The following is a 72,089-nucleotide window of genomic DNA, read 5'->3' as shown; positions in this document are numbered from 1 at the left end:
AATGCCCCTGTTCTGGCTATGCCCGATTTCTCCAAGAAATTCATCGTCCAAACCGACGCGTCGTCGTCGGCGGTAGCTGCAGTCCTTCTTCAAGAGACAGATCTAGGGAGGCGACCCATCGCCTATGCATCTAGGACTCTATCGGCTCAAGAAGCCAAATATTCCATCTATGAGCTCGAAGGTTTGGCAGTCTTATTTGCTTTAGAAAAGTTCCGTCTCTATCTGGAACATGTCAAATTTGACTTGGAGACCGATAACCAAGCCGTAAGTTGGGTCTTAGGTAGGCCGCGTCGTACTGGTCGTAAAGCCCGGTGGGCCATCCGAATTTCGGCCTTCCAATTTGATGTTAGGCATATCAGAGGTTCTGAAAACGTGGTTGCTGACGGACTAAGCCTTATGTTTTCTAACGATGTAGAGACACCTGATCTGGATGATAGCTCTTCACCTCCCGTGTCCATACTATCTGAGGTTAATGCCATCTTAACAGATGCTCCCATGCTCTTTAGGGATATTGAGAAATATCAACGTGAAGATCTGACGCTGGCTCCGATCATGGAAACCCTTTCTTCTGGGGGACATGTTGTCCCTTATGTTTTGAGGAATGGCGTTTTATGTTGCCCGTCGAGGCATGATCAAAAAATGAAAGTTGTAATTCCAGCTGTTCTTGTACCAATGATCTTCAAGTACTATCATGAGACCCCATCAGGGGGGCATTTAGGCATCTTTAAAACCCGTGAAAAGATTTGTGAAATGTTCATCTGGAAGGGTATGGACGGAGAAATCCGTGAACTGGTAAAATCTTGTAAATCATGTTGGCTTAGTAAACCCACCATGTCCACCAAGGTAGGTCTATTGTCTTCTCAGCAAGCATCACGCCCAATGGAACGTCTCTACATCAATTACGTAGGACCCTTCCCCCAGTCAAAGGGGAAAGCCAACAAGTTCATCCTTGTATGTGTAGATGGTTTTACTAGATTTTCTTGGTTATTCCCGACTAAGCTGGCTACCGCTCAGTCCACCATTACTTGTTTAAATTCCATTTTTGCTTCTTTCGGTCCGTGTCAATATATTGTATCTGATAATGCTAAAGCTTTCACATCCAATCTCTTTCGTAAATTCTGTTTTGATCTGTCCATATCTCATGTGACTACTTCGGCTTATTATCCTCAACCATCTCTAGCTGAACGGGTCAATCATAATCTGAGATCGGCCCTTATTGCCTATCATCACAACGATCATTCTAGGTGGGACACGTCCTTGCATTGGTTAGCTTTTGCTTTGAATTCGGCGGTTCATGAATCTCATAAGTTTACTCCAGCTTCCTTGATGTTCAAGTTTGTACCCAACACGCCGTTCTCTAACCTTTGGTCTCTTAGTGATATTCTACCTGAGACAATAGATCCAGATAATATTAAAGATCTTTGGAAGAAGGCTAAAGCCAATCTTAAAGTGTCTCATGAAAAGGTTAGGGAAAGATATGATCGTGGACGGAGACCCACCAATTTGAAGGTAGGTGACCAGGTGATGGTCAGGAATTTTGTTCCCGCGGGCAAGCTTGCCCCCAGATTTCATGGGCCGTGCATTATTGTAGATTTTCTTTCGCCGGTCACGTTGTTATTAAGCAATCCAGCCACCGAGAGGATATTTAGGGTTCACCTGTCCCAGGTGAAACCTGTGTAATTTCCGCACTAACTTAGCTGGTTTTTATTTTTGTTACATTTTGAAAGAAATCTGAAGGTTATATTTTTGGTTTCATTTTGAGGCCTTCTGCCCTTGGAATTATGTTCTTTGTTTCCTAATATTCATTGTACAACCTCCCCCGACCAGTTAAACTGCTATCCTGTCCTTGCCATGGCCATTACCACACTCCCGTCTCCTGCTCAACCACACCAGTGGCTAATTAAGATGAAATAAAGATTTCTACGCCGCTGGCCCCTCAGCTCCACCACAAGTACTGTACCCGAAAATCATTATGGTCCAACAAATTCTGCCGCCGAGATCTTAACGTTTCAGTGCCGGCGCTGTGCCGCTACTGGAGTAGAGCAAGGGCCCGATCTACTTCAGTGAGGTCAACCAGTGTACGGCGAGCCGGAGCCCTTCTCCCGGCCAAGGCTGATGTGCGGCGCACCTCCTGCAACTTGCCCGCGGTCTGTAAACATTCGCCGCGTGTGCGGCGTGCTTCAGCACCACTACCCCTCTCATAGTGCGGGAGAGCGGTATCTCAGGGTACTTGAGGGGTTCGAGCGGCCTCCTCTGGACACAAGCTGCTGCGGCTGGTCTCGCCATCAAGTAATATACTTAATCAGCTACATGGACATTTCATATCAACAATTACTACATTTTTGGATTCAACTGCAATATTTGGTGAATTTTTTTTTTCCTTTCAAGAATTAAAAGTTTTCCTTCTGAATTCAACTACTACAAGCATAAAGACATTACATCAAAAGTTACTACAAAGAATTTTGAAACTGGATCCAACCAATTTAAGAAAACTTGTTAGTAAATCCTTCTGCAATTAATTTCTATATCAACATCATAACTTCAACCTTGTTTTAAAACAAAATTTAGTGTTCTTCGGTGTCTCCCCTTGGAAGGACTTTGGGGGGGGGGGAGGTCTGTACCGGGCGGTACACCTCCACGCCGCTAATTCAAACATTGCGCCAGTTGAAACTCCTCTACTGGAGGAAGCCTGAACTTTAACAACCATGTTAATTCTAAAGTTTCTCAGAAGATGTCGCTATTGTAAATTTTGAAGAGTTCTGAACTGTGTCTTTTTCGATTTATATTTGTTTTCTCTGTAGTGAGAAGTGTGAACATTCTCTTCTAGATGGCACTACTGAAGAACTACAATTGTGCACCCTGGTGCGAAGTGAAGGAACTGTTTTTTGAGAAATTTTGTGTTCATAAGTTTGTTCTTTGTTAAATTTGTTTCAGTCATTTTTTGGGTTGGCAGTATAACCCTTCTCTTTCCGCTTGTTTTGAATTTAGCCAATCCCGAATTTCTTTAATTAATTTTTGACCAATAATGAGTGTCTTCTCCGATATGGATATGTTGCTTGATCCTAGCCAATAAAGTTGAGGGGGCTGTGGGTTCTCATTCATGAAACGTCTCGAATTTTCCACGAGGATATATAAACTGCTGATTTTCTTGTCTCCTGGCCACTTCAGTAACATCTTTCTTAGCGTGATTATGTAGCAGGGGGCGGGAAGCGCCTCTTTCTTCAGGCGGCAGTTCATCCATCAGGTAATGGCCCTTTAATAACTTCTTTGCTTGCTAGCTCAGCAGTTTAACCCTCGGGGCAGGTTCGAAACTTTTATCATGTAACCTTCCTTTAAAATGTAAAAGACACTTGGTATAAAATTCCGTCTCTTTAACTACAAATCGGGATAGAGAGTGCCTAACCCTCTCATATGGTTTTTGAGGTGACTACGTTTCCATAACCGTTTTTCTTCGCTTCATTATGTAATAAATTTTCCTATCGTGTCACCTCCGTAGTATGGGATTAGCCCTTGCATAAGCGGCCTAAGAGCCAAATAGGTTTAAAAAAAAGGTGTACTAGGAGTGCAAGTTACGCCTCCACTCATGTTGGTATTTCGGGGCCGTGTAATTATCCTGTTTCTTTACTGAATAGGCCTCAGTAGGTTGGGTATTTTTTTTTTCCCCCCCTGTTCTTGTATGCCTGGAGGGCAGCTTGAAGGTGGAGTTTGGTGTGGCCTTTGAATAGGCTTGAACTTTGAGAGCGGGTTGCTCTTTCTTAAATTTGGTTTCTGTGTGCCTCGAGCAGGCTTAACTGGGTAATTGGGAGCAAATGCTCCTTGGCATGATTGGGGTTTTCTGCCCCTTTGTTGAACCTTGTGTATAAGTAAAGTTGGGCTCATTGCTCAGGGATTGTGAATCTGGGGCTCGAAGCCCAAAATACATTAATAAACTGTAATTGTACATTCTTAACTTGTTGATATACAACTGTGTTCCTGTTATACTTGTTATTTCTTGATCTCGAAAAAAAAATATAACCTTTGTTAAATTTTAAATTCATTTTAATTTCGTAAGGTGAGACCTATTCATCCCAGCACCTTCTTTCACCTCTAACTACCACGGATAACTCCGTAACAGTAACAATAAAAAACAGGATGAAATCACTGTGTCGAAAATTCAGGCCAAAAATCTGTCTTTGTAGAAATCCATCACAGCGAATGGCTAGGAGGGGAGCAGGGGCGAAAAAGTTTGAGAAACCAAGCCTGAGATAACATGCAGGCGAAATGCCTGTGACAAGGAAAAACACCGATGAAATTTAAAGCTTTAGAACAGCAGCATTCTCAAGATTTTTGGCTAGAATTTTCGACACAGTGATTTCATCCTGTTTTGTATAGTTACAAAACCAATATTTTGTAAACTATGAGGTCTGCAACCGCGCTGTGTGCACTTATTGTTCATTTCTATCTGTATCATTTGTTTTCATTTCTTTTCTTATTAGGTTAACACAGTTTTTAGATTCAATTATGTTTTGTATTAACCCCTGTTTCACTGAATTTCATCGCAGCAAGTTGTTTTTTGCTCCACATGATGATGTAAATATTGTATATTGTGCTAATTTTGTTTCCGTCTATGCTCTCTTTTGTTTTTTCATTAGTTCCTTCATTAGGTCTTCGGTATTTTTTAGCTTTTATTATGTAAATTATTTCAACCTCCCCCCTTTTCACTGAAGATGGCTCAAACGAGCCAAAACCTGTTTAAATTTGATTACTCCATCTAATGATTGCCTTTGCCGGCCAGACCTCGTGTTTGAAGTGCACTATGTCTTCTGGTATAGACTAGAGCAATTTTGTTGCTTTCATTGATCTGTCTCTGTCTTACCCTTGGCTTTGACAATATGAAAGTGACTGAGGTATGAGTGATGCTAGTAATGCCAATTCCTTATGCAGCCAGTCCCTTCTATGAATGGTGTGAAAGTGTTGCTCATAGGGTCGGTTGATACATTTCAGTGGGCTTGGCAGACTGATATGTAATAGCAACTCTGGCTCGATGAGGAAAGCAACGGGAAACTACCCCACTCTTCAGCGATGCCTAGGCCATCTATGACAGCTGATGGCAGAGCTGTTGAGGATCCCACCAGCGGAAGCGCTAACGGACTGAACATACATACATCTAATGATGGAATATATTATGTACTGAATTAGGAGGATACACTCAATTTTTTACCTTTGCAAAATTCATATGGCGCACATGTCCTGCCCATCTGAGGCGATGGCCAACAACCAATGCTTCTACACTTTTAGCACGTGCTTTCTCGAGAACTTCAACATTAGAGACGTAGTTTTCCCACTTGATTTTCATGATGGAGCGTAGTTTTTGCTGGTGAAAGCGCTCCAAATTTTTGATGTTACGGCGGTATAAGGTCCACGTTTCGCAGCTAGAGAAAAGTGTAGAGATGGCTACAGCCTGGTACACCATTAGTTCTGTCAGTGCGACATTAAGCAAATTGTATTGAATATTTCTGAATTCTATAAATCCTCACCTATACACTCCCCTTGTTCATTAATGATTCTTTATAAGTTCTTCCTGGAACTTGTTTCTGCCCTAAACAGGAAATTACTGAGCTCAATAGCTGCAGTAGCTTAAGTGCGGCCGGTATCCAGTATTCGGGAGATAGTGGGTTCGAACCCTACTGTCGGCAGCCCTGAAGATGGTTTTCTGTGGTTTCCCATTTTCACATCAGGCAAATGCTGGGGCTGTACCTTAATTAAGGCCACGGCCACTTCCTTCCCACTCCTAGCCCTTTCCTATCCCATCGTTGCCATAAGACCTATCTGTGTCGGTGCGATGTAAAGCAACTTAAAAAAAAACCACAGGAAATTCCAGTAGATGCACTGGCATAGCTGCCAACTTTTAGAAATCAAAAATAGGAAGATTTTTTAAATTCTTGGGTTTCATCACATACATTGCGCCATGGTCTAAGTGAAAAAAGGACAGGATAAAAGGCATGCATACCTACAGTTACAATGTGATTTGAGCATTAAATTTAAAATCTTAAACTAAATACAACAAGATGGTTACAAGAAAATGTACCTAATCTCTCTCATTTACGACACGTATATATGAATTAGTAATACAGTCGAATCTCGATATCTCGAATAGAGGTGTGACGGTCCAGAAATAATGTGTCACTGCTCCAACTGCTTCAGTGACACGACTGGAGCAGTGGCACGTTGCCGGTCCAGTGACAAACCGGTCCAACCACAGATGGAGCATGGCTGCGCGGTGACACACTGCCGGTCCAGTGACAACCGGTACAAGCACAAATGGAGCTGAGGAACATAGCATAGTAGGCTTACATAGTCAGCGGATGCACGATTTGCTCTGTTCGATTATGTCATGATCACGCCTGTCTTATCCGATTCGATAATGGCACACTGGTGGTAGCGTTACAAATTTCAATACGGAACAATGAAATTTTTATCTTTAAACACTGGTGGTAGGTTGAAAGTATCGAAACTATTTTTTATCTTCAATTAATAAATATACACATAATAATGTTATTTGTTTTACGTCCCAATAAATACGTAACGGTTTTCGGAGATGCCGAGGTGCCGGAATTTTGTTCTGCAGGAGTTCTTTAACTTGCCAGTAAATCTACTAATAATAATGTTATTTGCTTTACGTCCCACTAACTACTATTACGATTTTCGGAGACACCGAGACGTCGAAATTTAGACCCGCATGAGTCTACCGATACGAGGCTGACGTATTTGAGCACCTCAAATACCACCGGACTGAGCCAGGATCGAACCTGCCAAGTTGGGGTCAGAAGGCCAGCACTGTACCGACCAAGCTACTCCGCCCGGCACAATTTTATTTCAAGAAGTAAATTACAAGTAGACTTTTTGGGAAAAGTAATGATTACAGGTAATTTTTTAAATGTAATCGTTAAAAGTAATCCGATTACTTTTACCCAGTTACTTCCCAACTAGGAAAATGATAATATTTTGTGTGCAATTCTTCACTAAGATTCTGACATGTGAATGACCTATAATGTTGTTTAGAAATCGCCGATGATCATTTTGAAATATCTGACGTTTTAAAAAGTATACAGTGTTGTGAATTTAAAATGTTCATTGATCACATTCGCCAGATTAAATAATTAGTTATAGTATTAAAAGTGACGTTTAACTATATTTTTACTATGTTAAGAAAAACAGTCATTAATAATAATCACAATAATAAATTATTATTATTATTATTATTATTTGTAGAAACGTTTCAATGGTGAAGTATGGTGGATTTCTTTCGTTCACATGAAATATTGAACACCATACCGGTATGTGTCCGTCCTGTTCTTGTCACAACCTCCCTAACGGTACGGGATGACGATGGCTGTGTCACTGGACCGTTTGCGAACAGCAGTAACAACACTTCCCGGTACAGCAAACTGCGAGTCGCAGCGCAAGACTGTCACAGTTTGGTCACAGTAGCAGACAGCACTGGACCGGTAGCAGCAAACTGCGCGTCGCCTCGCAAGACTGTCACAGTAGCAGTGGACCGGTAGAGAAGAGTATCCTGGAGCAGGTTGTCACTGCTCCATTCGGAGAATAGGTGACGCGTACCGGTACGCCAGTACCGACACACCTCTAATCTCGAAACTCCATTGCTCAAATTTTCAGTATCCCAAACTAACTTAGATTTAATGAATATTGAATTTTCACGACCGCATTGTAATCGAAACCGACTTTCAACCTATTAGGTCGTGTTACGTACATATAGTACGTGTTGAAGAGATGTTAGGTACAGAACAAAAATGGCCAACCAGACAGCAGTGGGATCCGAACCCACAACCGACTGTGATGTTTATTGGCCATAACGTTAAGAGAAAATACCAGAAACTGTCACCGACACAACTCCCTGAAATACATTGAACTTATTAAAATTATGAAGTAAGAATAAACAAAAATGACTTGAACTGTTCTAAAAATCTTCAAGATCATTACTGCGTATTCAATTATATTGAATCGTATTATAAGTATATATATAGGTACATTTTCGTGAACTAAGCAAATACTTGATCATTAATCTATCCTTCAATCTCCGTCAGCGTATGAAACTACAGCACTTGACATTGTAAACACTGCACCAATCTTCTGGAGCTTGCAAATTTACTTCAGTGGAGTTGCTCGTCTTCGGCTTCTTCATGACTTTAGATCTTCATATTTGCATTGTGCCTGACGGTGTATGCAGTCTGGCTCATTTAACTGTTCTCTGCTTTTCGTGAACATTGTGAGACAGTACCAAACATTGCGTGTGCCGTGCTGATGCTCGGAAGATTACGCATTACTTCTTTTAATTGACTTGCATTCCACTTCGTCTGAATTTTACAGTGCCTACCCCCGTCATTTTTATATCGCCTCTTCAACTGATATTGTGCGGACTTGACCGTTAACTTCTTTCTTACTTATGCATTGTTTTTCGAGTTATAATCGGCTGATGATGACCCAGACTGGGGTCGAAACCGGTACCATTTCCACTTTTAACTAAATAAGAATGTAATCTCTACATCTCTTATTTACTTGTATTGAATAGGTTGAACTACCATATTTATTATTTCAATTTTCCTGAAATTACTCAAATATGGCTAAGCATGAGCATTACTTGCCCACAGATAAGAATATCGCTTTCGGTGAAAATTAAATCTCAAAATTATAGACACTAAAGCGACACTCCACCGTATGGGGAAGGGAAGCTCTGAATAGAGCGTTACGGTGAGTGTAATCTACTCGTAAATAGCTGCAACGAAGAGAAGATAAAACAATAGTAATATGTAACTGAATGTGTTGTACGGGCCATATCGATGTAGCGTGCATTCTAGAGATCGTAGGTTCGAAACGCATCATCGGCAGCCCTGAAGGCTGTTTTCTGTAGTTTTCCTACTTTTACACCAGGCAAATACTAGGGCTGTTATTATGCCACAACTCTTCCCCAGTCCTCCTCTTTAAACAATTATCACCACCGCTTGCTTTTTCCTATCTCATAGTTGCCGAAAACTTATCTGAATTGGCGCGACAATATATAAAATTCACATACAACCTACTTTTGAGTTTTCACTATTATATGTGCATGTGTGCTTACTTGGCAGTAAATATAAGTGAATCCCTCCTGATTGATGTATGCGACAGCCCTCTGACGATTGGGACAAGTAATTCAGATATGTATGTAGTGGAAATGACCTGTCATTCCATGGAAATTACCCCATGTATAATAAAATAAATCAGTTGCCAAGAATTGTATTTAAGTCGACAGTTACCAGACTGTCCCTTTGTCAGTCTCAAGAAACAAGTCTCTTGAAAAGCGAATTATTTTAAGCTGTACCTCCCCCGTACATTTCAAATGAATTGCTGCAATTTCGCAGCAGGCGACCTACAGAGAGGCCGTCGGACTAACATTTCTTTCCAGAATCATCTCAACATAATACAAATTACACGTTTCATGGTACATAACCTCTGATTGTGATTTGTTCCTCTCATTTGAGGTTAAACAGTGTTCTCAGCAGTGTTTAAACACGGCCAGTTGAACATCGGTTTTAGACAGTGTCCAAGTGATAAATAACTTCTCTGCAATGCGGCAGCCATACTTAAGCACTGTTTAACCGTGAACATCGTTTCTGCAATCGGCCCTCTCAGTTTAAGGCAATACACACAATCAATCAACCAACCAATCAATCAATCAATCTCAATTTAGGGCAGTCACCCAGGTGGCAGATTCCCTAACTGTTGTTTTCCTAGCCTTTTCTTAAATGATTGCCAAGAAATTTGAAATTTATTGAACATCTCCCTTGGTGATGATGATGCTTGTTGTTTTAAGGGACCTAACATCTAAGGTCATCGGCCCCCATCTCACTTGGTAAGTTATTCCAATCCCTAACTCCCCTTCCTATAAACAAATATTTGCCCCAATTTGTCCTCTTGAATTCCAACTTTATCTTCATATTGTGATCTTTCCTACTTTTAAGGCACTACTCAAACTTATTCGTCTACTGATGTCCTCCCACGCCATCTCTCCACTGACAGCTCGGAACATCTGATCTGTTTTTTTGACATGCTCTATTGGTGAAAAATATCTAATTCCCTCCATGGGAACTTAGAATTTACATACCACTTAGTCGAGCAACTTGTTTCCTTTCTCCCAAATCTTCCCAGCCCAAACTTCGCAACATTTTAGTAACGCTACTATTTTAATATATAAGTAATAATAATAACTATTTTGTCGGAAATTGCACAAAACAAATCGAGCTGCTTTTCTTTGGATCTTTTCCAGTTCCTGTATCAAGTAATCCTGGTGAGGGTCCCATACACTGAAACCCTACTCTAGTTGGGGTCTCACCAGAGACAAATATGCTCTCTCCCTTACTACAACCCATAAATACCCTCATAACCATGTGCAGAGATCTGTACCCTTTATTTACAATCATATTTATGTGATTACTCCAATAAAGATCTTTCCTTATATTAATACCTTGGTATTTACGATCCCCAAAGGGAACTTTCACCCCATCAACGCAGTAATTAAAACTGAGAGGACTTTTCTTATTTGTGAAACTCACAACCTGACTTTTATCCCCGTTTATCATCATACCATTACCTACTGTCCATCTCATAACATTATCGAGGTCATTTTGCAGTTGTTCACAATCTTGTAACTTATTTATTATTCTGTACAGAATAACATCATCTGCAAAAAGCTTTATCTCTGATTCCAGTTCTTTACACATATCATTGATATATATAAGAAAACATAAAGGTCCAATAATACTGCCTTGAGGAATTCCCCTCTTAATTATTACAGGGACAGATAAAGTTTCACCTACTCTAATTCTCTGAGTTCTATTTTCTAGAAACAGAGCCACCCATTCAGTCACATTTTTTTTTGTCAAATCCAATTGCACTCATATTTGCAAGTAGTCTCCCATGATCTACCCTATCAAATGCCTTAGACAGGTCAATTGCGATACAGTTCAAATGACCTCCTGAATACAGGATATCTTGCTGGAATCCTACAAGTTGGGCTTCAGTGCACATGTAGATTCACCTTCAGTTTAAACTGAGACAGTTCTACCTGTAATTGCTCCTCGCCACAGACATACATATTATTGCCTTCAGTCTAACCTGTTGTCTGGTAAAGTGTTCTTGCGTAAATTATTTATTGTTGGAGAGTTTTCAGTCTATAAAGTTTGATGCAGGTCTCCACACCACCTTATCCTGTGCTAACTGTACATTTCTACTTTACTACATCCTACATCTGCTTGTCATATTCACACCTAGGTCTATCCATACCGTTCCTACCGCCTACACTTCCCTGAAAAAGCAACTGAACAAGTCTTGCATGTCTTAAGATGTGTCCTACCATTATCTCTCTTCTTCTCGTCAAATTTCGCGAAAATGTTTTCCTCTCACCAATTCAATATCTCTTACTCGATCTACCAATCTCACCTTCCCTTCAGCATGCTTCTGTAACACCATATTTCAAAAGCTTTTATTCTCTTTCTTTCCTAGCTATTGTCCATTTTTCACTTCCATACAACGCCACGCTCCAGGCGAATGTCTTCTTTTCTATATCAGTGTTCAAAGTGAGGAAATTTCTTTTCTCAAGAAAGGTCTTCCTTGCTTGTGCCAGTCTGCATTTCATGCTGTCATTTCTTGTGCTATCATTAGTTATTTTACTAACCAAGTAACAATATTCATCTACTCCAAGACTTCATTTCATAACCTAACATTTCCTGCACCACCTGACAATGTTTGAATGCACTCCATTAGTTATGTTTTGAATTGACTTACTGTATTTATTTATTTATTTTAATCTTGTACTTCTCCAAGACTGTCTATACCATTCAGCAATTTCTCCAGATCTTCTGCACACTCGGATAAAATAACACCATACCTGCCAACTTTATAAAACCAAAAATCAGGAAAAATTGGGAGGAATCGGGAGATATAATTGGTCATAACTGCTTGTTCTACATGTCTTTCACAATACAGGAGCACTATGGTATATTATAACACTTATTGTCTCAAAACCCGACTGTTGCTATACGAGGCTACCAGGTTAAAATTACACATCTCTATTCCCTTATAGGAAGTATGTGAGTGTAATGATCTGTCTTTGATAAGTCTTCTGAAAATAGTATGAACTCACGCTCCACACGTGTGAATCAGTCATGCACTTAGATGCCATTACTTAGCAAATGCATAGAATATATTGCATCACGCGCCTGCGCGATGACGTGAAGCGCAATGTTATTTTTATCAAGTAGTACATTAAAATTCGCCAGAATTATCTCCGAATGGCTCCTAAAATCTCTAGAAAAGTCACTAGTCGCTATCTTTGAAATTCTGTCACTAAATTATTAAAAAAGAGTCCAAACCTAGCCATAGCCTCTAGAATCGACTAGACATGTGAACGAACACAAACATAGCACCCGAGAATGAGAGATTGACAATCAATATAAGCAACACGATATACTGGTTTCAATAAACATTGCACATTAGCATTAATAAACGTCGATATTTCATATGAAAGAGGCAATGAACGAAGGACTTCCAGCCATTTGAGTAGAAAGTTGAAATGGTGGGATTTGAAAACATATTTTTAAAGTTCACCAAAAAAGCTAAAATCGGGAGAAATAATACAGTAATTGGGAGGCGGGAAAAGCTGTCGAAAATCGGGAGTCTCCCGCCTAAATCGGGAAAGTTGGCAGGTATTTAACACTAAAGGCAAATCTCAAGACACTTGATTTCCTCTTTTTGAATTGTGATTCCTTCTCCAAATTTATCCTCCATTTCTTTTATTGCCTGTACTAAGTAAACATTGAAAATGAGAGGCAACAAATTGCAGCCTTGCCTCACTCTGTTCTGGATTGCTGCTACCTTTTCATAGCCTTCGATTCCTATCACTGCAGACTGATTCTTGTACAGATTGTACATAATTCTTCTTTCTTGGTATACTGGTAGCTCAAATAGCTCGGTCCAATCAACATTATCAGATTCCTTTTCTAGATTTATGAATGCCATGTACATTGTCTTGTCTTTCTTAATTAGATTCTCTAAAATCAGATGTGTACCAGTTTATCAAGGGAGAAATGTCGTAAGTAGAGACTGGAGGAAGGAGTGGATAAACCAAAATAATTATATGGTAGAACCTCGATAATTCGAAATCAGTTCATTCAAAATCTTGCCTAATTCGAAGCAGCTCTCGTTCCCAGAAACATGAGGTAAGGTTTTGCATGTTATTTAAATAGTTTAATTCGAAATACTGATAATTCATAATTCGAAGAACAATGTCGGTCCCGTTACCGAAATTCAGACTTTTAATTTGAAGCTGGCTTTACATTTTGAAAAAAATTGTATTTTACAGAGTAATTTAAATTCAAAATTTCTCTGTCATGAAAGAACGCATCTTCCAGAACGTGATGGGTAACTTTACGCACTTTCACCTACTTCGGCGTGTCTACACTGGGCTTCATATCTGCTATGTTCGAGCGGAATCTTAATTATTTTGTATTCGGTGTTTTAGGAACGCCACAATATCACATAGCAGGCAGCGTGCGGAGAGGTGAATCCACGAACACTGGTGATGCCGACAGTTGGCGAAAAAGCGTGGCTTATAGCCTACAATCAATTCGTACACACCAAACAGTATTGTCAATGCCGATGAAACTGCATTGTTTGTTTTATTTTTTAAATGCTAAGGCCAAATGGACTTACAGTTTTAAAGGAGAGAATTGCCAGCCGGGAAATGTTCTGTGTTGCTATGCAGTGCACACTGCACACGGAAGTGAGAGATTTCCTTCCTGTCATAGGAAAGTTCAAAAGGCCACAACGTTTTAAGGGCGTCGGGTACTTTCGATGCCAGTAGAAGGCATCTAAAAATGCAGACTGTATCCAAAAGATAAAGCATCTGCACAGGGGAAACAGAATAATTTTTCCTCGTCTTTGAATCGTGTTTTTCTTCCTTTCGTTGCGCGAGGTTAGGTTTGTCATTGTTTTATACAAGTGCATTATTTGAATAATGTAAATGCACCTTGTAGATAAATTTCTGAAATAGTATTTTCCATGGCATTTGAAAAGTTTAAACTGAGAATCAAGGTGACTGCATGCATTAATGGGTCTTAGAAGTGCCATGGTGGGAAATCATACCAGTATAGTCACTGTACGGTTGTAATGTGAACGGAAGCCAGAGACTTGCTCCCCTCGTTATAGGAAAGTTCGATAAGCCACAATGTTTTAATACAGTCGGGTACTTTCCGTGCAAGCACAAGGCATCTAAAATGCATACAGTACAGTAATCCAATAAATAAAGCACTTGCACAAGGGAGCCAGTATAGATTTCTCCTCATCTTTGAATCATGTTTTCTTCCTTTCGATTTCAATGCGTGAGGTTATGTTTGCTGGTGAGTTATCCAAGTGTATTATTTGAATACTGTAAATGCACTCTGTTGGATACATTTTGGAAATAGTTTTTTCCATGGCATTTGAGAGCTTTAAACTGTGAATCAAGGTTAATTGATGCAGTAATGGGTCTTGGAATATAATGTGATGCCGCAAGGGTTGGAATTTCCGAAGTACACGTTGGCGGTTAATTCAAAATCACGTAATTCGAAGTCCGATTTTTGCGTCCCAACGACTTCAAATAAACGAGGTTTTACTGTATCCATATAAATTTGTTGCAAGTTCTACAAATGTACCCAAAAGATTGGTATAATTATTTACGGAACCTAATCTTTGCATTTTACTTTCCGCAGCAAAGGGAGAACCCTTCAAAAAATTCAGATAAGAAGTTTTTGACCATATAATCACAACTGCAATGTGGGAGAAACACAATATTCCACATTCATGCGGAGACTAGACTGATTGAGCGCTTGGCTTGCAGGCTGCTGAGATCCCCCCATACACATACGCTCCACGTGTCAGGCGCCACGTACTGCAGTTAGAACTGACAATTCTCACAGTCCAACAGTCAAAACCATTGGCCAGCCAGCTACATGATATAAGTCCGTTTTACCTGTCAAGTCTTCAATTGCTCTGGCTAAAAGAAAGGTGGAACTTTACGTGTGAGACACCTTCGACCACAGCACTAAATTCTTTTGTAAACCAACCAACTGGTGGGAAAAGAAGAAACTTCACATGACATTATTCCTGCAAGGAGTTAACCAACTAAAAATTCAAAGGAATAGAAGGGGCAGATCTTCAGTTTCAAATGGCACAAACACCCAGCGAGTCTGTGCTTGTCTTGCACTCGTGCATGGAACACCTGCAGGGGGTTCCAACATACTACATACCTCAGTGAATTTAAGACATGAGAAAATAACACTGTTTGGGGATAGCTCTGATGATCACTCAGCAGCAAATATAAGCTGTCTTTATTTGATATAAAAATACTATCAAAACAGTATTGAATCTTGTACACCAATATTATTGCTGGATTGATGATCGAGCCCAATCCTAGCACACAGCATAGATTAGGAGAAGGTACACACACATTAAAACCTTTGGTATTTAATACCACTATATACACAGTCCACATAGTTCAGCCTTCTGACTCAGCGCCTACTTCACCGTCACTTCCGTCCTCGTCATCGCCATCCTCGCCGGCTTCTACTTCCATTTCCTCCATTGCTGCAGTCTTCGCCTTCTTGTTCATTTGGAACTTTTCGAATGCCCCATCATCTTTTGACCATACGCATTTCATCGTCAATTTGAATTCTGCCATAGGTTGGCCTAAGAGTTTCTGAAACAATAAAATATTATCTCAACAAATTTCCTGAGAAACATAACATTCTCATAAGAAACGTTTCAAAATTCAGAGAAGTACAATACACAATAGAATAATGAAGGTATCCGAGGATACCTTGCACCTGCAAATTAATTGTCGTACTTTTAATCTTTTCAGAGCATCAGCAAATGCAAGACATGAAAACCATCAACTTCCCAACTTCAAGCTACAAGAGAAATGGAATGAAGAATGGTCCACTAAGACACCTCCACAATGACGAGTAAAACAGCATAATAAAAGGCCCCTGGGATTCCAGCTGCCCTGGCAGTTATGGGCCCTATTTAACCGGAAACGCAGAAATCATGGATAGAGTGCTGCACGGATGCGCAGATACAAACTGCATGGCAGTGCGGATAATTTCTAAATAATGATGTTTATTGACTTTCACTCAGGTACGCTCTTATTTTTGCTTGTGGTTAGGAAACCTTCGACAATGGTATGGGAGAATGGTGATATATAAAGAGCCTTGAGACCATAAAGTCATGAATGTGATCTAAGCCTAACTGGCTCCTGCCTGCAGTTAATAGGAGGAAGGAACAAAGGTCAATATGTTGGTACTAGTCGCAAGAGAAAATCTCTCATAAACCTGTGAATGTATGGGTTCTGGTGCCAGGTGTCAGGCCTATTGTATTATGTTAACAAATCTATCCATTTCAATACCTTGGGTGTAATATACTTTTTTTTTGTTGCTATTTTGCTTTACGTCGCACCGACATAGATATATCTTTTGGCGACGATGGGATAGGAAAGGCCTAGGAATGGGAAGGAAGCGACCGTGGCCTTAATTAAGGTACAGCCCCAGCATTTGCCTGGTGTGAAAATGGGAAACCACGGAAAACCATCTTCAGGGCTGCCGACAGTGGGGCTCGAACCCACTATCTCCCGATTACTGGATACTGGCCACACTTAAGCGACTGCAGCTATCAAGCTCAGTGGGTGTAATATACTGTAGTTAAATATTTACAATATCCGCTGATAACCATTTGCGGTTGAAGGAAGTGAGGATCCCGATATTATTTTCTATATTTGCGTAGGACTCTTAATCATGGATGCTGTGTTGTCTTGGCATATAAAAGGGGTTGGAAACCATCAGCTGCCTGCGACTTTGAGAATGACAGTCGGACAATCAACACATTACCTTTTGAGTGTCCTATCATGTGTTACTCAGGCGACAAGATTTTGTTGATATGACACCTGATTTAGTTGAATGGCTCAAGAACCTGGACTGTAATTCATAAGGGCTGCTGGAAGGTGTCCATTATGAACTTGTTTATCTTTTCTTTGTTTATTCCCCATTGTTTTGTGCTTTATGTAAGTCATACGCTAAACAAATAATAAACTTCTCTAATGTTGCCCAGGCTGTTTGGTCATATTATTTAGGTTTAACCCTTTTGGGTCCAATTATTTTCGCACCTGCAGCCTGCACAGGTCCAATTTAACATTAGGCAAGTATGAGTAAAACCCTCCGACATTCAGACTAATGTGGTGCTGAGTGGTTCAGATAGGAGAGAGTAGTTACAAAATAATGGAACATGTGTCTGGCTCAATAGCTAAATGGTTAGCGTGCTGGCCTTTGGTCAAGGGGTCCCGGGTTCGATTCCCGGCAGGGTCGAGAATTTTAACATCAATTGGTTAATTTCGCTGGCACGGGGGCTGGGTGTATGTGTTGTCTTCATCATCATTTCATTCTCATCACAACGCGCAGGTCGCCTATGGGAGTCAAATCAAAAGACCTGCATCTGGCAAGCCGAACTTGCCCTCGGACACTCCCGGCACTAAAAGCCATACGCCATTTCATTTCAACGGAACATGTACAAGATCTGTTTACATCTTTCAGACATTAATCTGCTTTCAAAACTCATCTACACTCATGTTCAGAAATTAAGGATAATGCTGATACATGGTGAAACAACGCTATGGTGGACAGTTTGCGGTTTTAAATCACCTCGAGGTATGACCATGTGGTGCATTTGATCTGCGGTCCTCGCACGGTGGCGCTGGCAGCAGTCCAAATGCGCAGAGGTGTGTTGGTGCATGTCAGAGTACGGTGCAGATGTTTTCAGACGTGCTAATGGTGACCGTGTGGTGAAAATGGGTCAACGAACACATATTGATGACGTTATGAGGGGTAGAATAATAGAGCGACTGGAGGCTGGTCAAACACAGCAGGTCGTAGCACGGGCCCTCCGTGTTCCACAAAGTGTGATATCAAGATTATGGCAACGATTCCAGCAGACAGGTAACGTGTCCAGGCACTACAGTACGGGACGTCCTCAGTGTACAACACCACAAGAAGACCGATATCTCACCATCAGTACCCGCAGACGGCTACGGAGTACTGCAGGTAGCCTTGCTCGGGATCTTGCTACAGCCACTGGAACACTGGTCTCCAGACACACAGTCTACAGACGACTGAACAGACATCGTTTATTCGCCCGGAGACCTGCAAGGTGCATTCCACTGACCCCTGTTCACAGGAGAGCCCGTAAAGCCTGGTGTCAAGAACACAGTAAATGGTCATTGGAACAGTGGTCCCAGGTCATGTTCACAGACGAGTCCAGGTATAGTCTGAACAGTGATTCTCGCCGGGTTCTCATCTGGCGTGAACCAAGAACCTGATACCAACCCCATAATGTCCTTGAAAGGGACCTGTATGGGGGTAGTAGTTTGATGGTGTGGGGTGGGATTATGATTGGTGCACGTACACCCCTGCATGTCTTTGACAGAGGAACTGTAACAAGTCAGGTGTATCAGGACGTCATTTTGCACCAGCATGTCCGCCATTTCAGGGGTGCAGTGGGCCCCGCCTTCCTCCTGATGGATGATAACGCACAGCTCCACCGAGCTGCCATCGTGGAGAAGTACCGTGAAACAGAAGATATCCGGCGAATGGAGTGGCCTGCCTGCTCTCCAGACATAAACCCCATTGAGCACGTCTGGGATGCTCTTGCTCGACGTATCGCTGCACATCTTCAAACCCCTAGGAGACTTCAGGAGCTCCGACAGGCACTGGTGCAAGAATGGGAGGCTATACCCCTGCAGCTGCTCGACCACCTGATCCAGAGTATGCCAACCCGTTGTGCGGCCTGTGTACGTGTGCATGGTGATCATATCCCCTACTGATGTCGGGGTACACGCGCAGGAAACAGTGGCGTTATGTAGCACGTGTTTTGGGACGGTTTTCTGAACTTATCACCAATACCGTGGACTTACAGATATGTTTCGTTTGTGTTCACCATGTGCCTATGCTGTTAGCGCCAGTTTTGTGTAGTGCCACGTTGTGCGACACCACAATATGCAATTATCCTTAATTTATGAGCACGAGCGTATTTCAACAATTTGGGCTATACTGATAGAATATCAGGAGATAAAGTATTGTATTTCACCACATAATCGCTGCATACTTTATTTTGAATACAAAAATAGGATTTTAAAATTTCATAGCATAATCGTCGCATGTCCAAATTTTGTTCATCATCTATTTAAAAGGTAAATGGAAATGAAATTTAAGTTGCATATGAATGTACAATTTAAATACATATGTGGCGTATCAGCAATTTGGCAAAACAGTCACATTTGTGAGATGTCGTACAACATATAAATAAAAAAATACTGGTACACGTACGACCCACGGCTTCTTGGTAGTTTGACAATGTGGTTGCGGGACAGTGTACAATTTATTCACCAATGACACGAGTTCTCATTTGAAATACGTAAGGCTGTAAGCTATTGGTTATCGGCAAAGCTGCAGGGAAATACTGGAAACACACACTTGTTTTCTACTAAGGCATTCAAACCTAGCTACCAGAGGTGCACTGGAATTGGAACAAGCAGGCAAATGTCGACATAATGAGTCGCTGAGAATCTAAATCACGAAAAAGAAAATTAATACTTGTTCTTATGAATGGCAAACATCAGAATGAGCGAATTCATTTTTTCATAACATTGTAATGTTCTTGAGGTCTACTATAATACATAATCGTACGTTCCAGTACTGGGAAATTTACGACTAGGTACACTCCTGCTAGCAGCCCTTGTACTTCACCTCTAGTGGACTTCCATGTTATGGGGGTATATAGGTTTTCCCCCATTTCTTGTTTATTTTTGTTTACAGGTTGTTTTATGTCGCACTGATACGGATAGGTCTTATGGCAATAATGGGACAGGAAAGGGCTAGGGGTGGCAAGGATGCAGCCGTGGCCTTAATTAAAGTACAGCCCCAGCATCTGCCTGGTGTGAAAAATGGGGAAACCACAGAAAACCATCTTCAGGGCTGCCGATATTGGGGTTTGAAACCACTACCTCCCAAATACCGGCCGCACTTAAGCGACTGCAATTATGGAGCTCGGCATCGTGTTCACTAGGTACTCTTGCGGAAGTACTGACTGCTCTGGAATGTACAGATGCATGTGTGTCTTTGTAAGTTGATTACTGTAGATGTGTGCGTGCAACTAAATTTTAATTTTGCTTTTGGGTGTATGTAGAAATATTTTGATTTTGAATACAATAACACTGAACAGTTAGGGACAGTAATTTACATAGCAACACATTAACGTGCAAAGCATATACCTGTAATTATGGATAATTATAGAAACTATTCTGCAACCATCAAGCTAAAGGTCTCCACTGAACAGCACGGTTAACAGAGCTGTGGAGAGAAAAGTCTCATCAACTGACATGAGAACCAGTTATCCTAAATCTGTCCTAACAATAACTCCCTCTACAATATATTTCTCTGTTCATGTTGTATTGAGATTTCACACTATATGGTAATATTTATGACATTTATAGATATTGAGTAGAGATATGACAGTGTACTACAGCAACTGGTCTGGGATGCATGGATAAAAAAGAAGGTAGGCAGAGCAAAGGTACAAATTTCTTCAGCGCCAGCTAATCGCTCAGGGTCCTTGATCCAAGATGGAAGTGCCCTCGCCTGTGTCGACAAAGACATCTTTGCTAGTCGGCAGAATGGAGTGAGATACTCCAGGATAAGTTGACCAAAAAACAAAAGCCATGCCTTACATACTTCAGTGTAATTTATTTTATTCCTTTTCATCATTTTTCTTTATTTTACTAGGAGTGGATTTCTCCCATGAGAGTTCAAACTTACTGGCTGTATGCCAGTCTTCAAATCTGTGCTGTGCGAATGGTTGGATTACCTATACTTAAATATGCTGCTGTGATACTGTAAGTAATCATACATTTTTAAAACTTCTGGAGGACTTCTACTATCCAGTTTATTCAAGAATATGTTACCGTAAACTGACTCAACAAGGAAAACTGTTATATAAGTTTTTTTAATGTCGCCATGGGACACTTAACATGTAGGCCTACCTACCTGAAGAGACTTTTCGGCAACGATTTTCTGTACTTAATTGTATTAGCATTTTCTTCACCGACCAAAAAAATTGATAATATGGACTTCTTCTTCTTCTTCTTCTTCTTTTATGACCACATAGGATCACTTTAGTCAGTCCGTCGTTCAGGTCTCTTTGAAGGGATTGTTCGGGCTTTGCGGTCCTCCCAGTACTTCTTCAGACGCTCCGATCTTCGTGCCCTTTCCTCAGTTGAAAATGTGCGTGTTGTTGGTTTGTTTTGTGTAAGGGTAAAGCGGAGGTTTGTATTCTTGAGTTTTGTATTCAATTTTATCTTATTTTTGGTGTCTTCTGTTGTAAGGCCTATTTCCTTCAGATCCTCTCTTACTTCTCTGATCCATTTACATCCTGTTGTGGTATTTTTTGAGACGAGATTGTGTTGTACTAGTTGTTTCAGAAGTCTCGAGTCCTGCATCCTCATGATATGTCCAAAGAATCCCAGTCTCCTCTTACGCATAGTATCTGTAATGGGTTCTAGCTCTTTGTACACGACTTTGTTAGGTATTAACCGCCACTGTCCATCTTTCTGATATTTTTTGTTGATACAGGTTCTTCCAATCCTCCTTTCAATTTTCTGAAGTCTGTCAGTCTTTGATTATTATTTATTTACATAGTTTACGACCACATTGGAGCACTTAAATCAATCCGTACACACTACAGTCTTCACAATATTAGTTGTAATGTTTTCTCAGCTTCCTCTTCTCTTCTCAGAACTTCATTTTTCGGACCTGGTCGCCCTCTGTTTTCGTTTGGCTGTTTTTAATTTTAGTCTTGTATCTCTACTTCTCAGAATCCTCTTCTCTTTTCTCTCTGCAATTTGTTTCATTATTATATTCGCTTCTTATACATCAGTCTGGACCTCAACCAACCAGTTGTTCTTGGTTTTACTTTTCCAAAAGAAATTTAATTGTTTCAGTAGTCTGGTCTCTGGTAGTCTTACTATGTGGCTGAAAAAGGCAATTCTCCTTTTACGCATTGTATCCACAATTGATTCACTTTCCCGATAGACTATTTCACTATGCAGAAGTCTCCATTGTCCATTTACTTGATGTTTTTTATTGATGATTGTCCTGATGATCCTTCTGTCCATTTTTTTTTTGATTTTATATGTTGTTGCTTTTGTATTTAACTTAAACAGAGTTTCGCTTGCGTAAGTTGCTTCAGGTTTAACTACTGAACCATAATGTTTGAATTTGATATTTATCGAGAGAGATTCCTTATATGTTGACCATGTGACTCGTGCTTGTCTCAGTTTTGTTGTTCTGTATTCTATTGAGGCTTGTTCATTTAGGTTCCAAGTTATAATTTCCCAAAGAAACTTGAACTTTTTTACAACCTTAATTTGTTTGTTATCGTTTAGTTGAATGACAGAGGTGCCCACCTCAAAGGTTGAAATAATTTCTGCCTTTGCAAATGAAATTTGTAATCTCACTTTTGCTGCAATGTTTTCTGGTTGTTCAATTAATTGTAAAAAAAATAATAATTGTGAAACCATGTTATGTGAAAGTAGTTATATTATTGATGAGGTAATTTCAAATCACAGAATATAGGCCTATGAGTGTAAAGGTCATCCTGTAAGTTTTATTTAGTTGGAATTCTTGTCTGTTCAATTTCTACTTCTATATTTTGGGGATATCTTATTATTTCATTCTATCAATATTTTCCTGTGCTTGTAATGTGATCTCTAATTGTACCGTTAATTTTTGTGTGATGCCCGGTGCTGGATGATTTCTTGTAATGCGATCGTTCTTCCTTTCCTGCTTCTTCTGGTGTCGCATTATGCCGCTTCCAAGGCCACCTCACGTTAAATTCAATAACAATTTTGTCCTCTGTTAAATTTAAATCATACCACCTATAGTAATAATAATAATAATTTTTATTTATTTTCTGTAACACCACGGTTAATATAGAGTTGAAATTTAATTTTCCTAATTCTTAAATTTTCTTCTGGCAAATGCTTACCTGAACTTCCACTTCCATGTTTTGTTTTATTCCTTTTATTATTATTTGCGTAACTTCTCTTTTGGTGTACGCCTTAATTTTGCAGGCCTCGCCTCTTGTTATTGGTAGCTTGGCTTGAGAAGCTGCATTTTTAGTTCGTGTGTAATTTGTTGTTTTTTTGTTTTTTTTTGTTATTTGCTTCACGTTGCACCGACACAGATAGGTCTTATGGCGACGATGGGATAGGAAAGGCCTAGAAGTGGGAAGGAAGCGGCTGAGGCCTTAATTAAGGTACAGCCTGGTGTGAAAGTGGGAAACCACGGAAAACCATCTTCAGGGCTGCGGACAGTGGGATTCGAACCCACTATCTCCTGGATGAAAGCAAACAGCTGCACACCCCCAACCGCACGGCCAACTCACCCGGTCTTAATTTCTTTAATCTTTGGTAAAAGGTATCAGTTTTTAATTTTTTTCCCCAGTTCTAATTGATTTTATTATTTATTAATTAAATAATTTGACCTCACCTTTAGTTTGCTGTTCTCATTTAGTATACTTGGTGCCTTTACTATCTTGTCAAGTGTAAATTTTTGTTTCAGATCCGGGTCTCTTTACCTTTAATTAATTTTGGGCCCCATGCAGGTTTTATTTTTGGAGCTTACTGCACCAGAAGTGCCAACCTTTGAAGTGGATTATCAGTAATCGACCCCCGTCCCCGAGAAATATTTCGAGTCAAGTCCAAAGCATGCTTCTTCCATCTAGCTAATGACACCCCTTTTGCCCTTACCTCTAGCAATCTATTCGAAAGTATATCATATTGCACAATAAATTTTGCACACAACCTGTAAGTTCTTTGATAAAACAGGTAGAACTCCATAGGCTACACCGCAAGGATTATTACATAAAATTTACTTTAAATGTTGCTCTTTCCTTGTCTCATGCAGCAGTTGTTTTTCAATGTAGTTTTTCTTGAAGAATCCTTCCCACTGTGATTGATAACATTTTCGTCTTCTGAACCATAAGCGATTCCAGTGCAGATGTGCTTAATGTAAGCCTCACTTCTTTTTCAATCTTTCTGTCAACTGTCAGGTACACTTAACACATCAAATACAACATTACTGAATGATTTATAGTGGAGAATTCACAATGAATTTTACAACGCTTATGGGTAGCAAAAGGAAGTCACGATCGAATAAGTATCGTTGCCAACTCACAAGCTTTGAAACGGGGACGATTTAGGAGAAAGGCTTGAAAGGATTGAACATTTTTCCTTCTTTTCTCTTTTTCCATAGAAAATGATTTTTTTGTGATAATGTCAGCTTTTCTGTAATAATTTCTCCTTTGACCATAATTCCGTAATCGTGAGGTGAAATCCGTAATAATTACGGACAATCCGTAATAGTTGGCACCTCTGCTGCACCCAAGGTAAGTAGCATTTTTTCTTGTTCTTGTATTTGGTTGACTTGACAGTGTTTGTTTTCTGTGTTCTTGGGCTGTTGCACAAATCAGCAAAGCGACGTATGAAAAGTGTAAGTGGTATGAAGACTACGATAGGACAAACAAACTGGCTCAATCTAGAAACAGAACTTCGATAGATAAGGAAGTGCATTAACCTCTAATATTCAGCACAGTCATGGATGAAATCCACCAGAGTGTACAACAAAAATGGGAAGCAAAAAGACAAAGGCCTTACTCTTGCAGACAACTTAGTAATATGGGGAGAGGATGAAATGGAAGAACTGCATGGAATCAGGAAATAGAGGGATATGGAATGACAATAAGTGTGGAAAAGAAACACTATAGTGATGACAAGAAGTAAATGGAAGACCATTAGAGGCTGTGAAGCTTAAAATATATGAGGAGTATACTTGCAGAAGGTGGTAAAATGAAGGAAGAAATTGGAAAGAGAATCGAACAAGCCATTGGGCTTTACCAATCTGCGAGAGGTCCCAGCGAAGATAGAAGAAAATTCTGCACTCTATGTATTACACACCAATTTTGACATACGCGGTGGGCACATGGACAACAACAAAACATGGTTAAAGCAGAATAACAGCAGCCGACATGAAATTCTTTAGAGGAATAATTGGGAAGACATGAAGAGATAAAATCAGAAACATAGAAATCAGAGAGAGAATTGGATTCCCTAAACTGCAACACAAGATAGAGACCAGTAAGCTGAAATGGTATGGACAGATGATGAGAATGGAAGAGGATAGAGTTCCAAAGCAAGTATTCATGGAGAAAATGATAGGAGGAAGACAACGGGGAAGGCCCAGAAAGAGGTGGATGGGTACGGTGAAGTAGGGTATAGAGAAGAGCGGAGTAAAAGTAGAAGAAATATTGGAGGAAGCAAGTGGTGCAGAGATAGAAAACTGTGGAGATCCTTGATTCACAAACCGATCCAGAAGACTGGAAACAAGAAATGAAGATTCTTGTATGCGTTCTTGTTGTCACAAACCTCCTTTTAGTGGGACTTAAATTATATGATGTGGCAGGCAAGTTAATGTAATTCAATTTTTAGATGTTATTGAGTTCCCTCTTCAACAACATTTTTTTGACCATGTGGTATCGCAGTATTGAAATTTCACTGTATAGAGTAATATTTCATGTCTATGAACAGTGTGTTGACATCTGTACGATTCTATTGTGTTTAATCACAGCACATTCCTATAAACCTTGAAGTGTACATCACATTCGACTACCATCTCCCACCACAGAGATGACGACAGGGACCCTAGCTCTACAGTGGCACACTTACCAATATTCTAGCCTGCTCCGGTTTTAGAACGTCGCCCAGCGTACAGACAGTATAGTCTTCTCGTAACGTCACCACTCCTTTCTTCAGTGAGGTGGGCATCCCGAGCTGTCTGAGGTGTGGCTCCATGGAGTGAGGAAACTGTTCCAGCGGGCCCTTTGGTAGAACCACCGTGGATGTGGCCACCGAGCCTGAGCGGGCGAAGTCTGTATCGCTGTAGTTAGCAAACCACCTGCAACCATTTCAAAATAAAGTTATTCTTGCCAAAAATAATTTAAAACACATACCTGCCAAGTTTTAGAAATAAAAAAAATAGGAAGATTTTTTAATTCCTGGATTTCATCGCGTATATTGCACCACGGTCTCGATGTAAAGAAGACAACATAAAATGCATCCATATCTACAGTTACAAGGTGAATTGACCATTACATTTAAAATCTCAAACTAAGAAAACATAAAAATAGTTACAAGAAAATGTAACAAACACGGAACAAAATGCATAATAGTTTCCTTTATTAGACTGTATCATGAACAGAAATTCAGTTTTAAAGGTATCTCTGAACACTTGGAGATAACGTTTGTCAAGTTTTGTGGCCATAATGTGAATAGAAAATACCAAGTACTGTCACCGACACAGCTCTCGGAAATACATTCAACTCATTAAAATTATGAACTAAGAATGAACATGAATGCACTGTAATATGCGAAACTACCACATACAAAACAGATCAACATGTCTCATCAACATTCGACTTTGACAGGGGAAAAATTACAGAACCGCAGGAAAAAACATGTGGCCTATACCTGCGACAGACAATGCACCCGCCAAATAAAGCATCAAAGCTTGAAAATGAGGTTGCGTAAATTACACAAGCACACAATAATTTATTCTAGGGAAAGAGTATTGACCATACTGGAGGTTATATTGGTCAAAAATAGGAAGAAGTAAAAATAAATCGGAAAATCGCAAGAAGAGTTAAAAAGCGGAAAGTTTCCAGGTAAATTGGAAGGGTTGACAGGTATGAGAATACATATAACCTGGGAAGTGTAATTGAAGGAAATGGAGGAAACAGGATGGAAATCAATGAAAGAGGAAGGTGTACAAATGGATTCTCTAAGAGTGTGGGAGGATTGATATCAAACAAGGATGTACCACATAGGTGTAAAGGAATTATGTACAAGACTTATTTTGTGCCAATTCTGACGTATCGATCAGAAATGTGGGTGATGAAGCAGAGGGATGAAAGCAGAAAACAAGCAGCGGAAATGAAATTTCAAAGGTGTCGAGCAGGTTTAACAAGAATGGACAGAGTAAGAAATGAGAGAGTTTGGAAAATGGTTAATGAGATACCTTCAGAAAAATCAAGGCTGCAATGGTATGGACATGTTAAGAGAATGGGAGAAGAGATGTTAGAAATGGAGTTGAAGGGAAGGAGAACTCGAGGAAGACAAGAGGGACAGATGGCTGAAAGGTGTAAAGAAGAGCATCGAGGCAAGAGGAAGGAACTGGACGACAGTGACAGAAGATTGACAGAAAACGATGGAGAGGCTTATGTTCCAAGCAGACCCAGCCTGTGGTTGGAAACTGCTCCAGATGATGATTATGATGACATGATTATTCGTGGGCAACCTAAAGAAATCAATTCAAAAGTAAAAGCATATATAAAAATAACTAAACAGCCATCGAAAATTGCAATCACCAATCAATTCGTAACCAGCCAAGCAGAAGCATACAGTAGTTCGCTACTTGAATGCTACCTTGATACAGTGGCACATTCTGTACTTCTTGTCTCTACCTCAAGAAAACACTGTAATGGCATTTTATGGCAATGAGGAGATTCTTCAATTAGCACATTTTTAACGTTGAAAACATTTCTTGGCAGACAAAGTAGGCGTCCTCATACTCTGAAAAACATAAAATTAAGCAATTCCCTCAATTGTGCTGAAAGTTGAAAGGCTGAAGGGTCCAAAAAGATTTCAAATTATGAGTTTTGGATAGCTCTATCAAACTACTTCTGGCCTAAATGCAGATCTGGAAATACAGCCTAAAATTGCTTGTTTCTTTATTCATTTTCTTTCAGATTCAAAGCTTAGCCAAATTAATTTATTTACATAATTCTTCTTGTAATGTGTTCCTTGGTTCATTACCCTCAGGCGATTTTGATTTTTTGTAATATATATCCACACCGACTGTAGTTACAAGGGTTAAGAGAAACTCTGCATTGACTCACATTAGCGCTCGTAATGGTAGAAAAAGGCAAACTGCTAATCTACTCGACTGGATAACGATGATTGAGAAAAAGACTGAAATTTTTAGGAATAAATAAAGAATATCTCATTTTATTTACCTAAAATTCGTAGCTCATATGTTTTCAATATTGAGTTGCTTGCCTGAAGGGATTTTTTAAAAACTACTGCTGTTGTATACTGTATCACGTTTCTTGAGTGCTTAGGTTAGCTGAAGAGTTGTTTTGCACAGTCGCATGCATTGCAGTAATATCTTGGGAATGAGGATTCAGCCTCGTTAACAGGATAAAAGGGATGCAGATACTTTCCCTATACGTCACTTCACTAGAGATGTCATATAGCTGGCAGAAGAAAGCCTGGAACGAAACATCTGACGATGAGGTACGTACGAATTTGGAAAACAGTGAGATGAAATAACAATAGTAAAGGGACAGGGAAGGGAACTACCTATGTAAATTCTTAATGGCTGGCAACCAGGTATTACTTAATTGATAGCCAGTGCCCCTGTTGAATTTGTTAGGATTTCTACATATTTCCACAGCTTCCCGTATAATCCTAGACCTGTAGTGTCTAGTGTCTGTAAGAGCTCAAGCATCTTGGAAGATGACATCATGACCCGACGATAGAGCGTGTTTCCAATCCCGATTCATTAGCTTCTCTGAGTACGGTATTACATTTTAGGAGGTTGTATTGGATCACCTGTTCTCGCGGAAGTAGTGCGCTGGCAACAGAGGTAAGGCGATACTAATTTGTTTTGTGAAACATCAATTTAGAAGTAAAGCGGTGCGAAGTATAATACACTGAGTACAGAGACGCTCAACTGCCTCCCATAATCCTCCTCTTAATTTTACCCTTGTCCGGTGAGAGGCAGGTTGCTAATTTCTGATCCTGGCCTAATGAGCTAGAAGGAATGCAGCACTGGAAGTGGCTGCAGTTTCAGTCTACCATTAGATGGATGTGCGAGATGTGAACCATAAGTGCATTATGAGACTGCAATTTGCTATCCAGCAGGACTTCACTTCCAAGTAAGTTATGGAGAAATTCAAGTTTTACAGCAAGTTTTGAAATTCAAGAGATTCAATTCGCGGAAAAGCGTAGTAACTGTGCCACGGGCCAAGAATTTAATACGATGGACTTTAATGTATGCAAATGGCGAAAACAGGAAGATTCTCTTGAAAACCTGAACAAATAAAGATATGCGTTCTGGAGACCAAAAAGTGGAAAAGTTTCCCCGAGGTAAAAAATTAACTCCTTCACAATATGAAATGTTTACATGATTAGAGATCATCAATTTCATTTCCCCCTGTCCAGCTCCTGCCAGGTCAGGATGTTGATAGCACTTCACCATTTCCTCTCCTTTCACCACTCCTCTTCAGTAATCGTATTCCAGTCCAGTCTTCTATTTCTTATACTGTTCTTGACAGAGTCCATCCCCCTTGCACTGGGCCTCCCTCTTCCCCTCTTTCCTTGTATGATAGCCTCCAACACTTGTTTCGGTATCTTTCCCTCCTCCATGTCCAAACCATCCCAATTCTTCTCCATCCTATCACTCAGTTTTTCTACCCCTAATCTCTTTTCTGAGCTCAACATTTCTTACTCTGTCTCTCCTTGTCTTTCCTACCCTACTCCTCAGGAGCTTCATTTGAATGGCCTTAATTTTACTCTTATTTCTTGATGTCAAAGCCCAAGTCTCTGATGCATACGTTAATATAGGGGTATAGTAAATCTTGTATTATCTCTCTACATTTCATACGAACTTTTCTGTTTTGCACCAGGTACCTTAAACTTGCATTACAGCGAAACCTCGATTCTCCGTTTTTCGAGGGACAATAAAAATAAAACGTACAACACGGGAAAACGGAAAATCCGGGAATGAATGAAAAACATCAACAATTTGGCTCAACATCACAAAAATGAAATATGTATAACTATAATCTTACAAAAACTCCTAAACCAAACCACAGCCCCAGTGGGACTTTGCCTGCCAAGCGACCACTGCTCAGCCCGAAGGCCTCCAGATTGGTCAGTGCGACGAATCATCTCGGCCGATATTCCTGGCTCTGTAGATCGGGGTCGCCATCTCACCATTAGATAGCTCCACAATTAAAGGTAATCACGTAGGCTGAGTGGACCTAGAACCAGACTTATATCCAGGTAAAATTGCCTGACCTGGTCGCAATCGAACCCAGGCCCTCTGGATGAGAGGCGGGCATGTTAGACCTCGAAACCGCATTAATTACTGGTACGCGAGTTCAAAATCTCGATACTTTATATTCAATTTTACAGGGGAATCTTTTGACAGTTTCCCGTGAAAACTTCTTTCAGTTCAGCAACTTTGATTAGGCTAGCCAAACTCTTCGAAAAATCTAATAACGCCAAGCCAAACGACAATCGACCCCAAGTAGTTTGTAATTCTCTCATCTAATAAAATAATGCACATTAGATACAAAAGCACCCAAAATGATGGCAAAATTCGTTAATTTCTTATTCTTTCATCGTAATTTGGTCTCCGGTATACTGTTCGTAGTCAGTTTCTGGAAATCTCGTACCGCGCAAATTAGGCCTACGTTGACTTTTAAAGGTTATGTTGAACTCGAAAACATGGTTTTGAATGTAAGTATCGATTCTTAAAAGTTCTCGAATGCATTACATTCAATTCTGCGCGTCACAAATCCAATAAAATTGGAAAGATAAAAGAAATATCAAAACTTCAGAAATTACGGTTATTCGTGGCCTTGAGGTCATCTGGAAAGCACGCTCGCTGCACATGTCAGTACGAGTTTGAAATGATACCAACCATTTAAAATGTAACGTGCGCAAATAAAACGACTGCAGTTTTTGGTATTTTGATACGAAAACGTAAAATTCTCAGTCTTACATTAGGACCTCCCATGGCTTTCTTTTTTTAAAATGTAAGGTGCAACATCTGTTTTGGTCTCGCTAACAATCATGTACGATAATATTAAAATACTGAATTTGTGTTGAGATGGAGCAGTTTCGATTCCTGCCAGAAAGCCCAGTTACTCTGCAGTGCCCTGAGCAAAGTGCCGAAAACCTCTTCGGCAGTATGTTTGAAAAAATGTAAAAATATAAACATCTAACCCTGGACATAATATAGACGTTTTATAAGTGCGAACATTTGATGAAACTCGTTCCGTCTTCAAGCAGAGCTGTCAAAATGTGCCGTGTCTCCTTGCAATTGTTGTGGCCACTCTCTGCTTTATGATTTTCCGAGATTCTCTAAACAATACCACCCGAATGCGATGCTAAGATGGTCCCTTATGCAATCATTTCGGAAAAGGCTAGGAAAGCAACAGATAGGGAATCTGCCACCTGGGCGACTGCCCTAAATGCAGATCAGTATTGATTGATTGAAGTTCACCGCCGATCGCTTTTCCAGTACCGGTACAGTACTTGCTTTAATTACAGCAGTGACGGGGCGTTAACGCCAAAATCCATAAATATGCCATAGCCGTACTTTCGTGAGATACAGTTTATTAAAAAAAAAAAAATTGATCGATTATTTAGCGTTGGTAGGACTGGAATTTCTGGACGGTTGATCCGGGAAATTGTTTCTTCGAGGAACAGATAATGCGGAACTTTTACAATGTGATTTAATTACGATGCTTGCGGGACCACGTAATTTGAATGCATATTCCGGGAACGGATAATTGAGGTTCCACTGATTTTCCCTTCCCAAATATTTGAAGTATTCAACAACCATAAGGTTTTGTCCCCTGATACTAATGATTCCTTCACTTTCCCCTCTTGTCATCGCCACCGATGTAATAATAATAATCTTACTGGTTTCACGTCCCGCTAACTACCTTTACCGTTTTCGGAGAAAAAATTGCTCAACCAGGAAGATGAAGACAAGCAAGCAGTTATGCAGCATCCGAAAACATCAAACATCTGGGGTGGAATGTGAACAGTCTGTACCATCAAGGCAGGAAACACGGCCTGGACATTGCACTTACTGTGATAAATTCAAACACAGTAAGACCAAGACAGTGCAGTGCTTGTTAGTTGTACATCTGCAAGGAGCGTACAGATTCAACTTGTGTCAAACTTGTGCAGGGGAAGATGGTGACGAAGGCGAAGGAGTAGGCCTACGAGGAACTGCAGGGACCAAAGTGTATGATGTACTTTGTTATTGTTATTACAAATACTGCAATAATTATATTAGAAGTAGTTAATTTACAGTATACAGTAGAATCTCGATAATTCAAAATTCGTTCAAAATCCCATCTATGCTTAAAGTAAATACAAAATTTTAATATTCCACCTTCTCAATACTAAAAAATCATTTAATGTTTTTACAAAAACATTACAATGACGTTAAAAGGTACTAGTTTCTGTCCACTGCGGACCATCATCAGCCTAGCCAAATTACAACAGTAAAAGACATAGTGATAAAAATAGTATGGAAAAATGAGAGATGATCTAGAAGGATGGGATGGTGGTGGAATGACAGATAAAAGTGAAAAAACCGTATTTGCGAATAATGATAAAAGTAACAGAAGTGTTCACAATGACAAGTAAAATCTTGTGAAGTCACGTAAAAACTCTTGATGAGATAGTCTTTGGTTGGCAGTTGCTCCTCTGTTGCACGACTGACATATATAACTATGCTTCTAGAAAGTTGTAGATGTAAGTTCCACTTTTGCGTAGAGGGAAGAATTGTCCGATGAGACTAGCACCAGATTAAAGTTGACAAAGTTGAACCTGTTCTATGGTGGAATTAAAGGCTTTCTGTGTTAAACAGAAGTAGTCTCAGTTCAATCGGGACCCCAATGAACCTGGGGAAAGAAGATAGTATTAACGTGGGTAATTGGATAGAGAACAAGCGAGGCACCGGAAAATATAAACGATGACTCACCTTGCGCTGCGTGGAACAAATTTGCTGGATTGAATGCAACTTACAGAGTGAGCATGGCGCGGAGTAGATCAGCAGGAAAGGGGTAGGTGAATACGGAGGGGAGGAATGACGTAAGTGGTGGAGGGTGGAAGGGATGGGAAAGGTTCAAGGCGGGGTGGACGGGAGAGGAAGTGATGGTGTTTGTACTGTCGGGGAACCCTTAATTGACTTAAAGAAAGAATTTTGAACAACCGATTTGTTTTTTCTGTAATAAGTAATGAAAAGGTCAAATAAAATATTGGGTTTCTCAGTTATTTCGTTAAGGTTATAGTTGGCATTAAAGTATTGATCTAAATGAATGTAAAAGTTCTCTATTATATTGAGTAGAGGTCCTTTCTTAGCTATTTTGAGAATGTCCATGTCTGTTTCAATATTCGTGAATTTGTGGTTATAGTCGACCATATGTTGGCCGATAGCTGAAAATTTGTTGTATCTGACTGCATTGAAATGTTCTAAATATCTAATGTTGAAGCTCCGGCCGGTTTGCCCCACATAAGAAATATTAGAGCATGTATTACATTTAATCCTGTAGACGCCTGATTTTGTGTACCTATTTATTTTATTAATATGTGATGTGTTATGTAAGATGTGTGTGTTGTTGTTGGTTTTAAAGGCTATTTTCATACCTTTTTTCTTTAAAACATTGGTGATCTTGTGAATTCCATTGACGTAAGTGAAGATGGAAAAAGAGTCATGTTTAGGTGGTTCTTTTTTAAGTGTGGTCTTGGGGCGAAATTTATGTTTGTTAATGATGTTTTCTATGAAATGGCTATTGAAGCCATTGAATCTGGCAATGTAGCGGATAGTATTCAATTCAATTCGGTAAGATCTTTTTTATTCATAGGAACGTTGAATGCTCTATGTACAAGACTGTTGTATGTTGCTTTTTTGTGGGGGAGGGGGTGAGCTGAATCTTGTCGGATTGTGACGGCCGATTGGGTGGGCTTTCTGTAGATCTTCTAGGTTAAAGATTCCTGTTGTCTAGTGATCGTAATATCCAGAAAATTGATTTTTTGATCTACTTCTGACTCCAATGTGAATTTAATATGCGGATCGATGTTATTAAGTGTTTGGAGTGTGGTGTGAGCATCTTCCAAGTTCTCGTTGATAACTACTAGGACATCGTCGACGTACCTAGCCCAAAGGAGAATATTGTCGAATTTATTGTCGATTTTAGTATTCTCGAGAAAGTCCAGATAGATTTCTGCGAGAATGTCTGATGCAGGTGAACCCATTGCCAGACCGTTTTGTTGATAGATGGTACCATTAAACGTAAAAAAGTTGTTATTTACGACTAATTTCAACAATGTAATGAAATCTTGAATTTCCAATTTACTCCAATGACTGTTTTTGTATAAGTTACTTTTGATGATGGGAATTAATTTAGAAATTGGAATGCTTGGGTACATGTTTACGATATCAAATGAGTGAAGTGAGTAATGAGGTTGCATGTTAAATTTATTAAGTTTTTCTATTAATTCAAAGGTATTTCTAACCGATTTATTGGATGAAAAACGGTAATTTTTGCTTAGGAACTTTTGAATAAATTGTGCGGTTTTATATAAAGGGCTCGGTCTAAAATTGATGATTGGACGAATGGGAGCACCTGCCTTATGAATTTTTGGAAGAGCTCTAGCCGTAGGAAGCCCAGGGTTCATACTTATAAGCTGGCTTTTTTCATGTTCAGTGAATAGGAAGGAGGAGTTTTTTAAGGTTTGTTTAAGGAGTCTTTGGACTTTTTGTGTGGGGTCTTTTTTAATTATGGAAAAGGAACTATCTTTAAAGAAATCTGATGTTTTACTGATATATTCATTCTTATCGATGATTACGGTCGTGTTGCCTTTATCGGCCTTGGTCACGATTAGGTCGTTGTCCTTAATTTTTGTCATTATTTTGTCATTTTATCATTATTCGCAAATACGGTTTTTTCACTTTTATCTGTCATTCCACCACCATCCCATCCTTCTAGATCATCTCTCATTTTTCCATACTATTTTTATCACTATGTCTTTTACTGTTGTAATTTGGCTAGGCTGATGATGGTCCGCAGTGGACCGAAACTAGTACCTTTTAACGTCATTGTAATGTTTTTGTAAAAACATTAAATGATTTTTTAGTATTGAGAAGGTGGAATATTAAAATTTTGTAAGCATAGTCTCAACTCAATACGGAACCTAACAATGAAGTTTATTACTTTTAATAAATCCCATCTAATTCAAAGCAGCTCTCATTCTCAGTCACATGAGGTATGGTTTTGCATGTTATTTAAATTGCTTAATTCGAAATATGGATAATTCGTAATTCAAAGAACAATGTCTGTCCCATTAACGAAATTTGGACTGTTAATTCAAAACTGCCTTTACATTTGAAAGAATAGTATTTCACAGAGTAATTTAAATTCAAAATTCATCCCCATCATGATAGAACTTCGGTGTCTACAGTGTGCTTCATATTTCTAAGTTCGAGTGAAATCTTAATTCTAATGTACTCAGCATTTTAAGGAACACCACAATATCACGTAGCAGGCAGTGTGCGGAGAGGCAGAAACACGAACACCGGCGACGCCGACAATTGGCGAAAAAGCGTGGCTCATATAATCAATTCGTACGGACCAAACAATATTGTCGCTGCCAATGACACTGCATTTTTTAAATGCCGAACCCAAATGGACTTATGGTTTTAAAGGAGAGAAGTACCAGCCGGGGAATTCTACAAGATTGGGAGTCATTGTACTGTGCTGCAATGCACACGGAAGCGAGACTTTCTCCACTCGTCATAGGAAAGTTCAATAAGCCACGATGTATTAAGGGCATTGGGTACTTTCTGTGCAAGTACAGGGCATCTAAAATGCATGAACTACAGTAATCCAATGAATAAAGCACTTGTACAGGAGAGCCAGCATAGATTTCTTGTCGTCTTTGAATCATGCTTGTTTCCTCTTTTGTTGCGTGAAGTTATGTTTACCAGTGATTTATCCAAGTGCATTATTTGAATAATGTAAATGCACCTTGTTGGATACATCTTGGAAATAGTTTCTTTTCCATGGCATTTGAAAGGTTTACACTGTGAATCAAGGTTAAATGCGCGCAGTAACGGGTCTTAGAATATTTTGTGACGCGGAAAAGGTTGGCATTTCTGAATTACAAGCTGACGGTTAATTGAAAACCACGTAATTCAAAGTCCAATTTTTATGTCCCAAAGACTTCGAATTAACAAGGTTTTACTGTAATCAGTACCCACTGGCTGAACTAAAATTTTCAGTTAATTTTGGAATATGTAAAAATATTCTTTTAAATGAGCAAAAACCAGACTAATTTCATGCAAACAATAAAAAACAGAACAAAAACATGTAACACACAACAGAGAACTAGTGAAAAAATTAGTACAACACAGCAATGTGCCATTTCAAACAACCCGGTCTAAGACAACCAGAACGAATTATCGCATACCTGGAGTGAATGAGACCTCTCCCAGGTTAACAGTAATATTAAAAACTTGCACGGTAGTTACAGGAGCAGGTTGTGCAAGCATTTTAGTCGACAGAAACCTCCTTTTGGCCTAATTCAAGTATTTGATGATTACACATGCTACTTCAAATATTCAAACTTCCCAAAATCGACTTATAAAACTTACTCCAGAACTTCGTCCCTGGACTTGTTGGTAAAAAGTAAACCACACTGGCCCCGGAGCTGCTTGGCCAACTTGTGCAGGTTGTCCTCCACCTCCGTCTCGACAGTCTTGCCCAGACCGATGGCCATCACTTTATTCTTGCCAAAGAAAAACCTGTAAAAACAACAAACATAAGAGAACTGCATCCATTTTGAGTGGGTTTTACACAATCCTCAAAATAATAATTAATAATTTGCATTTTATGTGGCCCAACACAGGACCACTCCAGTCACGCAAAGCAAATTTAGCTTTTCTATGCATGCAATTTTTGTTCAAGCTCTCAGATGCTGACATCCTTTCTTCAGTTGAGAACACTCTACCCTTTTGCCTTAATTTTGGCGTGTAATCTTACATTTGAGTCATTGAGAATTTTAATTTTGTCTGTTCTGTTCTTAAGATCATTTAGTGTTATTTGTAGTTCATTAACATCTTAAATTTCCATGATCCGTTTAATCCTGGTATTGCTATTCCATAATTTTTCTATTAATTCTGGTTTTTGGTGTTCTTGTAAGATGTGCTTCTTTCTAAGTGTGCTCAATACTGGTTCGATTTCTTTATAAACGGTTTTCTGAAGCTGTTCTTCAATGGCCATTAACATGATATTGTTTATTCTAAATTATTCTTTTTTCTACCTACTGTATTTTAGCTGTATTAGTAGTTTTGAAAATAGTTTCACTCGCATAAGTGCTGTATGACCGTTTTTATAATGTCTTATTTTGCTGCAAAGGATAAGTTTTTGTTGTGTGTTTTTTGTGACAATTTGCTTTGTTCAATTTATTTATTCTCTTTTGCCAGGTTGGTTTTTCATTTAGATTATAAGTTATAAATCAACAATTTTGATTTTGTGTTCAATATTTTGAGTTGCAGATCAGTGAACATGATTTCAGTTTTTTTTTTTTTTTCAAAAGAAATTCTAGGACCTATTTCTGTCATCCAATGGTCTGGAAATTTTTCTGTGATACAAATATTTTCTAAAGCCATGTGTAAGGAAAACTAAACTGTATTACTTGCAAATTTTCATATTTTAACAAAAGCCTGATCTTCTCCACATGCCTTATAATTTTTCAATTCCTTGAGTGCTTTTTCTACTTCTTGGAAAGTTGGAGGATCTATATTATTAATTTTGGTTTTTATTGGAGTCTTCTTTCTTCTTCTTTAGGGTTTGTCCCGCCTGGTGGCAGGGCCCACTGAGTGGATTCGTTGTCTCCATTTAATTCGGTCTCGGGCTATGAATGGATGTAGCCTTACAGCTTTCAGGTCGTTGTGCACCGTATTGGTCCATCGCTTTCTTGGTCATACCTTGGGCCTCTTTCCAACAACTTCCCATGCATACGCTGACTTTGCCAATGTATTGCCTTCTGCACCCAACACATGCCCAAATCAGTGCAGACGGTTTTCCTGCATTTTCTTCTGGATCAGTGCAATGCAAAAATGTTTCCTAATATCATCATTTGAAACATGATCCAGTATAGTGATGCAGGCTGTCCACCTAAGCATCTTTGTCTCCTTGACACTTATTCGACGTTCCACCTCCTTTGTAGCTGGCCAACACTCAGTGTCGTAGAGAGTGGCAGGACGAATAACAGTCCGGTAGATGTTATATTTCAGATGGTCCTTCATCTGATGGTCGCAGGTGAAGCCTGTTGTCATTCGCCACTTCAGCCAGAGTACATGTATCCTTGTGTTGCTGTCATCAGTAAGTCAGCCATTGTCAGAGATTGTGGAGCCAAGATATTTAAATTTCTCAACCCATGGCAGATCTTCACCATCAACGTGGATGGTTCCAACTTGGTTTTTATTGGAGTATTTGTAGGAATTTCCTTGGTTCTGCGTAATTCAAATTGCCAGCATTTCACTATCATTATAATAATTTAAACTGTGTTTTACAAGTTGCTTTACGTCGCACCAACACAGATAGGTCTTATGGCGATGATGGGATAGGAAAGGGCTAGGAGTGGAAAGGAAGCGGCCATGGCCTTAAGGTACATCCTGCCTGGTGTGAAAATGGGAAACCACGGACAACCATCTTCAGGGCTACTGACAGCAGGGTTCGAACTCCACCTCACAGCCACACGACTAGGGGCCATATTTTTTGGTAAGAGCGATATGCACCAAATTTTTTTCATATCTCCTTTCTTGCCTATATATGACCTTCGTATTTTAGCAAAATGAACACACGAAATCCTATTTTCTGTGCGAATTGTGCAAATAATCACGAAATATACGCCATATGGTACGATAAGTGCGAAATAGTACCGTCGGACGCACCTGAATGCTGCATATCAACGGCACACTCAAGAAGAATTTTAAGAACAAGCTTTACTATATCGTTCTCATGTGTGTGAATTTAAGTTTTTTTCATCAACAGGATTTGAATGTTTGTACTTGAAACAATCTGAAACATCCTCGCTATTTTGATTGACGTTCTTCGACAACAGATTTATTTTATTGTGTTTGTTCTGTCCTTGTCCTTTTTAAAGCTTTTTCTTGAATATCTTACGGCTGATGATGTCTACAAGTTAGACTAAACATGTCCTGTATTATTTAATAATGTTGTTAAAATAAATAAACAATAAACTTATGGTATTGTAAAGGTGGAATATTGAAACTTAACCTTAAAGGATACGTTACCCATCGTAAAGAAGTTGAAAACTGATAGAGAGCAATTTGTAATAGACACAACAAAATCATTAATTCAAGCCAACATTCCTCTAGAAAAATTGGTTAATCCTGGCATAAGGAAGTGGATGAATTAAAAGGAAAGATAAATAATACTGTCTTTATTGTAAAATATGACAGTATTAGTAGGTCTAGTATATTATAAATAAATCGCCTGGTTCAGTAGTAATAATGTTATTGTTTTTACGTTCCACTAACGGTTTTTGTAGACGCCGAAATGTTATCCCACAGGAGTTCTTTTACATGCCAGTAAAACTAGTGACACGGGGCTGACATACCTGAGCTCCTTCAAATACCACCGGACTGAGCCAGGATCAAACCTGCCAACTTGGACTCAGAAAGCCAGCGCTTTAAACGTCTGAGCGAGCACCAGCATTAGGTTTTCGACGTCTAATGTGGTCAGCGAGAGGGGCTTCCTTTCATACACAAAGTTACTTTCTAACTGTCGCACAACTCTGCATGCAGATAATGTTGAAATTATGCCTAGCTTGTACTATGGAGACTATTCAACATTTAAAATAATGTAGGCCATGCGTAAATTCATATTACAGGGCAGATCACCTAACTTCATTTTGAGGTCTCGGTGATTTATAGTTTTATTTCTGCAACATTTTGTATATTTGGTTATAACAAGGACACATAAGAGTTCACTTTATCCCATACTTTAAGCAAGATTTCATAAGAAACATCGATCAGTATGGCAGTTTTATTTCAAGAAATACCTACCGAAATCAACAGTTTTATTTCACCAAGAAATAAGGCCCTTACACATGACCCAAACCATACAGCCACTTTTTCACAAGTGTCTTGTGCAAATTAGTGCTTAAATGGAAAGTTCAGAAGATGGCCATCCGACCTGTCCTCGTGTATGGTATTGTTAGATTTATGATTTGGTTTGTTTTCTTTTAAGAGTGTAAGTTTGTTATCTAGGGTTTTTTGTAAGTTTGTTATCTAGGGTTTTTTGTTTCTTGTCTAAAACGTCTGCAAGTTTCTCTGTTATATGATTTTGGATAGAGTTCCATTCTAAAGGAGATAATTCTTGTGCAATTTCCAAGTGTGTACGATATAATTGCAAGTTCAAAAATGATTTCTTCCTATATAGAGCTTTAATTTCACTTTTTAGCCAGATCACATTTATTTTGTTTTGAGTATCTGCTACCTTTGAATTAGATACGTTGTTTCTTTGTATAGATTTTAAAAACCTAGGTACTAATTTACATTTCAAACATTCTTTCAAGAACCAAATATCTTTGGATATCTTACTGATTTTGATTTTGAGATTCAGATATCTATTCTTTTTGTTTGTATTAGCCTGGTTGGCTATTTCATTGCAAGTGACTAATCTCATGTTTTAATCCGTATTGAAATCTGTTGATATACAATAATAAAGTTTTATTATGAATCCAGCTGTTCAATACATTATAATGTTATTACATTTAAAATAACTTCATTAGTTAAAAAGTTATATATGGGACATGTATCGCTCCCTTATAGAGCATCATCAGCCAAATCTGAATCTCAAATAATTGTTATTTACGTAAATAAAGACTTAAGAACTATTAGAACAGCTAATAATCATCCAACATTAAAGAACTCAACCCCTCCTTGCGCTCCTACTAGATATTCCCCTTCCAAAACCACACCCACAAACATTTCTCCTCCTATCCCTACTCCCTCCCCTCAAACCCCACCACCTCACTCTTACAACACAAGGAGTAGACACAGAACAGACAGTCACCACATAACCTTGGACAACACCAAACCGACAAACAGCAATTGGAGGGGTAAGTGAAGTTTCTAGAAGCACACTCTTAACTAGCAACACAAATTCTGATTACTTACAAGATTCCTTTTCTTGTTACAGACATTCAACAAGATAAACCAAGCAGCAGCTTTCAATACAAACGTCCCTTTCAATCATCCTTATCAAATCCATTAGTTCAACGAACGGTCATTGACATCTATAAGAACATATCTTTTCAACAGCATTCGCCGAGGTCACATGACAACAAGCATTTAAATTTCTTGAAGACCAACATTTATCCTGTTATAAGTTCAATCATCAAATTGACGATAAATTTGAATCTTTATAGACTCTTATCCACAAGGGATAAATAACTTTTTTACCAGATCTCATTGCTAAGAAAATCCTCAAATTTAGGTCCTAAGATTGATCTTCACGTCTTTCTAGGATTTTGGACATGATATATATATTATTTATTTTATATTTTAGTACTCTCTCTTCCATTATTTTAATGTATCTTCCTATTAAGCACATGTAATTAAGCCATGTATACAAAGATTTCATATTTTATGATTTTCTAATAGAATAAGTTTTAATTTTGTCAAAAATGTTCTAATAGTTCTTAAGTCTTTATTTACGGAAATAACAATTATTTGAGATTCAGATTTGGCTGATGATGCTCTATAAGGGAGCGAAACATGTCCCAATAACATTATAATGTATTGAACAGGTGGATTCATAATAAAACTTTATTGTTGTATATCAACAGATTTCAATACGGATTAAAACATGAGATTAGTCACTTGCAAAGACTACAACAGGTGGACCTCTAGGATGGTTCACTGGAGACCATGGGAACACAAGAGAGGCATTGGAAGACCCCAGAAGAGATGGCTCAATGACAAAGCTGTTGGCTGGAACACGCTGGTTCCAAGTGGCTCAAGACCGAAGACGATGGAAGCATATGGAAGAGGTCTACATCCAGCAGTAGATTGAAATAGGCTAGAAAAGAAGAAGACAGCAAAAGCTCAATTTTACAAGGAAGAAAACGTTTTCACGGCCCGTACTTGTAGACATAATATGGGCTTTTCGGCTTATGCCATGTCAAGAAAACAATATTTTTCAGGAAACTTTCCTCCGTGTCTTCAGAAGTAAATCTCAACTGTCCATGAGGAAGACTTCTATAATAATGAGCGTTTGAATTCAAAAATGCTTTACCGTCGGAGCTGTAGTGGTATTCTTCGGGATTCCTGGCAGTCTCACTCGTTCGGGGAAGAATAAAAGGATAAACTGTACATAACTATGAAGTGAATGAAAGGTAATCTACATACAGTATATAAAAACGCCAACATTAATGTTTTACAAAACTCAAGCTCTTAAACCGGAGGGAGTTAACATATTGGAGATTCCCATACTTGAATCTGCTACCCTTCAATACTAGGGTAAGCCATGATTATAACTTTTGGAATATTTAGAAAGATCACATTTTCTTCTACATAAAAACGAGTTTTGATTATCATAATAGTGCAGCAATTTTTAAATATAAATTTATGACGATAATACGTTTTACAAACAAAAAATTGGATGCAGCTATGGAAGCCAGTTCGGTTAATATTTCGAAATCTGTCTAATATGTGGATACATCTACTGAAACACACTAATACAGATTCCAACCTAATTGGTCAATTGGTACCGGTATCCTTGTTTACGACCAGTAATTTGATTTCCCACAGTTCGTTGTTTGACAGCCGGGTTGCATCGAGTTGCTGCAGGTTGTCATCTGTATACGGGAAACACGCACATTTTTAGGGAAGTGGTATAAAACTAACGTTACGCTTCACACCAATTTGAAATTGGCTCATTATCTACATTTACTTGCCTGAAGAGCCAGAATCATAATGTTTACTTAGTGTGTAATTGTTATCCTTATCCTCATTTTCAGAACTCACGTCTTCCATAAAAACATTCATTATGGATTTGTTGCTGAAATTTCATACAAATTATACAAACAAGCCTGTCTCTTGAACAACCCACACTCTTCCAGTCTGCATGTACCGTATGTACTTTCCCGCCCATTTCACAGCTGAGAGTCAACAATAATGCAACCCCAGGTTATGTAGGAACGTGGTCGTGTTATCAATGCCTTGAAAGAAGAGCTCTCAACTTATGCTCATAACTCATACTTATTATGCTTATAGAAGCATTCAACAGTATGCTAGTGAAGTCACAGCTCTCAAACTGCAGCTACTACTTTTTAGATACAGTGAAAACATTCTCCGTCAGCAGCAACGAAATAGGGCTCCCGTAGTTTCTATGTGTGCTGTCTCCAATGTGAGGTTTGTACCAAATTCTTTCAAATCGTCTCAATAGTACAGGCAAAATCTTGCATTTCTTGAAAAGTCAATGGAAATATATTTATTTCAAGATCAAATCATTAAATGATCACTCAAATAACTGCAGGCAAAGGCTTAACCTAACCCACAACACATTTTGTACTTAGTACGTTGCTAAGAGACGAACACTTTCATTAATGATCATTATCTGTCAAGCCAGAGAGTATACACTTCCTCTGATGATGCAAGAATACTATTCTCTACTAGATACTCTTTGATTTTCTGACCTTTCCCAGCTTCTGAATATACTTAACAGATGGCAGAACGTTCTTAATAACTTACACGTGGTTAAGATAAAACAGTCTACGTACGTACAGGTGGGAAGGTATCAAGTCGACTAGCCTTTTGTATGACCATTAATAAAATGCAGGGACAAATGCTTGAAAAAGTGGGTACTCTACTTACCCAAGCCAGTATTCAGCCACAGTCAATTGTATCTTGCACTATCTTGGGCAAGATCGTCTGAAAATATTAAGATCTAGATACGGCTGAAGCACAGAGAATATTGTACAGTAAGAAGTGATATAAACTCATCATTTCCCCTTATCCAGCTCCTGCCGGGTTGGGGTATTTATGGCACTTCATCTTCCTTTTTCCTTCCACCATTCCTCATCCACGATCTTGTCCCAGTCTGAAATTCGTCTTCTTATGCTGCTCTTCATTTGATTCAATCCACCTTGTTCTAGGTCTTCCTCTTGCTCTCTTGCCCTCACAATTTGCCTCTAGTATCTGTATTGGAATTCTATTCTCCTCTATCCTCTTTACAAGTCCAAACCACCTTAGTTTATTCAACTCTATTTAGATTTCCTATCCCAGCTTCCTTTCTAACATCTTCATTTCTCACTCTGTCTTTCCTATCATACTTCTTAGGAATTTCACCTCACTGGCTTGAATTCTACTCTATTGCCTGCTAATCAAAGTCCAAGTCTCAGCTGCATAAGTCGGTACATTTTGTAGATTATCTCTTTACTTTTCCTTGGTACTTCTTACACTTTGGTAGAATGCATTACCCTGCTGTACCCTCCTGCTAATCTCCATATCCATCCTAGCATTTTGCATTAATTCACTTCCTAGGTATTTAAAGCTGTCCACAATTTATAGACTGACTTCCAATTTTCACAGTGCCCTTTCTTTTGCCTTTCCCCTCTTGACATCACCATGGTCTTGCTTTTCTCTGAACTGATTTTCATGCCATACTTCCCAATTTTTTCGTTCAGTACTTCTAGTTGTTGCACTTCTTTACTGTTCTTTCCCCAGATCACATCATCATCTGCAAATAACAGTATCTTCATCTCTATCTCCATAGGCTTCCTTTGTTTCCTTTACAATTTTGTCCATGACCATAATAAACAAGAGGTGACAGCCCACTCCCCTGTCTTAGTCCAGTCTTATTCCTAAACCATTCTGTCTTTCCAACCAGGGTTAGTACCCTGCTAACAAGGGGGCATGAAGTTATAATATTTCTTTTTTCTTGGGAGCTGCTTTACGTCGCACCGACACAGATAGGTCTTATGGCAACGATGGGACTGATTCAAATTCAAGCAAACACGCCCTTGATATTAATAATCGATGCCATGCCACCCAATACTCGCTACGTGTGGAATAACTGTGGTTTGTTTACTTCTCGCAGAGGACGTGCTCGGGCAGTCCACAAGGCTGCCAGCTTGTCTACTTAGGAACGAACATAAGCACTAATTTGAGAGGTAAATTATGACTTTTTTCTTGTCATGCGGACAGAATTATCCGTGGCCAAAGATAAACGGCTCTTAAAGGAAATGTGGCCTCAAGGGGGCCACTGTTTTCACGACAGAGATTGGCTTAACTCTCTTGGTGGTAGGCGGTAGTGCAAGCACCCTCCCTTTAAATTGCCAGAGCCGAACTGGTCGGCCTTTAACAATCCAGTCGGAAGTTGCCAGAGCCGATTACATCGGCCGGCTTAAAATTCTGTGATATACATAATTTTGAGGCAACCTATAGTGACGTGCATACTTTTGTTACAACCTGTAGTAAAGGGGCTACACGTTGTGTGCCTGGCCTTGCTTTGACAGTTCTAAGAGGGTGTTACACCTTTCACAAGAGTCGTTTCCTGTGTTTACAAATACCGCTAACCGGTCAGTAAGAGATTGCTCCTTGCAGTGAGTGGATCTGTGACAGGAAAATGGCATGTTGTTCACGCGATATTTTTTCAGCAGGTACTGATGAGAAATTAATGCAGTATTTGGAACAGTGCAAAGTTAACGCGGATGATTTATCGGATAGCGATAGGGAATTTAGTTCAGAGAGTAGCGACGAAATTATACTGGACACGTCCATGGAATCACCACAGCTGAAGAAGAGACGTTTAATTGTGTCTAACAGCACTAAAGCTACTCTGAGTATGGTGGTAGATGAAACTAGTGATAACGAATATGATGATGGTGTGTCTGGAGAACACTTTGTGGAAATTTGTCCCAATGAACCCGACAACATTCCTCAACCACCTGTCTCCTTCAAGGAGGTTCTTGGACCTAAACATGCCCTACCGTCTGATTCTCCGCCCATATCATACTTCAATTTACTTTTCACTTTCTCTCTGCTAAACCTCATAGTCACATATTGTCCTCTATCATTACCTAAATGCCGGTCTCCGTCGGCCAAGTGTAGCGTGCCTGCCTCTGACCCGGAGGTCACGGGTTCGATTCCTGCCCAGGTCAAGAATTTTCGCCTGGTCCTGAGGGTTGGTTCGAGGTTCACTCAATCTAAGTGACCCTAAGTGATTGCAATTGAGGAGATATCTGAGGGTGAGAGGGTGACACCGATCTGGAAAACCAAGAATAATTACTGAGAGGATCCGTCTCACTGACCATGATTCACCTCGTAAACTGCAGGTACCGAACTGAGCAGTGGTCGCTAAGTAGGCCAAAGCAAATCATGGCTTTAGTGCCATACATTTCTTAATTTCGTAAATTCTGTTGTATTGTAAAATTATTTTTCTAATATATACTACAACCGAAAACGAGAAACTATTTTTTCTGAAAACAAGGAACTATAATATCAACTACTATTTTTTACTTATTTAGTAATTCAGAATTATTTTAATAGTGTGCTGTCCGCACGTAGAAAATTTGTTGTCAGTATTTGCCAAACATCGATACATACACGCGAATTTTATTGGTGAGTAAAATTGTCTTGTTTTTTAGTGACATATGTTTGAATTTTTATTTTTTATGTTTTTATTTATCTCGTTCAAATTAGTTATTCTATAGAATTCTATTTAGAAATACATTATACATAATTACATATATTCTTTTGTATTGTAAATTATTTTTTCGAAGTAGATATTGAGAGAGAAAGTGCGAAAATATTTTTCTCTTCCTAAAAATAAACGTTATCGACAACTATAAATCAACAATAAAACATCTTTGACTCTTTATATCACTCCAAACCAGTTTCTTATTCTACGTAGTCGATATGTAGAAAATTTCATGACGGTATTTGCTATACACCGGTAGATATACGCGAATTTTAAAAGACATCTATTTCCACTGAAAACGGCCTGGCACTTTACAGTAGTAGAGTGGAGGTGGAGCTCTGGCCTCTTCCAGCTGATGGGGAGCGGCCGACCAGATCGGCTCTTGCCTACAAGAGGGTTAAGGCAATTGTTCCGTAAGCGAGTATGGTATGGTACGACTCAGAAGATATTGCACACACTACAGAAAGAACATGGTGTGCCCTACACGATGCAACAGAAGTTTCACAAACATGGCAGCTACACAAGGCTGCCAACCTATGAATATCTAGTGACAAGACCGCTTGTGTGGACAGGTTAGGTCGGCTAGTATTCTGCATGACAACACAATTGGGCTGGATTGGTTAGGTCCGGCTAGTGACAAGGAAATTGGGCTGGATTGGTTAGGTTCAGTCAGTGACAAGACCACTGGGCTGGATTATAGGAAAGTCCCTCAATTTATGTTCATCTACACACTTTTCCAACAGAGACTGAATGATAAAAAATATATCTTTATTACGGTGGGGGATAAAATTTCACCGAATGTGGTAACCCTATGGCCACTGATCATGTGACCTCTAGCGCGAAAAATAATTACATAGACTCCTTCACAGCCGACCACAGCTGATCGAAGCTGGCCAATAAGAACAGAGAGATAATGGTAGCAATTCGTTCTTCTGTGCTCTCTCTCGCTTTCAATTCTCCTACATAAGCAAGAATACTTTTTGGGGCAGGATGCTGTGTTTCTAGCAAGCATAGAGGAAGGATCTCTCCCCTCTCCTACTTCAGGTAATTTTCAATCATTCCTAACGATTCCCAACACCGGCCCCCCTATGGAAACATCACCGATTAGCTTTCTTTCTTGCCGTACAGATAACATGCACTGTGCCAGTGCTTTTATTCTGCCAGTGTTGGTAATGCAATGTAATTAACATCACTGACAGTACTTTCATACAGTCTCAAAACCACAACACCAAGCTCGATAGCTGCAGTCGCTTAAGTGCGGCCAGTATCCATTATTCGGGAAATAGTGGGTTCGAACCCCTCTGTCGGCAGCCCTGAAGGTAGTTTCCCATTTTCACACCAGGCAAATGCTGGGGCAGTACCTTAATTAAGGCCACGGCCGCTTCTTTCCCACTCCTAGCCCTTTCCTGTCCCATCGTCGCCATAAGACCTATATGTGTCGGTGCGACGTAAAGCAAAAAAACACCCACAACACTGACCAAACTCCAGGCAGCTGAAATGAAATTCCTATGCACTATGATCCAGAAAACCAGGAAAGAAGATTAGGAATGAGAAAATTAAAGAAGTAGGAACAGATGATTCTCTCCTCAATAAGATTCAGATATCAAGACAGAAGTGGTTTGGTCACATGAAGAGGATGCCAGTTAACAGAACTGCAAGGAAGGAATTTGACAGAAAAGTAGAAGGAAGACTATCCGTGAGAAGGCCACGAAGGAAATGGATAGATTTAGTTAAGAACAATGTACTGCTGAGAGGTCATGATTGGGACAAGTTGGTGGAGGAAGAATGGTACAAGGACAGGATGAGATGGAGTAGGCTCATATACCACACCCGGGAAACTGAAGATGGTTTAGGATGATGATGATGATGATGATGGGAATGATATCACATTCTTTTAACATTGGCCAATAGCAAATAGCTACTTCAGCAATGGACAATGGTGGGTGATGCTCTTTATTAGGTAATACAGTGGAACCTTGATTATCCATTCCCGGAAACTAAGTTTTCCTGGATTATGCGTTCAAATTACGTAGTCCTGCGAGCATCGTAATTAAATCACGTTGTAAAAATCCTGCAGTATCCATTCCTGGAAGAAACAATTTCCCAGATCAACCGTCCAAAAATTTCAGTCCCATCAATGCTAAATCCTCAATCAAGCGTTTTTCAATAAACTGTATCTCACAAAAGGATGGCTACGGCATACTTATGGATCTTGGCGTTAAGGCCCCATCATAGCGATAAGTACAGCAAGTACCGGTACTGTACTGGAAAAGCCATCGGCGGTGAAGTTGTGAAAAGGACCATCTTAGCATCGCATTCGGGTGGTATTGTTTAGAGAATCTCTGAAATCATAAAGCAAAGAGTGGCCACAACAATTGTAAGGAGATACAGCGCATTTCGACATCTCTACTCGAGGACGGAACGAGTTTCGCCAAATGTTCGCACTTATAGAATGTCCAAATTTTGTCCTATATTTTTACTTTCCTTGACTGTATTGTTGAACAGGTCTTCAGCACTTTCCTCAGGGCACTGTATAGTAATTGAGCTTTCAGGCAGGAATCGAAACTGCTCCTTCTTAACACAAATCTAGTATTTTAATATTATCGTACACAATTATGTTATTGAGACCAGAACAGATGTTGCACCTTACATACTAAGTCATGGGAGGTCTTTGAATGCCTATTACTGTTTTGGTCCTAATATAAGACCGGCAATTTTACATTTTCGTGTTAAAATGTAAAAAACCACAGTCGTTTTATGTGCGCATGTTACAATTAAATGGTTTCTATCATTTCCAACTAGTACTGACATGTGCAGTGAGCACACTTTCCAGATGACCTCAAGGTCATGAATAACTAATTTCTGAAGGTCTGATGATTTTTTTTCTCTTTCCAATTTGATTGGATTAGTGACTGGCAGAATATGATATAATGCATTAGAGAACTTTTGAGAATCGATACATTCGAAACCATGTTTTTGAGTTCAACATAACCTTTAAAAGTTGATGTAGGCTTAATTTACGCTGTACAAGATTTCCAGAAACTGACTACGAACAGTGTACCGGAGACCAAATTACAATATAAGATTAAGAAAAGAAGGGATTTTGCCATCATGTTGGGTATTAAATAACACTAGAATTTTTATATTGTTCTCCCACCTATTCAATACAATACAATCTTAAAAGTTAGGACTTTGTCCTTATCAAAATATTAGCATAAAATTGATACATTAGATGGTACATGTTTCACCTATCAATTGTAGGCATCATCAGCCATACTTTACATTATGAATAGATCAGGTACCTGATTGGGAATGACTTATGAATACTGTTAAAATCTATCTCTTGTAAAATGGATTGGAGATCGTTAAACAACTAATACAAAATAAAATGTGGTATACTATTACTTAACAATATTGTGTTAATATTTGAGTCTAAAAGGGTGACATTCATTTGAAGGTTTTTAACAGTATTCATAAGTCATTCCCAATCAGGTACCTGATCTATTCATAATGTCAAATATGGCTGATGATGCCTACAATTGATAGGTGAAACATGTACCATCTAATGTATCAATTTTATGCTAATATTTTGATAAGGACAAAGTCCTAACTTTTAAGATTGTATTGTACTGAATAAGTGGGAGAACAATATAAACATTCCAGTGTTATTTAATACAAATACTTTCAATATGGACCCAAAAATGAATTTTATCATGTGTAATATCATGTTGGGTGCTTTATTTTATTAGATGTGAGAATTAAACGCTACGTGGGGTCGATTGTAGTTTGGCTTGGTGTTATTAGATTTTTTGAAGAGTTTGAATAATCAGAGTTGCTGAACTGAAAGAAGTTTTCACGGGACACTGACGAAGTTTCCCCTGCAAAATTGAATATAAAGTATTGAGATTTTGAACTCGCGTACCGGTAATTAATGTTTGATGCCGGTTTCACAGTTTAATTTGCCTGCCTCTCATCCAGAGGGCCTGGATTTGATTCGCGGCCAGGTCAGGCGTTTTTGCCTGGATATAAGGGCTGGTTCCAGGTCCACTCAGCATACATGATTACCTTTAATTGAGGAGCTATTTAATGGTGAAATGGCGACCCCGGTCTAGAGAGCCAGGAATAATGGCTGAGAGGATTCGTCACACTGACCATGGGTCAACTCGTAATCTGCAGGCCTTCGGGCTGAATAGCGGTCGCTTGGCAGGCAAAGGCCCAATGGGGCTGTAGTTTGGTTTGGTTTAGTTTAGGAGTGTTTGTAAGATTATAATTAGCGGTATACATATTTCATTTTTGTGAAGTTTAGCCAAATTCTTGATGGTTTTCCTTCATTCCCGGATTTTCCGTTTTCCTGTGTTGTACTTTTTTTTTTTTTTCATGGTCCCTCCCAAAACGGAAAATCGAGGTTCCAATGTAAAAGTAAATGTACTTCTGCGGGTGGGCAGTGGGTTCCTAGACATCGCAATGAACACATCTCTCCTCTGTAAGGAATTTAATGTAAAATTTGCATAATTTATACTTCCTTAAAATGTTCCAAACGCTGGGTGGCAAGGTGTCAACTTTTGCCCCCTTGTTCAATTGGAGATTATTTCCACATCTAGTAAGTTGTGAAGGGTGAACTTTTGCAGTCACATAAATTCCACTTAAAAGTTTGATTAGTTCTTTTAATCTTTATAAAAACCAGCTTAAACAAACCATGAACGACCTCTAAAGCTGAACTGCAGGAATGCAGCAGACATGCATACTCCGTATAATGCAGCCCTGTCTTCCCCCATCTGTTGAGTGCAATCTGTTTCACAAAAGAAATGACTTGTTCAGTCACCAGAAGTGCAAGCATAAACAGCACTGAATGGAAGTGGTTTCTAAGCAGGAGAAAATTATTTACTTGGTAACAGCCGCTGCCAAGATTTTAATAGCATACAAGTCAAACGACAGACAGACAGACAGACAGGAAATCAGAACAGTTTGTCACCTGCTATGCCTCCATTCCGTTCGGAGGTCTTTAAGTTTACCATTCCTCATATTTTGGATGGTAAATACAAATATACGAGAGAAGTTCTGTACACATCGTCTGATCTCGTCCACAAGCTGCTGCCGGAAAAGTAGCCCCTTCTTTGCAGTTTTGGTCAGGGATACTGAAACAAAAAATAAATAAATTGACATTTAGAACCATACAGATTGTATTCATTTCACAATTACTCAATCCTGTACAGGAATAGGCGTGTTCAGCACCCAGTGTACCGTGCTCCAACATGCTTGCGTTTTCGGAGACCAGAAGAGTTCTACCAAGAAGTTCCTTTCTCCCCCCCCCCCCCCCCCCCGGTAGATGACCCAAGTGCCTTCTTTTCTTGACACTGTACAACCCTCCCTTTGTGTTCTTTTATTCACTGTTTACAAGCCAATTTTGGCGCTTCTCAAACCGAGTGAAATAGCAAGTGACTGCGGTTGTGTAGTAGACAAAGCTTGAAATAAGAGTACTGGTGGATTTTGTAGTAACAGCGATTCTAGAAGAAATATGCAATGTTTTGCACAATAACAATTCAGGTGATTATATGATAGCTTCACATAGTGAACAGTAATCCGGACAGGGAATATGACACTGAGTCCTTTCTACCATACATGGGATCAAATATTTGACGTAAGTACGACTGCAAATGAAAACAGTGAGAACAATGTCATGTTTTTTGTAAACTTTTTTTCAATGATTTCTTTAATAAGCACTAACATTGAACTCAGCTGTCAAGTAGGCAGCTTTATAAAAATGGCAGGGTTCCAGCAGTGGCGAGTAGCTCAGGCAGCTAATGTTAAAACCCTTTAACGCTCGCATTAATTTAAGCTTAGTTTGTGTACAAGAACAGTGATTAATATGTGGACACTTCATATTGAGCCTTATTGAATTTGGTGTCATGTGCAGTATTTCAGTGGCTTAATATTTGGCCACTTTCTGTTCTGAGTATTGTTTCTTGCACTGTGTTGCCATCTGGGATGAAAGTGGCTAAATATTTACACATCGAGCTCTTGCGTACCTAGTAGTATCATGTGTTCTGTATATTCTCACTTTCTTGCTATTTATCGAGTGTTTCTGGAGTGTGTGCCAAATTATATCCCAATATTCATATTTTTATATAAATATAATGATTCTTATACTTTTTCATTACCGAATAAGTCAATTAAAATGCACATTATATATATATATATATATATATATATTTTTGGATAATGTTCTGAAGCACAATGTTTGGTTCTATTAAAATTAAGATATTAAACACACGTGATAGTCCATTAAAATATCAATCTTGTTTGTTGTTTTAAGGGGCCTAACATCGAAGGTCATCGGCCCTATCACAATCTAGCTCCTCTTGTTGGTGATGATGATGTTGACAATTTTTAATTATAATCATTTTAATGTGTTTTTGTCTTTGTCTATTGTACTTATTCTTACGATTATTCGGCTGATGATGTCCACAAGATGGACAAAATATGTACTGATATTTGTAAATTGTTAATTAAATAAAAAATCTTTTAGTACTGTAAAGGTGGAACCTTTGAATGTACCTTTTGAAAAAGTGTATAAAGAACAATACAGGCTTTGTAATGAAATTTATTTTATGCAATAATGATTTTTAACCATTCACAATAACCCATGTGGAGCTAACAGCTAATAGTGCACATATGTAGCCACCAGCCCGTCAGCACAATTATGAGCAGTGCCTAAATATTTTCAAGTTTGTTTGAAAGGGTTTTATGAAAAAATATCAAATCAAATTACATCCAACAGTTACCTCTGCTACAAACAGAGCACGCGCACACGCGCACGCACACACACACGCGCGCGCGCGCGTTCATTAAAAACAGAACACCTTGAAAGACTAGAGAAGGAAGTTCACATTCACAGGACATGTTCATTAGTATTTTCTGCAGAAACAATTAGCATTTCAGTCACCTAGGTTCAGTGTGTCCTGTTGCTCAGTAGTTCTATGCGTGATGGCATCGGCATTGACATTGACGCGTATAAGGCGCAAATGGCATACTGGGGTATAGCCAACCATGCTGCATTCACCTGGTCCCACAGTTCCTCTTTGGTGGTTGGCATTGGGTCACAGCACCGCACCCATCGTTTCACCACAGCCCACACATTTTCGATTGGCAACAAGTCCAGTGATCGGGCGGGCCAGGTCAACATTCTGACATCCTGTGACAACAAGTCACGTGTTTGTGCAGCAATATGTGGTCGCGCATTGTCATGCTGAAATATGGCGTCTGGGGTGTCGTGCAGAAAGGGTATGGCTACGGGTCGCAGGATTTCATTAACGTAGTTCAGACTAGCCACAGTGTCCTGGACACGCACCAACTGTGATTTGTGGTTGTACCCAATAGCATCCCACGCCATAAGGCCTTGAGTTGGCGCTGTATGTCTTGTGCGAATGCAGTCAGTGTGATGCCTCTCCCCCTGTCTGCAGCAAACCAAAATGTGGCCATCAATTTTATACAAACAGAACCTGAATTTGTCCGAAAACACTATCTGTTGCCATTCCTGTTCCCAGTGATGGCGTTCCATACACCATTTCAGTTTAGCATGTTCATGCACATTAGTCAAAGGTAGGCAGAGAAGCGGACGACATGCCAGTAACCCAGACCATAATAAACGGTGACGGACTGTCACTCCTGATAGTGTACGATGTGTTACACTGTTGTGCCTTGAACTGACATCGCTGACAAAGGGAATGGATGATTTTCCCAAAACATGTATGTTAAAATAATTTTCTATCATTATAAGATGTATTGAAAAGGTGGACTCAAAATTAAATGATAATAGTTTTTTTAATAGATTCAGACAAGTCAATACAGGATAATATAAAATACCATTTATGGTTAAGTTATCAACAGAGCTGAGGACGACTCAGATCTGTCCAGCAATGCCATTAGAATGAGGTGTCAATCTTCTCGGTGTGTGTGTGTGTGCGCGCGACCAGACCCATCCCGTCGTGTTCTACGGCCTTCTGTGAACCATTCTGTGGCAGTGGGAAAGAAGTAGGGGACTGGAAATAATAATAATAATAATAATAATAATAATACCGGGCGAGTTGGCCATGCGCGTAGAGGCGCGCGGCTGTGAGCTTGCATCCGGGAGATAGTAGGTTCGAATCCCACTATCGGCAGCCCTGAAAATGGTTTTCCGTGGTTTCCCATTTTCACACCAGGCAAATGCTGGGGCTGTACCTTAATTAAGGCCACGGCCGCTTCCTTCCAACTCCTAGGCCTTTCCTATCCCATCGTCGCCATAAGACCTATCTGTGTCGGCGCGACGTAAAGCCCCTAGCAAAAAAAATAATAATAATATTGCACTGAAAATTACTCACATGTGCAGGACTCCATTTTCAATATTATTAGGTCCCGAAATGTTGCATTCATAGTGATTTTGTGGGTAATATTGGTAATAATTGCACATAAGAAGTATGAGGATATATTTATGATAGCCATCTTTGTTTCCAGAGATGTTATAGTATAGACTGGTTACTTTGACTTTACAGCAAAGCACGAAATTTCACATACGTGAGCAAAGCATGGAAGTTACAATGCACAGCATGGATGTTACAACTCTAATTTAGTAGCTCTAATTTATCTTTACAAATTCAAGCCAAGCTCTGTCATTAGAACAGTGGCCCCATGTTCAGAGGCTCTTAACTATCGCCGCGGCGCATACTGCCAGCATGGCAAGAAAAGGTATAATTTAGTACTGTAACCTATCTTTGCAAAATCCAGACCTAGGTCATGAGAACACAAGGGGGCCACACTCCCTTCGAGAGGCTCTTAACTATCACCGCGGCGCATACTGCCAGCATGGCAAGAAAAAAAAAAAAAAAATTTAGTAGTTGTAACCTATCTTTGCAAAATCCAGGCCAAACTCTGTCATGAGGACAACATCTCTGCATTGCAACTTCCATGCTTTATTGTTTTAACTTCCATGCTTTCCTCACCTTCGTAAGTACTATGCTTTGCTGAAAAAGTCAAAGTAACCAGTCTATACCATAACATCTCTGGAAACAAAGATGGCTATCATGAATACATCCTCATACTTCTTATGTGCAATTATTGCCAATATTACCCACAAAATCACTATGAATGCAACATTTTAGGACCTAATAATATTCAAAATGGAGTCCTGCACACATGCGAGTAATTTTCAAATGCAATATTATTAATATTTCCAGTCCCCTACTTCTTTACCGGAGCCCCATTCTGTATACACCCGTTGCACTGCCGACACACTTCTTCCCACACGAGCAGCAATTTCCCAGATGGATGCATCACGTTCTCTCATGCCATTAACGTGCCCTCTTTCAAACTCTCATTTGACAGTACAGTTCTTGCACACTCCTACACGTTTGCGCAAGTCACACTGATCCATTACCTTCGGTTTATAGCAACAACAAGAGCAGCAGGCACATTTTACCAGTCGGTGGTGATGCGCTGAGTTATCGATGTGGACCTTGGACCTGAGGGCAGACATGGTTCAAATGCTAATCATTTCTTCAGAAAATACTAATGCACATGTCCTGTGAATATGAACTTCCTGTCTGAAGTCTTTCAAGGTGTTCTGGTTTTTATGAACATGAGAGAGAGAGAGAGAGAGAGAGAGAGAGAGAGAGTGTGTGTGTAAATCCCACTCAGGGAAAACTTATGTGGCTAAATATTTAGTCAGTGCCTTTAAAGTGTTAACCTGCCAACCTGGTGAATAATGACAACACTACACTAAAAGCAGGAGACATGATCCACCTTGTCAATACAAAAAAAAACAAAAAACAAAAACTATTTAATACATATTTCAATACATGTTTCAAAAAAACACAATTCTCTTCTTCACTAAAAAAATATTTACCAAAACCCAATTACTTGATTTGAATGCCATAGGCCATTAATATGGTCAAGTTTATAGATTCTGGTAAATAATGTCATTTCTATTTTCCGACAGTTATGAGCACCTGCGCTGCCTCCCACTCCATCCCACTTAGTGAACATTATGAAACTTTCAATAATGCACGGGAACCATTACTGTATTTAATTCTCTCCACTGCAAATGTTTTTACACAAAATTAAAAGCTGAAGGCAGGGTTTTATGAAAGTGGATGTATATATCTCCCTCAGTATACACTGTCCTACGAAGGAAGTGCGCAGTGGTGTCCCTGGCGCACTATAGTTCCGTTTCTATGAGTTTTGACTTGATAGTTAACCGGAAGAGAGAGACAATGGTACCAAATTGTTACAAGAACAAACAGTTGATTCATGACTCACAATAAGAGTGGAAATACGTATACAGTACAGTCTCGTTAATCCGAACTAATTGGGACCGGAGTCTGTTCGGATTATGAAATTTTCGGATTAACTGGAAAATATTTTCTAATAATAATGTTATTGTTTTTACGTCTCGCTAACTACTTTTACGGTTTCCGGAGACGCCTAGGTGCCGAGATTTTCTCCCGCAGGAGTTCTTTTATGTGCCAGTAAATATAATTACACGAGGCTGACGTATTTGAGCACCTTCAAATACCCCCGGACTGCGCCAGGATCAAATGACATTAGCGAGTGGATGGAAGCTGACTGTCATCAATTACAAAGAGACCAAGAAATTGTAGCTATGGTGGAGACAGAATCTGGAGTTAAGGAACAGAGTGACGATGAAGAAGACCACAATGAACAACTAGTGTTACATTCAGTTGCCGCGGCCGCCTTAGAATTTGCCATATGCTATGACGAGCAACACTCCGCTGCTACGCCCACTGATGTGATGTTTATGAGACGCTGGTTTAACAATGCATCTTCAAGTAGGTTCTAATCACTACGGCAAAATAAACTAACAGACTTTGTAAAGATAAACGACCAGTGATTGATGGTTTATGATGTGTAATTATGTTTACATTAAGTTATTCTAATGAAATATGACTAATCAAATGCAAGTAAATCTTCATTCCATAATGTTTTTTTCATTTCAATAAGGAGAACTTTTTTTAAAAATTGATTATTTCAGTTTGGATTAACCGGACTTTTGGATTTACGGGGTTCGGATTAACGGGACTCTAGTGTACTTGAATATACATCGAGAATCAATTATTCTTTATAACAACATGCATAACTCGCATAAGATTAACAATAACACATAACATATGTAGGATAAGGCCATAAGATAAAAATAGAACAATGCTCAAGCAGATAAAACGCGAGAAAATGAAATGAAATTTCTACTCCCCATCTAGAAGAGCTCGTGTTGCTAATCAACTCAATTTCTCCTAGGGAAGGAAAAGTTCTACAAAGGGAATACACCACTCATTTCTGAGTCACCATCGGCATTGTCATCGTCTGTTGAAGTTTCACTCTCGCTTGACCGCAATGAGATAATAAAGTCTTCAACATAATCATCTGTGATACTTTCCCCATCCAAAAATTCACTCATCTCGGATTGTCTCTCACAATCTCCACTTACATGGCCTACGATATCCCAAAGAAGTCTTTCAACTTCCAAAGCTTTGAAGAGTTGGTTATTTCAAGCTACATATTCCTTCACTTGGGCCCAAATCAGTTCTATGGCATTAAAATGACAATGGTATGGTGAAAGGCGAACAATGTTATGCCCATGCCTCCTGGCTATTTCATCCACCACGAAAACTGGGTACAGGGGTGTTTAGTTTCACAAGATGCACGAGATCCCCCACTTCCTCATGTCATCGCGAACCGAAATGTTGTGTTCCTTCAACCACTCAATTAACTCATTATTTCTAGCCGCTAGTGTTGGTGCTTTGTCAAGAATGACTGAGCGAACTTGACAAACTGTGGAAAGAACTGAGCATAATACAACACAGAGCTGATAGCACGTGGTTAGAGTAAACAGATCGACAACACTGAAAACCGGAACTAGAGTCTAACGCACTCTATCGGAGCAATCAGTTGCCTACGATTGGCTGTTTATTAATTCACTTAGCCTCCGCCAAAAGGCAGCGCTCAAACGTCAAGCCGAAACTCATAAGAAATGAACTACAGCTGCCGGTGTCTTAGAAAGGTACCCACTGCCAAGTGCTGGCAATTTCACAATTGAAACACCTAAAGAGCTTGAATAGTTTAATATTCACAATCTGGCAGGTCAGTGTGAGAAGAAGAAGCAACAAAGAGGACACAAGGACAAACATGAAAACACAGAATGACAAGAACAATCTCCAAATTTTCACAAACCATCAACCAATAGATAGGCTGTTCTTTCCTTACAAGTTGTTTTACCTCGCACCGACACAGATAGGTCTTATGGCGAAGATGGGATGGGAAAGGGCTAGGAGTGGGAAGGAAGCGGTGTACACCTTCAGCATTTGCCTGGAGTGAAAATGGGAAACCAAGGATCAATACTTTAGCCCTGGAGACAAGATTTTCACGGCCTTCTCGGGAAGGATGTTGTCAAGCAGTACTCAATGCTGTTAACCTCTCTACTTAGGAGCTAACGAGCGAGTGGTGCTTCGATAGGTGGTGGTGATTGATGATTATTGTTACACCATTGACCTGGACTGGTTCTTGCCGTGCGGACAGTTAGGATAGGATCTGGACAAGACCTGTGATATAGGGACAAGCAAAGGGGCGCTTTTATTGTGTTGCGGTTGGTAATGGATTATGATTATCATAATTGACGTGAATGAGATCACATGCCACTTTACGTTGGCCAATAGTTATACAAGTAGCTACTTCAGCAATGAAAATGGTGTGTAATATTCATTAGGTTATAAAAGTAAATCTAGTTCTTGGGGCGGGATGGTGGGTTCCTGGATATCGCTATGAACACATCTCTCCTCTGAGATGCATTCCAAGTAAGATTTAATTAATTTCCATTTGTAACGTTAGAAAAATCTTGTCTCCAGGGCTGCAGTTTTAACAACCATGGAAAACCATATTCAGGGCTGCTGACAGTGACTAACAACTAACTAAAAAAATTTTTTTTGTTGGTATAATTGCTATATACTCTTATTTTGGGGTACAAAAGTAAAACAATTGGATTTTGGGGGTACATCAACCAAAAAGTTTGAATACCACCACTGATCTAAACCACATGCAGGACTACAGTAGGAAAAAAGGCAGCAAACTGAGGGTTTGGATAACATTATACAGAATTACTTTTCTTTCTGGAGAACAATAACTCTCTGGGGAAAGCAATGAAGTCAGGCAGCCCCACTCCACACTCCTAAGTTGACGACCAAATTGGCATACCCTGACAAGTTTGAGAGAACAAAACACAGTTTACTTGCTAGGTTACAGAGAATCGTGTGTGCAGCTTTTAGTAAATATTAAATGACAATAAGATACAGTAAAACCTGTCTTAAACAGAGCCTCTATGAAGCAGAAACCTGCCCTTGACGAAAAATTATCCCGGTCCCTTAATTTTGGCGTAAAATGTAATGCAAACTGCTGTAGATTAAGTGGAACTATGCCCTTAAACAGAAAAATTCCAATCCTCCAAGCAGATTGTTTAGCAATAGCTATCGTGAAAATCATTACAAGCAGTTCAGTAGTTCTCACTACGCGAAAAGGAGGTGGGGAAGAAAGATGATATGTTCGTAGAAAAAACGAGATTGCAAATTGAAGGCTTATCAAGATGCTGCCATAAGTTTAAAGGAATTACAGGAATTTGCAGTACAACACAATTATTTGGATAGGCTCTGTGTAATTTCTGAGTATAATTTTAAATTCAGGTACCGTAATCAAGAATAAGACCAGTGCAATTCAGGAAACTATTTGACTGCTGGAGAATGTACAATACTGGTAAGAAAAGTTATCATTTTAATGTGCGACATATTTTCAAGTGTCCAGTCTGAATAAATAGAGAATATCACATGTTCATTAAGTGGAAACTGCTTTTTCCCAGTCCTTAGGGATTCTGTTCTACAGGTTTTACCTGTGGCGTTGTGTGCTTAAAATCTTTGGGTGTTCACACAGAGCCGACAGATTTAAAAAACCCGATATGAAGCAGCCATCGGATGCATATCGAGCAGGCACTGCCGCGATCACACAGTAAACTGTGATCATATTCGCCATACCGACAGCATTACTTCTTCAAGCTCTAGCTACGCAATAGCCGAAGTTTGTAATTCAAAACAGGGTTATAATTGGCTGGCGTGGTGCGTGATTCAAATCAAAACAAAGTGAATCTGCACCTAGGACTTCGTAAATGCGTTCTCAATGTACCGTACCCAGAAGTCTTGTTATCATGCAATATCATGTAAATTTCAAGAATTTAGGAACTACCACCAGTGTTCTCTCTAGGACCTTTTTAATGAGCCCTGCTGTATATACAGACCGCCCGGCTAACATAAGCCAGATATGTGGTAGTTACATAACATTAATACATATGAGCCTGGGTACTCCAAATAAAAATATAAATACTGTAAAACCTTTAATTTAAATGATAAATCTTCATTACTGTCAAGCATAATTGCATCCATTACATCGGATTGGGAATGTATAGCTTGACTATCACGTAAGGTCATGAGCGAGCGGTATCTGAATTGGCATGGAATCACATGCGAGCACTCTATTCCGCGGGGATGTCACAAACCCGTATGCCACTCAACAGCAAGCGAATGGTGAGCCCCAGTGTTACATGATTATGAACGAGCAGTAGGATACTAGAAGTTCCAAATGATCTTATGTCTTGTTTATGATAATACTAAAATAGTTCAATTTCCCAGTTATTTTTAATTCCCTAAGGGGAATAAGTTGCAGTTTTATCATTCATTTTTATGTAGTATTCCCCACCTGGCTACTGATCCCTAGCATCCGGCTAATGAAAATTTCTGGGGGAGAACACTGACCACGATGTTCACATGCTCGTGTGATCCTTAAGATGAGACACCCATCGGTTTTACTGTCCTTGCCTTTCTTCAAAACATTTTAGGAAAAGCTCAGCTTATCCTGTCTACCTCCAGGCTTTGCTACTGCCCACATGTAATTCAGTCCCTTCTCATTAATCCGTTTAAAATGGAAACTATCAAAGGCATGTGTTATCAATTTTGGTAAAATTTTATTACCTAGTTTTGGAAAAAAAAAAAAAAAAAAGAGGTTAAAGATCCCTCATGGCACTGCTTTCATACTGTCACAGTACATATACAAAAGGCTGCCAACTAGTGCCAAGACTATACGTCTGGATTGGTAGACAGGAAAACAAGCTATACTAGTAATAACTAAAGTTGGCGTATGACATTTTTTAGAGGGAGGTCCGTTTTCTGTCTGCCGGGGCAGGATAAAGGGAGTGGCGGTATGGTTGCCATGGAGATAAAACTTCTGGGCAGCTTGTCTTGCTGGGAGTTGCCAAACCTCTCACTTCACTTGTGAGTTAGATCTTATTACAAGCAGTTCAGTGTGAGTGGCATTCTATTTCTATTTTGTGGCCGTTAGTAAATTTCTAATTGTATTTTAAATACTATTTACGTACGAATGAACAATCATTGTATTTTAATTTATATTTCGAGTACGATGAAACACGCCACGTACTCTACCGCTAGGTGCTGTGGAAAAGAGTACACGATTTATGAAACCCCGTCCTTCTTGTGCAGCCTTTTCCCCTTGAACTCGCTTTTTCTTAATTGTTTTAGTCCTATACTTATGCCAATAAGGTGAACAGAGACAAACTATGGGACAAAGGGGACGTTGAAGGATTTGTCAGGCTACAGGTAGCACCCCTGTTAAAGAATAATAATGTTATTGATTTTACGTCCTGTAGCACTTTCAAATACCACCAGACTGAGCCAGATCGAACCTGCTAAGTTGGAATCAGAAGGCCAGCGATCTACTGTCTGAGCTTATCAGGCCGGTCCCTGTTAAAACTAATGCAACATGAGACCAAGTCATTTACAGTCACAGCAAAATTTGTCCCATTTGCGATCACTCCCATTAAAGTGGAAAACAAGAATGTGAAGAAAGACCAGTTCATGTCACAGCGGTCAGAATGAAGGAGGGAACAAGTGAGCCGGAAGCGAGGGGTAAGAGAATGTAGAAAGGAATGCTCGAATGTGGCAACATCGCGAAATGGCACGTGCAATGCTCCTCCCTCCAACCTTACCTGTCATACGCCAACTTTAGTTAAGTCTGGTATAGTCGTACACAACCAACAGTACGAGTAGGCTGCTGTCCAGGTCAAGCTCAACTCAACTCAACGTGGGCAGGCTGCAGGCAACTTGGCTTACTTTCTACTGTACTACAAAACATAGCACTAAGGTCCATTCCTCTTCATTCTCATGATGAGTAACTTAAGGCTTCCTTAAATGACTGAAGAAGCACTATAAGCTGGCACGTACTATCCTGAACATAACCTAGTATTTTAACAGAGGGGCCTTCATTCTCTGAAACAGTTTCCATAGCATCTATCATGGAGTGAACTGACTGCAACAGCTCATAACTGTTCCACAGAATGCTAACATTCAGTTTTAAATATGAATTAAATCTCACTAGCAGACCTCTTCTCTTAAAATATTCAACCAGAGATTTGACTAAATGTACAAGAGCCGATACATTAGGAAATTTTTTCTTTCAAAGACAGTTCACTCCGAACATGCTTTTTAAGACCGTATTTAATAACGACGCATGAAATGGAAGATGTTTGTATATTGTTCCCCCTCTAGCAAACTGTCAAAAAATTAGGACAGCTGAAAGAAGTTTTGATTACTCAAAACAATGTTTATATTTAATGACTGGTTTTATGTGATAGCCATACAGAACGAGCTGCAGATGTGAGACTTTGTCAGAGGGTGGACATTATATAAATAAGAAAATCTAGACCACAACTTCAGAACTACAGGTACCCTAGTTTGTCACTTTTGCTAGTTTGCCATAGTGGGCACGACACGCCGAGAGCCTTAGCAATATTGTTTTCATGGTATTTTACAAATGTAATATTGCAAGTATTTTCATGTCAAACACCCAGAGCTTTCAAACGATCTTCCAACTCACTGCGAATACTTCCACCACTTTCTGGGAAGTTGTAGAATGCTGAACACGTTAACACACTATATATTTGTACTGTGCACTGCCTGAGATCAGATACCAAACCAGATATTGTGAAACATTTTACTGTGCACTTTGAATGCCCTCAATGTCTCAAGTCCTTGGTACACATTCCATGCACTTTTCAGCCACCAAGTTCTTATTCTCTTTTAAGATATTTGTAGATTTTAAGTTTTGGACAAATTTGCATATGGGCTCTGGGATACTTGGAAGTTTCTGAAGGAGTGTTGAGTAGCTTTTTACAAAAATTCCATTGGAAGAAACATGAAAATTTTCCTGTGCTGAAATTGAGCCCTCTTCCAGGACTAGCGTACATTCACTACGTATTATCGACACCTCAACTTCCATTATGGTTTATTAATTTTCCTGCTACTTGCAACCACTAACAACTGAGCTGCACTTAACATATATCTAAACAAACACACAGTGCCAAGTCCAGCAATCAAATGGATCCTCCGAAACTCAGCAGGCTTCAGGGAACCCCGGTTTGATCGCTATAGTTTGTATGCTCAGTATGCGTGTATGTATGCACTCTTACTTTGGTAACGTGAAAGCTAAGCAGCTCTACTTGTCGTAGAGTTGCTTGGGGGAAAAGCCGGAACCAGAATTCGTACACCTTTGGATCCAATATAACAGTCACATGTACACAAATAGTATGGAAAACTACGGTTCTTGACCTACTCAAAATGTCTCCATCATATTTCCAGTACCTTAACTATTTGGAAAAATCTTCTGTACGGACGACTCTGGATACAGAAAATGCCCATAATAATAAAATAACCCTGTACACAATAGGGCTTAATGTTCCGTGCCCTTAAATTGCTCGTAACAGCATTGGAATTGGGAGCGAGCTATTAACGTAAAATTCCTAGCAACCGCCGGGTTTTCTTTCCAGAAATCCACAGCCATATAATTATTTCAAAAATTCACACTAGGCACGAGTGCACGCTGGGCACCAATATACTGTTATATAGACAAGATCCATCAATAATCGAATTAAAAAATAAGCATCTTGATAGTTAACTAAGGATATACGTTCTACCTAGCTGAATCACCCATTCAGATCATTTACCTTCGGTGTCCTGATACACACATTAAATAACATCATCCACGTGCTAGCGTGGGACATTTCGCCATAGATACAAACAACTGGAATTTCACACACACATACATTAAATAACAGCGTATGCCCTCGTCTAATTAAACAATTAAAAGAAAGGTATAAACAAAAAATAATTAAGAACAAATACGAGTTGACATTTCTAACTTACTACATCTTTAAATTACATTTAATAAGAAATAATGCGTAACTTACTTTTCTTATCACGTTTGGATTTCGGCATCGTGTACACCTGATAACTTCAAACTGTGCTTATTTAATGCCGAAAACCCATCCGTCGCATCAGCAGCAGGACCACAATAACCATAAAACACGTGCTAGTAGAGTTCTGCCATGCTGTCTATTCTATCCTCTTTGGTCTTGAGCTTAGGGGGAGGGAGTGCAAGTCGACGAAATGTCACTCGCAACCTCGCGGTAGTCGATACATTAACAAGGAATGTCAAATTGAAAGATGTACTACTTCATAGTAGAATTATTTCAGGGAAATTCTACTTTGCTTAATGCCAGAGTAGCTGTACGTCGTTATAGTTACAAGGCAATATGTACACACAGCTGGTGCAACGTGAATAGGTCGGATATTGCAGGACGAGAAATAATATGTTAATTTCGAGACGTTCAACTGAAATAAATAAATCTACACTATTAATAATAATAAGGAATTTAGTCTAGCCAGGTTTTAATTAAGGCACAACGTGGTAAGAAAATGGGAAACCACGGAAAACCATTTTCAGGGCTGCCAATGGTGGGATTCGAACCCAGAATCTCCGGAATCGAAGTTCACAGTTTGTGATCCGAACCACACAGCTAACTCGCTTGTACATAAAAGGTGTATTTGGCCCAGAATAAATTATTTTAACCGTCGAACTTTTCCTATGATTATTTCTTCTCTCGGTTGTCAGCGTTGATGTACCGGGTACGATTCCTGGCGCGGTTGAGGTATTTTAATCGTAACCGGTTAAGTGCCTTGGCTCAGAGATTGAGTGTTTTTGCTGTCCCCAACATTCCTTTACCGTAGGCAGTCCGTTCGTGTGTCTCGTACGGTGTGGATCGTTCTTTGGTTGCAGTCTGGTGTTTGCCTGCGGTGACAAGTAGTGTGTGACCGTTTGGCGAGTGTGTGTCTGTGTACGCTTTGGTGATGGATACTGATAGTGGCGGAGATGAGGCACCGGATCCCTCATCTAATGCCAATGTTGGTCGTGAAGAAACAGTGCCGATGCAAACCGATTTGATTAATCTCACTTCAAATATGAATTCATTACAGCAGCCTTTACAACCTCAACAGTCTAATGCCGCTCAGCCGCCTCCTCCACCTCCCCCACCTCCTGAAGAATTGGAGGTTTATCAACAGGCTCATTTTGGTCCATTTATTGTATTTGTTGAATCAACTAAGTCGAAAAATATTGGTGGGCTACATCCCATGGCGCTTGGGCGCTTGTTTTACGATAATGATATTTTTGTGAAAGGTATAACGCCCAAAGGACGAAATAGATTATTGGTGGAATTTAGTTCCGCGATCCAAGCTAATTCCTTTCTACGTCATTCAATACTTGCAACTCACTCATTAAAAGCATATATTCCCAGTTCCAATATCTTTCGTGTTGGACTTATACGCGGTGTGGAAAAGAATCTGTCTGATTCTGACATTCTTAAATACCTCAAATCTGATGTTCGGATCAAATCGCTCAAGCGGCTTAACCGTAAGGTTGTGGAGCCCAGTGGAGTGAACTACGTTCCTACTGGAACGGTTAAGATTGTTTTTCGCTCTCAGACTCTTCCTCAATATGTCTCTTTGTTTCAAGTGCATTTAGAGGTTTACCCTTTCATATTTTCCCCGATTATCTGTTCAAAATGTCAGCGATATGGACACACGATTAAAAACTGTCAGGCTAAGTCACCCCGATGTGGGCATTGCGCGTTACATCACCTTACATCCGAGTGTCAGGAAAATATTCGCCGCTGTGTTCACTGTCATCAGGAACATTATACTGGCTCATCAAACTGCCCTACTCATCAACAGCAAACTGCCCTTAAAAAGCTTATGTGTACAGAAAATCTATCCTTTTCCGAGGCGTCTGCTAGAATACCCTCGACCCAATTTGACATGTCCAATAATACCCATCTTTTTCCACCTCTTCCTTCTACTAGTTCCACTTCACCTGTGGAAACCCCGAGGAAACGTAAATTTACTCAGGTGGTTATGAAAGAACCCTGTCCCATTCCAACACCTGGTTTCGATAAGTCTGGGTATCTTAATCTCATCCGACCCACTCCAGTGTCTTCACATACCTCGGTCTTTCCATCCACCTCATCTTCATCGTCCACGATTCCGTCTACGTCCCGTAATTCTCAGTGTTTACCTTCGGCTCCTTCTCAATCATCTAGTTCCCCTGTACTACGCCAAAAGGCGTATCTCCAAAGTGGTATTCATCAACTATTTCTACAACTTATTCAATTATTAGGGGACCAGCCACATGTCGCTCATACACTTTATAAGCTTCGTGACTGTGTGCACACTATGTTCTCTTTAGATGCTACGTATCCTGCAGTGGAATGCTAGGAGTATTCCTTCTCAACGGTATGAGTTACAATTTTTGATAAATGAAATTTCCCCATTCATTATAGCATTACAGGAGACTTGGTTTTCCCCATCCTCTGAGTTTTATTTAAATGGCTTTAATGTTGAACGCTGTGATGGTGTTGGTTACGGCGGTGTTGCTTTATTTATTCACCATAGTTTATCCTATCAACGTCTTCACATCTCGTATTGTCTACCCCCATACATTTGTTATTGGTATCTCATATAATCGCCTTTCCATTATTAACCTTTATTGCCCTCCAGATCTTTCTATTTCTCACATTCAATGGTGTCGATTCTTGCAGCAATTTTCTTCTCATAACGAGCTTCTCCTCTTAGGGGACTTCAATCTTCATCATTCTATGTGGGGAAGCCGTAGTGATACTTCCCTGGGTTCTTATTTCGTCACTGACTCCCAATTGCATGACTTTGTCATTTTAAACGATGGTTCTCCCACGCGCCTCACTCCCCCCGGCTCTCCTCCCAGTGCTGTGGATTTATCATTATGTCGTCCTGCAATGGCTTCGATTGTAACTTGGCACCGTCTTACTGATACACATTCTATTATTCTTACGTATGGTCTTGGTAGGTTTCCTAGTTCTTCTTCTGCTCCTACATGTATCAGTAATGTTCGCTCCCTCCGTCACTTTGATAGAGTATCTTTTATTTCTTATGTTACCCATCGTATTGAGCTTATTTCGGATAATATTTTGTCCTTTTCTACTCTCTTTCAATTTATACAAGATTATCTCGATTGTTTTCGTCCCTATAAACCTATTTCTTTCCACTCTGCTCGCCCCTATTCCTTTTTACGATGGTGGGACTCAGAGTGCCATAAACTGGTTCTTAAACGACGACGCTTATTCCGGATATATAGGAAAACATTAGCCCCCCACCATTATTTCCATCTTAAACACCATATTGCTTATACTAGACGAGTTTTTCTTTCTAAACGCCGTGCTGCATGGCGATCCTTTATTTCCTCCCTAAACGCTCATACTTCGTCTTCTCACTTATGGAGTGCAATTCGTTCCCTTACCCGAGCTTCTCAATACATTCCACCCTCTGTCGCCCCTCCACAGATTTTATCTATCTTTCTCAACTCCCTCACTCCTGATTATGCCGTGCCCGACTTTACTATCCCCCTGTCTCCATGCTCTTCCCGCTTTTCTGTATTACTCCAACCTATACACCTTTCTGAACTTGAGGCCACCTTGTGTAATGCAAAGAGTTCGTCTCCGGGCCCTGATTATATATCATATGATATGCTCCGGATTCTCCCTCTACGTGCTAAACAAGCTTTATTAGCTCTCTATAATAATATCCTTCTCACTACTTCTGTTCCTACCTCTTGGAATGATTTTTTTTAGTGCCTATCCCCAAACCTGGTCAACTTCAAACTGATGCTAACGGCTTTCGAGGGATTGTCCTTGGTTCGTGTATCCGCAAGATGTTTTTAAAAATTCTCCTTCAACGAATCCTGTGGTCTCTTGAATATTATAATTTGGTTCCCAAATATCAATTCGCCTACTTTAAAGGTCGTTGTGCTCAAGATGCTATTAACATTTTACTTATCGATATTTTATTAGAGCAAATTCGTAAGGATTGTCTTATTGCTATTTTTTTGGACATACGAGGAGCTTTTGACTCCATACCACATCATCTTCTCTGGACTAATCTTGCACAGAAAGGTTTTCCTGCTCATTTTCTCCACATCTTGCGTAATTTGTTTACGTATCGGAAACTTTCACTTAAATCCGCTTATTCTTCTCTTCCTTGTCGTCTGTCATCTGTCGGTGTTCCTCAGGGAGACATTTTAAGTGGTCTGCTTTTCGCCCTGTATATGAGTAATCTTGAACAATTGGTTACCCAAAAAACTCGCATTCTCTTTTATGCTGATGATATAGTTCTTTATTACTCTCATAGTAATGTCGATGTGTGTCGTCAACATATATATCAGCTAATGGAGCAAGTCATTACATGGCTTACTTTCCATGGTCTTCAACTTTCTACCTCCAAATGCTGTGCAATGTTTTTTACCTCTAAGCGTAGGTTTAACTCTGAGCCACTTGTTTTCGACTCTCATGTCATTCCTTTTTGTTCCTCCCATAAATACCTTGGTGTTATGCTAGACCGCTCGTTATCTTGGAAACATCATATTACTCAGTTACGTAATTCTTCTGATACGTATATTAAAATTCTCCAAGTGGTTACTAGACGATCATGGGGTGCTGACCCTGGCACAGCTCAGTTGTTATATTCCGCTACTATTCGCTCTAGACTCGACTACTGTGCGCATGTTATAGATACTGCGTCGGATTCTGTTCTTAACCACTTAAATACTTTACAATTTAAAGCCCTGAGAACATGTGTTGGAGCATTGTTGTCTACCCCTACTAATGCTCTCCTTGTCGAGACCGGTGAGCTCCCTCTTCCCATTCGCCGTAAAATGATAACATCTAAATATTTACTTAACTGATTTGCTCTGGCTCAACACCCAATGCTTCCTAAATTGCAGTTATTAGATGAATATTCTCTTCTTTCACAGGCCCGCCGTCGTAAGATGCCTGCTTTGTTGTATGCATATCAATTTCTTCTTTCCTATAAAAACACTATCTTACGCACTGCTTCTTCCCCCGTTTATTCAGTAAATTTTGATTGTTTATTTTTTGTCCCTTCTATCATTATCTCCCCTACATCTTCCTCTTCTATTCCTGGTTCTTCGTTGACTGGCCCTCCTTTTAAGAAGCTACGTTTTGCTCTAAGTGATTCTGGCGTCCACATATATACAGACGGCTCAAAAAACTCTTCTGGCGTTGGAGCAGCGTTCTATATTGTCAATACCAAAGTTGCTGAACTCCATCGTTTACCCAGTGACTTTTCTATCTGCACTGCGGAAATTTTTGCTATTCGTCAAGCTCTCATGTACATTAAGCATCATTCTATACCTAACGCAGTTATTTATACGGATTCCCTCAGTGCAGTTCAGTCGCTCAAGTCATCTCATCTTTCTTTTAACTGGTATTTGTATCATATTAAAAGTCTCATTTATACTTTGTATCAATCTGGGGTGGTTCTCACTTTTGTCTGGGTCCCTAGTCATATAGGTATCTATGGGAATGAACAGGCGGATTTATTCGCTAAGCGAGCTGTTCGTGATGGCAAGTCCCTACTTCAACTTGCAGTTCCTCTACCCGATTTTTATCCAGTTCTTAAACATTATGCTTATGGTCAGTGGCAAGAAGATTGGACTAGATCAGCTTCTTATAAAGGTCGCTATTATTACAATATTCAGCCTTGTATTCCTCCCTATCCTTGGTATTTGAAGGGTAACTATTCTCGCCGTCACATTACCAACATTATTCGTCTTCGCTTTAACCATGCTCTTACTCCTCTGTATAAACATCGTTTTAACCTCTCCCCCACTCCTCCTGCCTATGTGGTACTCTGAGTGCTGATGTAAATCATTTATTATTCCAATGCCCTGTGTATGATTCTTTTCGTCCGGCTTTTAATTCTCGTCTTCTCAGTCTTCAGAAAGCTCTCCCCACCAATGTCTCCTGCTTGCTTACCGATATGTCTCCTGCTCTAATACATGCTATCAATCAATATTTGGATGACTCTCATCTTCATTTGTAAATTACTGTCTGTTTATTGTTTGCACCGTTACATACTCCTGCTTCCACTGTTTTTTGCTTCTACGCACTTCCTTTGTTATGTTTCGCGTTACTTAAGGTGTGTACATAGACCCGATGCTCAACTGTTCTTGAGACCTTCGTAGTGAAATTCATTGCGTGTGACCTTCGTAGTGGACTAATTGCGTGTGATTTCGCATTATCAGTGTAATATCACGATAATAAGTGTAGTGGCTGGGCGAAATAATAGAGCCCATAACCTCTCCGACAACAACAACAACAACAACAACAACAACTTTACCGTATATTCCGCAAAGAACACCATCCTCCCTCACAATAACACGCAGTTTCCACATACACGGCACATGGCACTCATCCTCGCAGGAGGTTCTGCCTTAAAGCTGGTTTACATTAGGCTAGTAGGCTATTTGGGAAAGTGACTATGTTTCTAGTGACACAGGATAGCTACTATCCCTACGTAAACTCCTGGGATAGCCACAATATTAATCCTTTCGTCGCCATAAGACCTATCTGCATCGGCGAGATCGTAAAGCCACTAGCAAAAAGAAAAAAAGAAAAAAAAGCAATACTAATCCTAGCGAGCGAGTTGGTCGTGCGGTTAGGATCACTGTGAGCTTGCATTCGGAATATAGTGGGTTCAAACCGCACTGACGGCAGCCCTGAAGTTATTTTTCCGTGGTTTCCCCATTTTCACACCAAGCAAATGCTAAAACTGTACCTTTATTAAGGCCACGGCCGTTTCCTTCCAACTCCTAGCACTTTCCAATACCATTGCCATCATACGATCTATCTGTGTCGGTGCGACGTAAAGCAAATTGTTTAAACATCATACTATTTGAGAGAGGATAACGATTTTGAAAGCGGGACATACCACCCTGGCTACCCACTAGGACATTTTTAATCTCTTGCGTACGAAAGATTGAGACTGGAGAGCATTACG

At 39.6% G+C, this 72,089-nt stretch overlaps 1 protein-coding gene across 1 annotated transcript; it reads right to left on the bottom strand.

The window, feature by feature from the left end:
* Nucleotides 1-15,354: 15,354 nt before the first annotated feature.
* On the bottom strand, nucleotides 15,355-65,308 carry RpLP0-like (ribosomal protein LP0-like). The gene is made up of 5 exons (XM_067154347.2): nucleotides 65,114-65,308; nucleotides 51,743-51,905; nucleotides 36,687-36,836; nucleotides 25,892-26,120; nucleotides 15,355-15,769 (listed from the first exon to the last, which is right to left on the bottom strand). Exons 1-5 carry the CDS (start codon nucleotides 65,139-65,141, stop codon nucleotides 15,569-15,571), a joined length of 771 nt encoding a protein of 256 aa, XP_067010448.1. The 5' UTR covers nucleotides 65,142-65,308; the 3' UTR covers nucleotides 15,355-15,568.
* Nucleotides 65,309-72,089: the final 6,781 nt, after the last annotated feature.

The sequence above is a fragment of the Anabrus simplex genome, chromosome 10 (genome assembly GCF_040414725.1).
Source record: "Anabrus simplex isolate iqAnaSimp1 chromosome 10, ASM4041472v1, whole genome shotgun sequence".
Taxonomy (NCBI): domain Eukaryota; kingdom Metazoa; phylum Arthropoda; class Insecta; order Orthoptera; family Tettigoniidae; genus Anabrus; species Anabrus simplex.
This window is presented reverse-complemented; position numbering and strand designations above follow the sequence as displayed.

What these genes read in the sequence shown, in the direction of transcription:
- RpLP0-like (XM_067154347.2), bottom strand. Translation starts at nt 65,141, where the DNA reads ATGCCGAAATCCAAACGTGATAAGAAAA. An exon ending in ATCCAAACGTGATAAGAAAA is followed by an intron (nt 51,906 to 65,113) that starts GTAAGTTACGCA and finishes TTTTTGTTTCAG; the next exon opens with TATCCCTGACCAAAACTGCA. An exon ending in TCCAGGGACGAAGTTCTGGA is followed by an intron (nt 26,121 to 36,686) that starts GTAAGTTTTATA and finishes AAATGGTTGCAG; the next exon opens with GTGGTTTGCTAACTACAGCG.